At 46.3% G+C, this 72,089-nt stretch overlaps 1 protein-coding gene and 1 non-coding gene across 2 annotated transcripts; one reads left to right on the top strand and one right to left on the bottom strand.

The window, feature by feature from the left end:
* Nucleotides 1–14,050: 14,050 nt before the first annotated feature.
* Nucleotides 14,051–49,233, bottom strand: COX7B (cytochrome c oxidase subunit 7B). Its single transcript, XM_086918410.1, has 3 exons — nucleotides 49,110–49,233; nucleotides 44,121–44,245; nucleotides 14,051–14,287 (listed from the first exon to the last, which is right to left on the bottom strand). The coding sequence occupies exons 1-3, from the start codon at nucleotides 49,144–49,146 to the stop codon at nucleotides 14,210–14,212; spliced, it is 240 nt and encodes a 79-aa protein (XP_086774536.1). The 5' UTR covers nucleotides 49,147–49,233; the 3' UTR covers nucleotides 14,051–14,209.
* Nucleotides 49,234–49,998: 765 nt separating this feature from the next.
* On the top strand, nucleotides 49,999–50,106 carry TRNAL-CAA (transfer RNA leucine (anticodon CAA)). The gene is made up of 2 exons: nucleotides 49,999–50,036; nucleotides 50,061–50,106. It is a non-coding gene; the product is annotated as a tRNA-Leu (tRNA).
* The last annotated feature ends 21,983 nt before the right edge of the window (nucleotides 50,107–72,089 follow it).

The raw sequence follows: 72,089 nt of genomic DNA, 5'->3' as shown, positions 1-72,089 counted from the left end.
CTTAATTTTGTATGGCCTTGTCTGAACTGGGGTGGTGTGGAGTGTAAGAAAACGATGGATTTGGGCACAGATCTCTGTACTGGGGTGAATGTATGACATTGTTCTGCATTCTGTCCATCAACTGTGGTTTTTGCATTAATTTTGTATGGGGCATATCTGTGGGGTAGTTTGGATGGGATTCACTATGTTAGTGCCTGTTCCTGGGGGGGTGGGTGATGTGTTGGGTGGGTTGAGGGAGTTGGGAGATGGGATTGGTTTAGTTAATGGAATTTGCCTGCCAGTGAGAGTACTTGACGGAATATTGCTGTCGAGTATACGTATGAGGATGCTACCGCCCAGTTGCCGGGGGTCGGCGCTGGTGGCTGTTTAATCATTGTTACTGGTCCATCACCTGATGGTAAATGTATAACCTGGAATGTTCGGGGATTACACAGTGGAGAAGTGTGGCTCAGGGGTTAGAGGCGGCAGACCCGGAAGCTGAGATCGGGCCTGGACCAGGGTTCAATTCCCCGCCCCGACGGGGGTTGGGCTCAATAATTCCACGGACTCGATAATTCTCGCTCCGGTGCCTACTCGACTCACGGGTTCACACTCTGCGACTCTGGGCAATAGCTTGCTTAATCTCCACAACGGCCCCTCGCGGCGGGATGCCTGGCTTTCACCTTGTGGATACCCTGCCGGGGTATCTCACAGGGGAATACCAGGACGGGTTCCCTAAGCAAGCGCATAGATGTGGGCGATTTGCGCTATATAAATACTTGTACATTTACATTTACACTCAACAAGGCGTAGATATAAGGTACACTCTAGGAGGCAAGATGGCGGCCGCTTAGTTGTGGCTGGAGCGGCAGAGCAGTGAGGACTCTTGGACCGGAGCCCTGAAGCGTCAGACATGGCCTCGGACACCCGCCCTGTTGCCGCATCTTCATAGTGCTTAAAACGGAGTGCTTTGCGAAGTAACTTAACAGAGCAAACTGAGTTTTTCGCGAAGCATGCAAACGGTGCAAATAGTGCTTTCTTGCCATGGTTCTGCTAATCAGCTGCTGCGGGACTTAGCGGGAGCTTTGACCCTCCTATTGCCCAGGTGGAGACGACGAGACTCGGTGGGAGGGCGGAGCAAGGCCCGGCAGTGCATTCGGCTGAGGTCAGAGGCTGTCCAGAGCTCTGGTTTCCGTCCCGGCGTAAGGGTTTGCAAGAAGTGGCTTCCAGGTGAGCAGATACAGCCCTTGTGGAAGAGCTCTGCATCGTTCAGCGATCTGGCCCCTAAAGTGAACACAGCGAGCAAAATCTGGCCCCTAAAGTGAACACAGCGAGCAAAGCTGCGGCGGGGAAAAGGAAGCAGCGCGAAGAAGGCATGGTAGAGCTCGTTGGAGCACATACACCCCCAGCCGAGGAGCGCAACGAAAGAAACTGCAGCAGACCGGAGCCCTGACCAGACTAGTGACAGCATCTATTGCCGACCTGTTTTTTCGAAATCTGGTAAGGAGAGGGGGGACTGAGGACGCTCCAAAGATAGTGGGTAGCGTCCCAGGGAAGGCTGCTGCGGAGATAGAAGCAGGGCAGGAATCCCATGTTGGCAGCGCTGACGGCAGCAGCCCCCCTATCTCTATGGCATCCCACACAATGTTAGATACAGCGCCACAGGGAGACGACTTACAAGTGGAGGAGGAGGCGACAATTGGTAATGGCGGGATCTGCAGAGTCACAGGAGCAGTTGGGTGTGAGAAAGATCTTGTCGGAACACCTGATAGGGTTGGACTACAAAGCCCAGACGCCCCTGCACGAACAAGGCTACATCACGTCTCACCAGAAACACGGACGAAGACCTATATCTCTCCTCTCTTTCCACAGCGTGAGGTAACGGCTAGAGGAGGCGCTACAGAAAAGGGACGAATAAAAACAGACGCCACACAGGAAGCGAGGTCGCAGAACGTCGAGGAGGCAGGACCTGAGACGGACCACGAGGAGGACGCCGAATCTCTTAGCCGGGAGCCGGAGCTGAACGCCGAGAGTCAAGACAGCGTTGCTGAGCGTGGAGAAGAGGCGGGGGAAACCGAAGACCGCTGGACGGAGGAGTGGTGGTGGTGTCCCCCGGAGGAGGCTGGAGAGCGTGACGTGACTCAGGAGAGTTACGGCGGGGCCGGTGAGTGACATTGAACCGAAGCCCATTTGGGGAAATTGTTTTGTGTTGCGGGAGGTGGGTGGTAGAGTGTAAACCTGTGGGTGGTGGGTGGAATTTATTAAAGGGGAAACCGAAACGTTCACCCGTGAGAAAACAGTACCCGACAGTATCACTTGGTTGCTTATCTTGGGGTTAGTTGTGTCTGGTCTATGACTATACCTCCACTAAATTCTTATCCTCATTTCGTACAAATTCACTACCTACCCCTTTATCTGCCACTTCCAATGCCTTTATTCACAACCCTTCACCGTCCCCATTTTCGTGCACTACCTTCCGGTGTAGGAGCAAGGGTTTTGAAACAACAGTCCCACTGACGGCCCCTTTCTCTTTTTCCCTCTCGGTACCTCCGGTAAAACAACACCACGGAGACCCTATCGTCCCAGGAACAACAACAACTGGAAGAAGAGGGAGGAACATAGAGTACCACGGCTAATCCTTTCAATACTGGAGAACTTGGTGCCGCGGGAGGAAGTGCGGAACCCGTTGTGAAACCTAAAACCTTGTTTCCTGACAATAAAAGTGCTGTTCGCCAATATATTCAGCCTCCGCGTCTGTATATCCGACCTGCCCTCCCACATTGGGGTAACCCCAAATAATGTGGATACACTTCCAGAGTGTATTGTTGACCCTATAACTGTTGGTCCGCAAGCAGACAGCTCCCAAGAATTGGAAATTACAACCTTAGATACCAGTTCGGGGGTGGCCCTAGGAGCTATAGATCTGGAAATTTCAAAGAAGGCAGAAGCGGGGGGCGATGACCTGCCTACTAGTGGAATTGGAACTGTGGAAGGAACCGGGGATGGGAAAGAGTGTCCCAAGCAAGGCTTTATTCTCGGCTTCAGATGGCTTAGAGTGGTCCGAAGAGGAGGAGGAAGTATGTTCTTATTTAGACTCCGAGAGCGACCCCGAGATGGATCAACCAGCCACTCCCTTAAAAGCATCTGGAGTAACAAACAAGGGCCCGACAGCAACCCAGCAGGAATTAAGTTGGGATCATCCCTCTGATCTGCCTCCAAAGAGTTTGCCCAGATGTTGCTTTTAGAGACAATACATCAGGAAATTATAGCCCATAGAGAAGAAAGCAGCGAAGACAATCAAAAAGCCCATGCAGCTATGAAAAAGATGCAGGGCGTAGTCAGGAAGTTGTCAAAGGCTTGCACCAATACCAGTGACAGAGTGGCGAATCTCGAGGACAGGATTGTTTCAACAGAAACTGATGTTGCGGAGGCTGTTTCTAATGCCCACTCACAACACGCGCAACTGGTTGACATACACTGGAAGCTCCAGGAAATGGAAAACTGGTTATGCAGGAACAACTTGCGAGTACTGGGAATTCCCGAGGGGGCCGAAGGGTCCGACATCAGGGCATTCATCATAAAATTATTTGGGCAGGCATTTCCTGAATTGAGTTATTGGAACTGGTCCACTGAGGTGCAAAGGGTTCATCGTACCCCCTACAAAATGAAAAGGAACACTAAGGAGAGGGATAAGCCAAGGGCAGTTCTGATTTTTTTTTTTTTACTTTATTTTGAGGCAAGCCATATCGGATCTAGCAAGGCCAAATGCAAAGCGGAACGTTGAAGGGATTTCATTTTTCGTATGGCCAGACTTTTGCCACACAACAGCTGAGAGACGGTGGCGGCTGAGAGGAATGATAAAGCCCTTTCAGGACAAAAACTTGCATGCCTTCTTGATAAACCCGGCTCAATTGAAAATAATTACTGGGAAGACCCTGTTCTTCTCTTCAGAGATTAAGGCGAAAGAATACCTAGACACTCTCTGTGTTTAGTTAGGCTTGCTCGATGGCTGGGTGAGATTGATGAAAATTAAGAGGCAGGATAGCTCCAGGACAATGTCTGACATTCATATTTTTTGTGTTATTGTTTTTTTTTCTTCAGGTTTTCTGGGGCTCTAAATTAGACTTGGACAACAGATAAGTATAAATCTGTCCTCACTGCTGTCACCGCACTCCATCACTCGCACAGACCAGGTCTGAGCACCTCGCAGAGTAGGGAGTGTGGGGGGGGCAGAGGGGTTTCTGGAGTGGTGGGGGGGGGGGGGGAGGTGGTGGGGGGCATGCTGAGGGTGGTGTTTGGGGTATGAGAAAAATGGGGAAAAGGGGAAGTGGTACAGTGTAGGAAAAGGTAGTTGCATGATGACAAACAAGTTGATTAAGGATTTATTTTTTGAAATTGTAGCTCAACTGAATGGCAAACAGAATCTGTACTATTAATGTGGGGGGCCTGAACGACTGGAAAAAGAGGCAGAGATTGGCATATTTGGTAAAACATGAGAGAAGTGACATTTTGTGTATTCAGGAGACTCATCTCCCCTGGGCTAAGCGCAACCAGCTTTTTCTTAGTGGTTTTGAACTAGTGGCATGCTCGACATGGACTTCTAATCCGGGGAGTTGCAATCCCGATTCGAACATCTTTGGGAAAGGCTAAGAAAGTAAAAGCAGATTGTAATGGCAGATGGGTAATAGCAGAATTGGAACTGGGTTTTACACTTTGCGTAATCTATGGTTCAAACCAGGACGATCCTGAGAGGTTTGATTTCCTTGAAGTTAAACTAGTTGGGTGGTCCTCTCCTGTAACAGTAGCGGGCGATTTCAATATGTGGGCTGATTGGGGTAATTTAACACCACATGCAGGACGGTAACCAAAGGTTTTTCGGTCAGTACAGGCCCTTATTGGCTCACGGTTTACAGGACGTTTGGGCAGTCAAACAACCTCTGAAAGATGGCTACAGTTATTTTTCCAACCCAGCCCAGAGATATACAAAACTGGATTATTTCCTTATCTCTTCATCCGAGCTATCAAAAGTTGGTATCAAACTCCTGAGGTTAGTTTCGGACCATAACCCGTTAATATTATCTTATGATGTGGGTTGTATGGAAAGGAAAAGAAATCCCTGGTCTTTTGAAAAAAAACTTCTAGCCGATAGAAGGTTTAGCGACCACCTTAAAAAATGGGTGACTGAGTTTTTTCCGCAAACAGATACATTACCTCTCGGAACATGGTATGGGAAACATTCAAGGCGGCTTTAAGGGGGGAGACCATAAGCTGTTCTGCAAGGCTTAGAAGGAAAGACAGGAGTCAGGTGGACACTTTAATGCTGAAACTAGGGAGAGTGGAAGAACAGCATGTAAGGGATATAGCCACGAGAGGGGACAGTACTGAGAGCTTAAATGTACTTTTAGTAGTGAAAGCAGCTCTGCAAAAGGAAGTCACACAGCAGGCTATAGGGGAGTTTCAGTCTTCTTGGGCCAAAAGATATGAAACCGGGGAGCAGGCAGGGAGAGCTCTTGCCCTCCGGTTAAGGCAGGCAAAAGCTAAGAATGTTATAACCCGCATTGAAGAAGATCGAAAAGAATACACCGAAGTGAAAGATATTCTTAGGACTTTTGGGAACTTCTATCAGAGGCTTTATGAATATGAAGCACCAGGTCGAAATTCGAGGGAGGATTGTTGTGATAAGGGCCCTCGATTGGAAGGAAAAAGCAAGGAGGAATTAGATAAGGACATTACATTGAATTAAGTTCTAGCTGCATTGCGGGAATTAGCCCCTGGAAAGGCCTCAGGCCCAGACGGGCTTCCCCTGGAAGTTTACAAAACTATTGAAGCCGAAATTGCCCCACTTTTGTTAGATCTATTTAACGGGATTCTGTATTCAGGGGTGGTCCCGGATTCCTGGAGAGAAACAAACATTATAATCTTTCATAAGAAGAGAAAGCCGATGGAAAAACTAGGATCTTACCACCCTATAACATTAATAAACTCAAATATTAAATTATACTCTAAAATTTTGGCTAAACGGTTGAGCGGGGTCATAGGTGGTCTTGTCTCCCCGTGGCAGCATGAGTTCGTCCATGGTCGGTGTACAACTGACCATATAATCAGAGCAATAAGTTAGTTTGATGCCCGGGCTGCCGCGGGGGGAGGGGGGAGATCGCCATGATCCTGCTCGACGCGGAGAAAGCTTTCGACCACGTAGCCTGGAGCTTTCTTTGGGATGTCCTGGTAGGTAGAGGTTTTGGTTCTAAAATCATTGGAGCCCTTAGGGCAATGTACGTTGACCCGGTAGCTAGAGTTACGATTATGGGTGAGAAATCGGGGGTAATAGACATCGAGAGGGACGCATCAGGGCTGCCCCTGTTCCCAGATTCTCTTTGCCCTGTACATTGACCCCCTTATCCAGGAGATATTAGCCTGCCCTGGGGTAATGTTGATGTTGTTTGGTACAGATTCAAAATTGAGCCTGGGGAAGGATGAAGAGGCTTTAGAGTTTATATCAGTCGCAGTACTTCAAATCCTGATTTCCGCAGGCTGGAGGGATGTGACTGCCCAGTCCTTTCAGATGTGGCTCTCCAGACTGTTGGGGATTCACAATATTGAGTCCTGGAATTGAAAGGAATAAGGAAACGTGAGATGGGGGGGGGGGGGGGGGGGGGGGGGGGGAACGACTATGGGCCCCGGTTACTAATTGGAGGGCGGCTAGAATATGATCTATCCTGTAACTTTCTATTCACCCCAATGTGTATGGTTTGACTGCAGATCAAGTGTAAACTATATTAACTTTAATGAGAGCTATGATCATGTTCATAATCTGTGATTTTGTATGAATTTTCTTTGTCCTTCCTGTTCCACTATCCCAATAAAAATATATTAAAACAAAAAAAAGATATAAGGTACACTCTTATTTGGTTCGCAGGGGCGCGCAGGAGGCTCTCTTACAAGAGACACCTAAGTCGGAGGGGCTTGACCTGCAGCGCAGATGGCGCGGACAGTTATACTATACCACTTATTCAGCGTTTGCGCGAGGGGTCCTGATTTGGATTAGAGCTGGGATTCCTTTCCAGAAGCTGGAGCAACTGGTAGACCCAGAGGGTCGCTATGTGGCGGTTCGTGGCCGCCTTTATGGGCATGAGGTTACCCTCTGCAGTATTTATGCTCCCAATGTAGACCAGGCGTCCTTCTTGGGGACTGTCTTCTGTACTTGCGGATTTTACGACTCCAGTATTACTGGGGGGGAGACTTCATCTCAGTAGCTGATGTATCCATGGATAGGTCCCACCCACCGCCCCGATCAATAAACTGGCAGGGGCTCGTGCACGCTGGCAAGACAATTGGAGACTCCTCAATATCTGGAGAGCACCGCACCTAGGTGATCAGGATTATTCCCATTATTCGTCGTTGCATGACCTACATGTCCAACTGGACGCAATATTGTGTAGTTCCAGCCTGGCACCTTTGGTGGCTAGCAGCGAATATCTGACACAAACCATATCGGACCACAATCCGCTACTGGTGAACTTCTGTTGGAAGGCGGAGCGCCCTAAGATCCCTCACTGGAGGTTGGGACCAGAGATGATGGAGAATCAGGTTTTTAGATCGGAGTTGAGGGACGGGGTGGAACACTATTTTGAGAACGCGCGCACTGCCACAACAGCGGCTCTTGAATGGGACGCTTTCAAGGTGGTGGTCCATGGAATATGTATTGCCAAATGGGTGGGAGTTCGGAAGCATCTGTTGCAGGAGGTAGAAGCGAGTGAACAGACTTTACGAGATGCTGAGAAGTCTCACTCGGAGGGATCGGGATCGCGAGAGATGGTCCTAACCCAGAAGGAGACGGTGGCTGCGGGGGTAGAGCGCCTACGGTGCTTCGATCATAAAGCTTACTTGGCTCGTGCCCATGCAGAGCGAGACAAGGTGGGCACATTGTTGGCCTGGTTAGCGGACCCCACTCCAAGATGCGTGCCCATTTTGGCACTGGTGTCTGCAACAGGACAATTGGAATATGAGCAACGCCGTATCAATGATCAATTTCGGTACTTCTATGCGGATCTATACACAAGCCAATTGCGGACCGGTGTGGGGGGACACCTGTGCGTTTTTAGAGGGATTGGGACTACCCGGCCTTGAGGAGGATGAAGCGGTGGATCAGGCGAGATATTACACTGGCTGAGATTCGGTACGCTATCAAGCAATTGGCGCACAATTAAACGCCGGGTAGCGACGGCTTGCCTGTTGAGTTCTATTTAACATATATTGATCTCTTGGCCCCCAGATTGGAGATGTATCGCGAGGCTGGACAAACAGGGATACTGCTGGCTTCTACTAGGGAGGTCATCATAACTCCACCACTTAAACCAGGTAAGCAACCGACTGACCCGGCCGCTTATAGGCCCCTATCCATGCTCACAACTGACTATAAAATATTGAGCAGAGTGCTGGCTACCAGGCTCCTCCCCTATATGACACGGCTGATACATCCGGATCAGGCTGGATTTATACCAAAACGCAACACCGCCAGTAGCGTGCGCCGAATGCTGGGAATATTAGATGGAGGTTGTGGAAGAGGAGGGCAGGAATTGGTGCTATCAGTAGACATTGCTAAGGCATTTGATAGCCTAGAATGGCCCTATCTTTTTTCAGTTATGTCAAGGTTTGGGCTTGGCGCCGGTTATGTACAGTGGACTGAAGTATTACATTCATCGGCGACTGCTAGGGTACGTGTGGGTAGGAATGTATCCTCATCTAACCCGGTGGGAAGAGGCACCAGACAGGGTTGCCCTCTGTCCCTGCTGCTGTTTGCCCTAGCGAGTGAACCATTGGAGGCGCACACTCGGAGGGGAGAGGCGTACAGGGGTTTGCAGCTCCGGGGCCAGGCGCATTACATCTCGCTCTACGCGGATGATCTCCTCATGTTCTTGGCAGACGAGGGAGAGGCACTGGATGGGGCGGGAGACCTACTGGACCGCTTTGGAGACATCTCGGGCCTGCGGGTTAACTGGGCAAAGACTTGCGTATTCCCAGTGTCGAGCGCACGCGCTCAGCCGCTGCTACTAGCAGGGCTGATGCGGGAGCCGAGATGCCTTCCTTATTTGGGGACACAGATATATCATGCTCAGGAAGATCTTATGGAGGGTAATATCGAGAGAGCAATGCGGGGTGTGAGTAGCATGCGATTTTGGGAGACACTGCCGGGACGAGTTGCGCTATTAAAGATGGTGGCTCTTCCTCGTCTGTTATACTTTCTCCGGACCCTGACCATAAGGATACCAGCTGCATTTTTACGGCAGCTGAGCTCTGCAGTGGGCAGCTTCATTTGGAGTACGGGTCGACGCAGAGGGGCATTAGATACACTGATGAGACCAAGGATTGAGGGAGGCCTATCCGCTCCAGATTTCGAATTATACTACCTGGCGGCACAATTCCAGGTACTCACACAGGCGGTGGCGATGGAGTTCCGGGGACCGGAGAGGAGAACGGTTCCGGAGGTGCAGAGACAAGTTCTATCCTTTGTCATTCTGCAACAGAGACTGAGGGATGCGGATCTATCGTTAGTCGAGAGCACCCTGAGGTATTGTTGAAAACGTTCTCTCTAGGATTGGGGGAACAACTCCCATATGCACCCGAAATACCACTGGGCATGTGCACGGCACTGCCACATGGTGGCGATTGGTCCGGGCTGGTTGAATGGGAGGAGCTGGGGCTGCAGATGGTGGGCGATTTGTATGCAGATGGTGCTCCTCTGCCTTACGGCACGTTGCAGGGGACCTTCGGTCTTCAGCGCGGCCATTTCCTGCAGCATTGATAACGGCCATACAAAAACATTGGGGTGCTGGCCTCTCGGAACCACCATTGAGCAGGGCATGTCAGTACGTCGTGATGGCAGCGGGTACATACAAGACAGTCACCTGCCTATACAAACGCATGCTAGGGGAGGAGTCTAACCCATTACAAAAATTGCAGGAGCGCTGGGCGGCGGACTTGAGCAGAGATCCCAGATGCGACCTGGTCACATATACTTAAGAAAGCATGGAAGGGCACCAGGAATGCTAGGTTCCAACTTATCCAATTCTTTGTTTTACATAGGGCATATCTCACGCCAGCTAAAATTAACCAGTACTTTTGGGTTGATACAGCGGTCTGCCCACGATGCGGTTGCAGGGAGCGGACCTGTGCCATATTATGTGAGACTGCCCTCAGTTGGGGACGTATTGGGAGGAGGTAACTTTGTTCCTTTGCAGAGTAACTGCGCAGCAGGTTGATATGGATAAGGGGGCATGTCTGCTGTACTGGTTCCCGCACACTAGTAAGAATAAAATAACAAGCACATTTAAGGACTTGGGTCTCATCCTGGCTAAATGGGAAATTACATCAAACTGGAAGGCAGCGACTGGCCCTAGCAATGATAGATGGAATGCAGCGTTCCTTGTGTGGGCGGGAAGCGAGAGCTCTGTTCGAATGCAACAAGCCCATAGGTCCCACAGCGATAGGGCGCTGGAGGCGGCGCGGGCATGGGAGGCACTGGTGATGGGACTTAAGACTGCTGGATGCGGCTGTGGATTCGAAGTCAGATTTTTCAGTGGAAGGGTAGCACGCACAGGCGGCTTCCTCTGCCATTGGGGAGACAGGCGTGAGGGCGGGTCCTCGACTTCCAGGGAAACACAGTGATTCGTAGGATGATGGAAGAGATGGCCAGTACATAGGACATACATTAGAGTAGTACATTGCTCGCGAGTGCGAATTTTTTTTTGTGCTAGTTTTTGGTATCTGCGGCAGGGGTGGGGGGCTTGGGAGTTCATGAGGAGGGTCATGCATAGAGAACTGATTACGGGCCTGGAGAGATGGGCGTGGGGCAGCACTGAATGAGGGAACTAGACATGATGGAGGAAAAACTGAACTAAGATACAGGAGTGTTGCTACTTTGTTGAATTACTGTTGGGTTCTCTCTCAAGATGTACTGCACGGCATTGAATAACTGATGGTCCTCCTTAACGTTTTGTTTGCAACTTGAAATTCTTATTTCCTTCATGTAATATTTCCTTTGTACTTAAGATTGTTTTACATGCTGATCATCTCTTAAACGCCCAATAAAAATGTGAACTGGAAATAAAGATTTTTTTTTAAAAAATGAAGGTCGTACTAACATTTTTAAAGAACATGTTATACGAAATTATTTATTCCATTTGCAAATGCAAAACATGAATATTTTGGTGCATGTGATGAAAAAATAAACTATAAATATATATAGACTCCTTGGGAAAAAAAATATTCTTATTTTTAGAGCATGTGTTAGCCAAGACCCTTTAATGTTAGTACAACTAGATGTACAATATGCTTACTTAAAGGGGCTTCAAGCCAGCCCTCTTCAACTATTTGTCTGTTAGAGTGTCATTTACATTTTTCTTCCAACTGTAGCATACAGCATAGGCCAAAAGGCCCACCCATTTCAGCTACTGGCTAACTTCATTGTAAATGACAGCATCCCACACTTTCTCAAGGAGCACATCAACACACAAGTTAATTCCCTTCAGGGCCAGGTCCTTCAATAGCAATGTGTGATCTCTGAGACCAAACATTTTTGCTTTTAGTCACCTTTTGGGGGTGGAGAGGATTGACAAGGGCTCAGCAGCTTTCTCAAACAAAGGTTTGAAAATTCAGGACAAAACAAAAACACCAAAATGCTGTCAGCCAATGCCAGACCAATTAATGCTGCCAATATTCATTTGTGCAGCAGTAAAAACCACTTGTACCTTTAACTGGAAAATCTAATGACTATTTGGAGATTGAAAGACACCTTCATTACCCCCACCCTTTCCCCTCAACTTGAGAAAGTACCATTTTGCTTTCACATATTTTGCAGATCAGGCATAGATTTAAAATGAACTATACAACAATCACTTATCAAACTCCTTCCATAGACCCCAAAATTCCTTAATTCCAAAATTTCAGCTCAATTTTCCACTGAAAGAACTATGTGAACCTTTGTTTCAAGGCAGTGCCTGCTATATGATAAGCTGTTCAATACTACAAGAATGAGCACTAAACCCCGGTGAGACAATTAAGGATATACTCCGTTTAAACACAGTAAACTGTTTGATAAAGGACATCATAGGCTCTACTGGCAGAAATCAGAGACATATAGTTTTAGTCGAGCTCTACAGCTGAGAGAGAGACTGCCTTAAATACTTAATAGCTTCCCAAAAACAAGTGTTACTATACCAACAGTTTTGGTTCAACAAACCATACTTGAAGCAAAATGTGAAATAGTGTCTTGAGGAACTGCGAAATGTTGGTGTTGCAAACCCCATAATCAGATTGTAATGTACCATCTGTCAGCTAATTTAAGAATGGTGAAAAGAAATTAACAGAATAAATGCAATCTTAAAATGTCATTAACTCTTATCAACGAAAGAAATTATTTTCAATGACACAGTAAAATGGACATTTCTAGGAAAGAACAAACACCTATGCGCCAGCAAGGTATCTGACGGAGAAAGATTTTTGGGGGTAAAGTGAGCTAGCAGAAAGTTAAACTTGAGATTACAAATCCTGTACAAACAGAATCGCTCATCTAATTTAGTTAGAATTTCTCTATCCATAGAACTGAAAGTATGACTGACATTTTAGAAAACCAATCTGTGACATACTTTCAGTGCAAGCTACTTCTCGATTTCATCATTTAATAAATCAAATAGGGAGTATTAATGGAATTTTAATACCATATGTTATACTGGTGCTTTAAATAAGGTATGTTATGTTTTTTTAATGATTAGTTAATTTGCTTACCAGTCTAAAAGCTGAGCAATATTTGATATCAATCTATTGTTTATGCCTTTTACATAAATGGGAGAGGTATTATTCAAATGTTACAATTACACAAACAAGAATATATTTATAGGAGGAAAAAAAGCATTCCTGTACACACTCCGCAGCAAACAAAATTCAATGTGGGGTCAGCCTTTCAGATCTTTAAAGTCTGAATACAGCAATCTATAGGTTAAATGTAGGCAGAAAACGTCTACCACATCAGAAAATGCGTTTCTCTCCATATTAAAACAGTTATAAATATTTGCCTAATGTATGGTACTAGTAATATTTGTTTTAGTTCAAATATAGTAAATCTATGGCGGGGGCTGCTGTAATTAAGAAGTGCACTGAATGTCAAAAACAGTACGATTCCAGCAGTTTTGATTATGGTACTAGAGGGAAAGAGCCTGGGCATCCAGGTGGACAGTAAGCTGTCCATGAAAAAGCAAGTCACAGCTGTGGTGGGCTGCTGTGTCGGTCTCCTTCGCCAACTCAGGAAAGTTTCCCCGCTGCTCTCTTTCTCCACTCTAAGGAGTGCGGTCTCTGCAATGATTTTAGCCAGGCTGGACTATGGCAATTCATTGTATATAGGACTTCCTCAGGGCCTTCTAAACAGAACGGTCATGAATGATGCTGCTAGGCTCATTTTTAAGAAACCGAGGAGTACCCAGGCATCCCCCCTCCTGCGGGAACTCCACTGGTTGCCAGTTAGGCAGAGGCTAATGTTCAAAGGGCTCTGCATTGTACACAAAGCGCTTCATGGCAGGGCACCCACCTATTTGAAATCTCGCCTGTCCCTTTATAAACCAGGGAGGGTGCTTAGATCTGCTGATTCCATCTATCTGGTTCAGCCACGCAGTAGATTGACCACTGTGGGTGGGCGTGCTTTCTCACATACTTTGCCAGCTATGTGGAATAAACTACTGCTGGAACTCCGCAATGAAAAGAAACTGATGCCCTTTCGCAAGAAACTAAAAACTGTGCTTTTCCAGCAAGCGTGGGGTGGCCGCTAATTGTAATCTGCTGCATCTTTTTATTGTCTAGCTGATCCTAACAAAGCGCTTAGAGACCCCTGGGTTATAGTGCGCTATACAAGTCACAATAAATAAAGTAAAAAAGAAAATATGAAATAGGAAGGGACTTATGAAGCAACACCATGGATCATAATGTGACAGTTACACAAATAGAATTGCTTTGCCAATAATATAGAGTTTAAAACAGGATCTAACATTGGAAGGAAAGAAAATAGCACGACAGAACAAAACAATTGGAAATGAAAGTTTGTGTTATACATTTATTACATATAATTTGCCATATCAATAATGGCTAGAATCATAGAACAGATCATGCCTGGGAGTGGCATAAGCAAGTTCAAAAAGAAAACAATCAAGACAGTTCCAATTTGATGTCAGTGAAGAGGTCTGCATCACTGGTCCTTCCATTCCTTTGGGGTAATTCGACCAACAGGTGAAAAATTCCATGTAATTCCAGTCTGTGTTAATACCTGCAAAAAAAAAAAAACAAAAAAAAAAGTTAGCCTCTGGTTTAAAAAAATGCATCAGTTAAGTCTACACAAAGAACATGTTTAAAAAAGTGGTAATAATTTACAATTGAAATAAAATTAAAAATAAAAACGTTATAGAAGAGAGTTTCCCTCCTTACACAAACATCCCTTCGCACTGAATTCAGTGCTGTAAACTGCCCACATTGTTATTGATTTCCCAGCTTTGCAATCAAAAGATTCCTCCTGCCCAATGTTTGTGGAACAGTATTTTCTCATTTCTGGCATAATACTACCAATTTTCTTGGTTAACAATTCAGCTTGCTTGATATCTCAAAGGCTGCAGGGGATGAAAGCGGTAGAACGATGCAAAAGTTCGGATGTGTGTGTTTGTCCAAAAGTAATTATCTCCTGCACAGGGCCCACGTAAGCAGCTGATAAAACTATTGCAACAGGCATGAACTGGAAAGCCGGAAAAGTTAAATGGTGGTTAAAGCATCCCAAGTATTGACCAAGCCAATGGACAAGTCACAATACAAGATATGTTTCTCGTTTAAGGAGACAGTGGGAGGTTTGTTTATGAATATAAAGAAGTTATCTAACATGGAATGGAGTGTTCATTGAACAGAAGAGCAAGCTCAACCTGCCCCCTCACCAGGGGGGGGAAAGTTGACCAGAAAGAATACACATTATCATCATCATAGTTGAAGTTTTACTTCTGAGATCACTTTTTCTCTTAATTTGAGCTGTGTGTTAAACAATGAACTAGGAATTATGTTGTAAATAGAAGCTGGAGCCTTGTATCATGTAGGTTACTTTATTCAAGTCTTCAGGATGTTAAGTCATAAGTTACAAAGAAGACCACCAGGAGTGACTAGCTTGCCACTCGGCCTGCCTGGTTCCAACTGCCGGTTGTCACCAGGACCAGCCCCAAACACTCCATGATGTCACCCAAGGTTCCAGTGGTGACATCATGTGAGTGACCATGAAATCCCCAGAGATAGAAAGAAGATAAGCCAAATACAACAAATTAATATGCAGGTAATCACCAGCCCGGAAGGAATGACATCTTTTTTACTGATGGAGGGGGGGAATTTGTGTGAGGAGTTATACACTTCTTATGAATAGATAGCCGCTCAATGAGCTATCTAGTGTTGGGGAGTGCCCTCAGCTATTGTATCGACATTCCCTTGTCCCCTGGCGCCAACAAATCCATTTCCCTGTAAAGAGGGGCTCAAGGCAGAATAAACAAAGAAATCGCTTCCCCGAAGTTGGAACCATTACAGAGTCCGGATCGGCATCTATCTCGCTGACATCTCATGCACAAGTCTAAGGAGTAGATGTTCCCTGACCTGGGTTTGTAAATTGTCAAATTCCAAGAAGATCAAAAGCCATATGCAGATCTGTTGGTTTGGGTTCCCAGCCTTAGACATCAACTGACGACACATGCAGATTTTACTTTGAACTGCCTTTTGGCATCGAAGGTTACATCAAATTCCTTCCGTTCAGTGTTAAAGGAAATTACATTTCAAAGATAAGAAATCTCTTAAACAACTTGTACCACAATTCCAGCACACATGTATTGGTCCTATAACCTGTTTTTATGTAATTGTTTTACCTGTAACGCACCGACTGCTACCTCATATTTACTTATGGGTGCTCACTAGTGTCACCTGGTACATGTAACTCCTGTACTGCAACATTTGCTACCGCATATATCTTTTGGTTTGCTTTTGTATTTTGCTCCAGTATACTGACAGCACCATACCTCTACTTGTATTCTGTACATTTAGGCAAACTGCACCCGCTAAACTTTTAATTCTTAACCTCCTGTAATGCACCGATGACTCAAATCACCGCCACTCCCTTCACCCCGGACTCCACTACTCTCACCCGCAACCCCACCCCCTCCCCACGCACCAACCCTCTGACCACCACACATACCATTAACACTCATCTCTCCCCCGACATCACAGCTCCCACCCACACTGCTCTCACCCACAACCCCACCCCTTCCCCTCCTACCAACTCTCAGACCTCCACACATACCATTAACACCCCTCTCTCCCCTGACATCACAGCTCCCACCCACTCTCCTCTCTCCCCTGACCTCACCCTCAACACCACCCCTTCCCCTTCGACCAACCCTCGGACCTCCACACATACCATTAACACTCCTCTCTCCCCTGACATCACAGCTCCCACCCACTCTCCTCTCTCCCCTGACATCACCCTCAACACCACCCCTTCCCCTTCGACCAACCCTCGGACCTCCACACATACCATTAACACTCCTCTCTCCCCTGACATCACAGCTCCCACCCACACTCCTCTCTCCCCTGACAGCACCCTCAACTCTGCCCCTACCAACCCTCGGACCTCCACACATACCATAAACACTCCTCGCTCCCCTGACATCACAGCTCCCACCCACAACCTAGCTTAGCTCTGGAACGACACACACAACGACAATTCCCACCCTTTATCCCCTCCCATCCTCAGTCCCCACTACCCTCTGACTAAATACGCAGAACACACTTCCTCTCTCTACTTAACTCCCCCACCTCTCAACAGGTCCACCATCAATCCCATTTCACCCCCCACTCTCAGTCCTCACTACCATTACTGCACCCCCACCACCACTAACTCACACCCAGCCTCCACCTTGCTCTCTCCGCCTTCCACCAACCCCCTCTACCTCATCCACACCCCTCCCACCCAAACTCTCTCTCCTCCCTAACTCCGTCCCGGTCATGGACACTGACACAATGGAGCCCTGCACGAACACCACCCGACCCCCCCACCTGCTCGCTAATTCACAGGTCAGTCATGCACCTCTGATCCCCGCTCCCACCTCCATCGCATACCCCACGCAGGACAAGATCATGGCCACCCTCATCCAGGTCAAAGAAGACTTGCAAATCAAAGAACTTCTCTCCACAAACCCCATACAACTCTCACCCAACTCAACCCAACCCACCAAGTGGTTCAAGTGTACTAAAATACACTTGAACTACTACTTCGGACTCTTAAAGAATATGCACAGACCTTACTCCCTGTTCGACCTCTTTGTTTATCTGTAATATCGGTATTTTTGATTTGCATCTATTTGTGCTGTTAACTTTACTGACTTAGCTGTTTGACTAGGATCATGTACTCTCTCTATGTAAAGCGCTCTGACATCTGCAAAGATCTTGTTCGCGCTATATAAAACTTTCAAAATAAAAATAAATAAATCAAAAGGTCAATCCATGATTGAAAACGTATTTTTTCCAGAGAGGAATGTTAATCAGATGAGGGAGCAACGGGAGACTCCAATAACTTAGGTAATGGGGGAAGGATTTCAGAGTACAGTTTCAACTGTGAGGCCTAGAAGTAGATCTTTGATATTGAGGAGTGATATTTGAGCATCACTTTGAAAGGCAGGCTATTAGGCTGAGAAGGGAATACAAATTGAAGCATTGTTGAAAAGCAACAACCTGATGTCCTCTCCGGTACCTGTATCGCTAGGCGTCCCCCAAGGATCCTCCCTCTCCCCAACACTGTTCAACCTAGTTATGGAACCGCTCACTACTCTGTTACAGACATGCAACGTTTACTTTCACATGTATGCCGACGACACCCAACTCTATCTCAAAATACAATCCCCCAAGGACATCGTGCTTCTGAACACCACGATCAGAAACACCCAATCCTGGCTTGCAGAGAATCACCTCAAACTCAATGCACTGAAGACTGAGTTCCTCCTAATCTCACCTCCTGCAAAAATCTCTACGGCTCAAGCATGGCTTAAGCACTTAACGGCGTTAAATGTACAACCTACCGTCGTAGACTCAGCAAAATCCTTAGGCATAACACTTGACGCCAATCTCAACATGCAGCAGCACATCAGCAAGGCAACCAAAGGAGCGAACTTCCAAATCAATACCTTGAGAAAACTTAAAGCCTTCCTTCCAGCCAAAGACTTCCAAACTGCAGTACAAGCTATAGTCATCCCGCACATAGAATACGGAAGCACCGCCCTCTGCGGGCTCCCCCTAACAACAACGGCACCCCTAAGAGCGTCCCTTAACGCTGCAGCAAGACTCATCACTGGCTCAAAAAAACTCTCGCATATTTCCCCTGACTTTAAATCCCTGAACTGGCTACCTTTTGAAGCCAGAATACATCTGAAAATCGCCTGCATGACTCACAAGGCTGTACACATGAACTCACCCGCCTACCTCACTCAAAAGCTGACTATCTCGGGTGGCTCTAGAACTACTAGAAGCACAAACAATCTTTTGCTGAAACCTCGAAGATTCAGGAAGGAAAAAACCTATAAATGGTCCTTCTCAGGAATGGCACCCAGGATCTGGAACTCACTCCCTCCGGAAACGAGGCTCATCTCCTCCAACAAACTGTTTAAGAAAGAAGTAAAAGCAATCCTCATGGCTAAATACACATGATCTATTATCCTGTAGCGCTCATGAATCCGCTCCGTAATACCTGCCTGACCCCTTGGTCTACCGGTACTACCTGTATCATGACTTATTTGATTGTATATGTTCCCTCTTTGTATTTTGATGTATTGTTAATGCACCTGTCTGACCTTGCACCCTGTACCTACACCACCTCAACCATCCCTATTTTTTGTACTACTGATGCACCTCAACCTTCCCTACTTTTGTACTACTGATGCACCTGTGTGACTTTACATCCTGCACGCATCTACCTCAACTATGCCCACCTTGATGTTATCTCCAAAAACACTTGTAGCACGCTTAAACAAGTATATGCTTATTTTTGTACTTTTATATTATTGGCGCAACTGTTTGACTATGCACCCTGTACTACCTCACCTATTATCTACCTCCGGTTTTTTGACCTACTTATGTAACTATGCACCTTGTACCCAACTACCTCAACTATTACATGCTATTACTCCATACCCTACCTTGTAAAGCGCTCTGATATCTGCAAAGATCTTGTTCGCGCTATATAAAACTTTCAAATAAATAAATAGAATAAGCCCGACTGAAATTTCAATGATTTTGGTATAATTTGCCTAAGTTCCAGATTTTTGAATAATGCTTTTTGTGCAAAAATCCACAATCACACCACATTGGGAAAAAGACAGATTTAGGTTTTGCATAATTCCGCATCATTTTTTCGAAAATGCTCGTAATTATACGAAGGGAAATTGTGAATCTCACACATCCCAGAGTTGGACAGTGGTAGTTTTTTTCCAAGTACCTTTGCTAGAAAATGCCATGGAGGTCTGTCATTTTTTATCTTTAGTCAAATCAAAAGGTGAGTTTCCAGAACAGAAAGTTACATTTTTAAAGGGAAAAATATCGATTATGAGGAAAGTTATGGACAGGTCTATGGCTTGGTGGATAAAATGCTTAAAAATAAAATCTGTAGCTTAACCTTCCAATGATGGAAACGGGGAATGAGAAAATTATGAACATTTGGCTGCCGTGTTTTATCATAGTCTGTTATAAGTTTCTAGGTAAGCATATTGTGTTGTATTGTTTAATGTCATTGCAATGATTGTGCCCCAAAAACTTTTTTTTTTTTTTTTTTTTTTTACATACCTCCTGCAATTTAGCATTTCGTCTTATCAGACTTACTTAGTTCCAGGGAGAGTATGTTGTACAAATGACCGGGCACTTCCTTGCACTAATATGGACATGGTGATTTTAGATTGGGACCCGTAGGATAAGATTAGTGACTTCCTCAAGGCTATATTTAGTTCTTACATATGTAGAATATACAGCTTTGCGAAATTTGTGAACCAACTGCTGTTATTGCTGCAGAACAGCAGGCTTATTCTGGGGGAAGCTGCTCAGCAGTGGTTGCAGAAAAAAAAGTCTGGTGGCTTAGGTCACGAATGTGTTCAAAGGTTCAGATAATGGCAGGTCCACTTCCATCTTTTTTAAGTCAATAATTCATAGATTACAACTTGCACTAAAAGGTGGCAAATATTTATTTTTAAAAAAAGGGTTGAACTCCTAGATACTCCCTGTTGTACACCACATAATAGTTTGGTGGCTTTGGACTGACTGGGTCAGAGTTCTGCCAGTGAGCGCAGGTAGATGAGTGCTCAGAAAGTTGCCTTCATTATACAGACGCTCAAGCAGAATGGCTTGAAAATCATATAGAAAGGTGCACTGCGATCAAGACTGATCAATGTTGCCTATCAACCCTGATCCTGCATGAGATTAAGGTAGTCTCCGTCATTCAAAAGGTGTAGTTTCTATGCTCTGGGCCACCCGAAACCTAGATTGGGAGGGGTCCTATAAACTGCTAGATTCAATGTATTGCTAAACTTGCGGAGTAAAATTTTCAATGTGTTTCACTGGATAGGTGAGATATGGGTCTGTAGTTTGTTCAATCATTCGGATCCGGAGGAGAAAGATTGGCTACAAAGAACTAGAACAGCTGGCTCAATAGGACAGGCTCCTAAGGCAAAAACGTGAGGAAGACAAGGATTGATAGAAGCACCTGATATTATGGTTGGAATAGTATTGATAACTGTAGCGGGATCAAGAGTGCTTGAGTTCATTAGTGAGGCACCATTACCAGAAACTAGATGTGAATTAAAGGAAGAGAAGAATGAAGTGGGGATCAAAACTGCTTTGAATTTTGTCAGAGAAATGGAGTTAGAGAGCGCCACAAAACTCCTAGGAGGGCTGAATCCCCATAATGCAGGCTCTCGGCTGAGCAAAGTTCTTCATAATGAGATATCCCATGAGGAATTGGTTCGGTTACTAATGTGTTTGGCAAAATATACACAGTCTGAATGGCCACTCAAAATAAATTTTATAATTGTCTGTCCAGGTTACAAGAAACTGTGCCTCAGCTACCGTGCCTTCTAGGATGGAAAAGAAAGGAGCAAGAATATGGACTGCTAAATGGGTTGGATTATCAACAAGCTGAAGAAGGACAAGTGTTTTAATATCATCAATGAGACTGCATGTGACAAATGGAAAAACTGGGGCCACAAAATATAGGGGAGGATAAGTTCAACCAGTTTAGGAATCAAACCTCCCCTTGTGAGATAGGAAAATAAATGAGATCCCTAGAAGCCTAAGTTAGGCTTGCATCTAATTTTGAAGATCAAATATTCCATCTAGGAAGTTGGAAGACAAAATGAAAACGTCTAGGGTAACACAGAAGGTTATGGCTAATCCACTGTCCTACCTCTTGGGTCTACCTTGTATTAAAACACAACACCATAGGTAAAGACATGCAAGGTTCTGAACTTCCAATGATTCAGGTAGCTGAATAGAAAGAATGTCTGGAAAACATACAATCAGCAAGTATTTGGATAGTAAGACGGCAGGCCGGATATGGATTGGGAATTGAGAAATGTCGGCAGACGGTGAGAGGGGTATATCAGCGGTGACACCTTAAGTAATCTTTGCAGGTGCATGCAGAGAATATGCACCAGGGGTCCTGGTGCTGGGCTTGGTCCAAGCATGGAGCAGAGACAGCATCAACGTTGTAGTCCACCAGAAGGTGATTGTAATACCTGGGTATTTCAAGCAGAATCTGTTCATGCGAAGCACTTGCGAGGATTGCGTATTTACTAAAAAATGTAAATTGTTATTCTGCAGGCAAAAACCATGTTTTACAGAAAGATAAACTGGTGCGTACAAATTAGAACTTGGTATTGATAGAAAAAAATTAATCATTTTCAGTAACCGATACGCTGATGAAGACAAACACTGCAATTCCAAAAAGGATGTATGATCCTACATTGTGCACCAACACATCGCAGGCTTTAACCCCGCAGCGAATACATCGCAAAGGGCAACACTTCGCCCTCTGTTACATCGCACGCATTTGCACCGCCAATGCGTTCATTCCTATTGGCAATTGAATTGAAATTGAACTATTGGCAACTGGCAAGGCTGAAACATCGCAGGCGCCTAGATCGCACGTCACAACAACGCGTGCTTTGCCTTTTTCGTTCTCCAAATGCATTATCCAGCCCCTAGCCCGTGGCCCCCATTGACCCCCCCCCCCCCCGCCCCCCTCGCATCCGTCCCCACGACGCTTTAACATGAGGAAAAGAAGTATTGATTTTACTTGAGCTTCAGGCCTAGATCATAGGCGAGCACCGGAGTGAGCATTGTAACTGGTAATGGAAATCAGAAAAGTCCAATGGAAGGTGGATCGGACAAGGGAAACTACAGCAGTTAAGTGCTCTGTCACTCCATGGTGATACTGTGATTCTTCCTCTGGAAGCCTCGTTTTCTCGAGCACTGCCGCGAAGGAAAACAGCTCAGGGCACGATTTTCAAACTATTACCACCAGTGCAAGTGCAGTGTACGTTATGTTATGTTAAAAATTACTTATTAAGCGCACGTACGCCCGTGGGCTTCATGGCGCTATCGGAGAGGAACATAACACTAGTAATTGCTCTGAGCGTGAGCCTGTATAAGAAACCAAATATTTTAACAGTAAGCCTGTTTAAAAAGCCAGGTCTTCAAAGAGCGTCTAAAAGTGAGAAGATCAGGGCTCTGTCTAATAGACAGGGGAAGGGAATTCCAAAAGGTAGCTGCAAGGTGATCAAAGCAGTTACCCCCCCAACCATTTTTTCTTAAAAGAGGGGGCAGTCAGAAGGCTTTTTTGCGCAGAGCGAAGGTTTAAAGATGGGTTATACCTAGAAACAAGATTCCTAATGAATTTTGGTCCAGTGTCCTGTGAGAAGGTGGCCTGATATGCAGTGGTCACTATTCTAGTGCCCACTATGTATCAGTCCAGCAACCCTTATTGATGATTGGTTGTAAGTCAACCTTATAGACCAGCTATCCTAGTAGCATGGATACGAGCAGTCTAAGGCTAAAGACTCGAGAGGGCGTGTTAAGCCAGCTGTTTACCACACATATACCCCTTGAATACCCAGTGAAAGGACACCACACAAGTGTTATGAAAATAAACAGTTATTTATTTAAGATCACAACAGCCCTGTACTCTTTATGAGGACAGGGTACTAAGCACAAACCAAAACTCTTACAAAAATACTTAAGTTAGCACAGTATATACAAATGCCCGAGGGGCACGGAAAACCATATACTCTAAAAGTGGAATGTGAAATTCCTAGCAGGTAAGTACAGTACTAATAGCTTTTGGAATCGCTAGGACTTGACTAGGGAATCGTTAGATTACAACTAGGAGGCCTAGGGGGCTCGGGTGCAGTGTGTGCACTCTCACGCGAGATGCGGACAAAAGTCTATGGTAGCTAGGAAATAGAAAGTTAGTGTTCTCGGGCGAACCCGACCTGGTAGGGAGAAAACGAAGATAGATTCTGACCCTTGGATAGTGAGGCTATGCTGGGGCACCGAAATGCCGAAGTTACCTAGCCCAGGGGCTGCAGCTGCATAGGTCTGAAAAGACGTCGGGAATCCTCGTAGACGGACCAGGAGCCGGAAGAAAAGATGCTGGCCGGTGACCAGTGAAGAAAGTTCAGTTGGATCCAAGCCTGGATCTCGAAGATAGATGACACCTGAAAGCAGAGGGGACCAAGTTCGAGACTACTAGCCAGTAGTCAGTGGGCACCAGGAGGGCACCGGATGGTAGCCACCTCGACAAGGTGAGTGAGTGACGCTGTAGCTCGAAGATCTCACGGACCAGGAGGCGTTGTCGGCGACCAGGATGGAGGATCGAGCTGTCCCACGAAGATAGAAGCTGTCGGCGTCGCTGGACCCAGGATTGGGCAACAAAGCCTTGGCAAATTCAAGCCCACGCGGTGGACCTAAAATGGCGTCTGGAGTGGACCAGGAGGGTCCGGGGTGCCTCTCTTGAAAAAGGAAGCAAGGGCCAGCCTGGAGCAACCAGACCAGCAGAAGAGTTGTCGTCGGGCGTCGTTCAGAAGGCCACAAGCCAGCCGGCTAGTAGCCAAACAACGCGGTGCACAGCAAACAGCAGAAGGGCCCCACGCCGATCGTGGAGATGCAGGGAGGCTGACCTTGGGTGCTGGAGCTGCGCTGGGTCGGGGCTTCTCGGACCCCAAAGCACTCACCAGTGGAGGACACGGTGGGCTTGCAGTAAAGATGTCGTGCAGTCTTGGCGATCGTCGGTCCCTCGAGGTCTCGTCGCACTCACGGTTCTCAGCTTTGCTGTAGAGGTGAGTAGAGGTCAGAGGTGCCAGGGAAGCCGGGTCTCGTCGAGCTGGGTCGTCGGATTCGTGATGAAGGACTTGCAGCAGACCGCAGTGTTCTTTAGGATGGTGCCTGCGGATGCAGGGTGACTACTCCTTAGCCACAAGGGAGAATCTTGAAGAAGAAATCGTGAAGTCCTTTCGAAGAAAGTGGTATCTTGATTCCAAAGATGATCTAATTTGAACAGGGGGCCCGCTCCTATCTTTATACTAAAAAAGGGGGCTGACCCGGTGACTAGGTCCTGCCTATGGGTGGGACCAGGAGGGGGGTGGTTACACCCCTCTCCCCTGCCGGACTTCCCCAGGCCAGGGGCTGGTGTGCCCCTGGAACTGGTTCTGACTGGCCTATGCGTAGTGAGCACCGGGGTGCCACTCAGCAGTCACCTTCCTGAAAAGCCCTGCCTACCCAGGATACACAAAACCATGTCTGGGACGGTGCTAGCACCGCCCCGGACAGGAAACCCTTTGTCCAGGCCTCCCTCGCTGGAAGGACTCCCAGCAGCAGGAGGTCAGACTCGTGTCTGTGGTGGCAGCATCCATTTTGTGGAGCTGAGGCTTCAGTTAACTTTAACCGGGGTTCACAGTTACATACATGTCGTGTCCCTCTAGAAGGGTGGAATGCTAACCCCGTCGCCAGATTTGGCGAGGGGTTAGTATTCCAATTCGTATGACACCTTACTCGACATGTTTTGATAAAGCAATACCAAAGATAGCATTTAACCGCGAGGATTATAATGCACTTAAGAGTATATGGTATGCGATATCATGGAACAGCTATTAGGACTTGGTTCCGCAAGCTGCAGACAGGCTCAGCTCATGCCAGAGCACCATCTCACACGATTCCAAGCACTCTGCCTTCAGGATTGTCCAGGCCTGCCATAGGAGTGACTGATAGGAATCTGTGTGTCCATTTTAGGGTTAGGTATAGGTATACTACACCTACAGCAAAGGGTGATTACACGACTTTGCCCCAGCTGTCATGCAGCCAGTTGTGTCAAATTTAGGAGGCCAGCCAGGGGTGGCATAATACATGCTGCAGCCCCTGGCAGCCCTGGGTACACCTATGCCCTGAGTTACAGGGTCTGATAAGGTGGCCCAGTACCAATTGGAAATGTACCTAGGGTACATGGAATCCATTTTACAGAGAGAGCAGTAGGCCTGGGGTCCTGATTGGCAGGGTCCCAGGTCGACTATGTCCAAAACCAGCTAAAACACAGGGCAAAAAGTTGGGGGCAACCATAGTCAGGATGTACCTTCCTACACAACCCCCCCCCAAACGAAAGGAGATAAGGCTATCCTTGTCCAGGTAAGCCTCTATTACCTAAGTGGCCATATAAGGAAGGACCAGCTCTGGCTTGGTTTCCCCCTGTGTCATGGTCCACTAGGCAACCCCTCACCCTAAGGGTATCTGAGGGTCTCCACCATAGGGAATCTCTGTCTCTGGTGTGTCTTGGGAAAGTAAAAGGCTGATGCTGGGATGGAGTACTGAAGTGAGGCTCCTCTACCTTTGGGCTCAACTTCCTCCAATCACCATTCATCATGTGTGCCTTTCTTTCTTTAGCTGAGATGCACTGAGCTCTCTGCTGATTAAGGGGTTCTTTTGGACTGGGGGCCCTTTTGGGTCCACCACTGGCCTCCCTGATCTCTTCAGCCCTGGGCTGACTGAGGCAGGGTAGAGAGGTGCAGGTTACCTGCTCCAGACGGGGTCCCACCTGGGAAGGTTCCACTGCCATCAGGGGCTCTGCCAGGCTAGGCCTGACTACCTCTGGGGCAGTTCCTTCAACAGGGGTAGAGTCAGTTCCCTGAGGAGGCTGGCTCTCACCTAGTGTCTGGGAGGGGGAAGACTTTTCTTCCTCCTCAATGCTCTCTGTTTGAGTGGAGTGATCCATTGTTTCAGGCTTCACAACCTCACTATCTGTTTGAGTAGAGGCTGAGACCATTTCAACCTTGCCAACCTTTTCAGGAGGGCACTCAGTTTGTGTTTGGGCTGTGACTGTCACAGCCCTCCTATCCTGTTCTGGAAAGTCTGTCTGAGCCTGGGCAGTGGCTACCACTGCCCTTCCAACCTTTTCAGGGAGGAATGGTGCTTGGACTGGGGCTGTAGCTATTACTGCCCCACTAACCTGTCTGGATAGGCCTATCATTCGGGAGTGAGTTTCTTGCTCCACCTCAGCCCATGCTGAGAGTTCCAGGTCATTCCCCAGTAAGCAATCTACAGGTAGGTTATCTGTCACTGCCACTCTCATGGGCCCTGTGACATTACCCCAGCTGAGCTTGACTACTGCCATGGGATGCCTTCTCTTCACTCCATGAATGTCTGTCACCTGATAAGTAAAACCAGGGGTCAGTTGAGCAGAGGGGACCAGATGGTCACTCACCATGGTGAGGCTGGCCCCTGTGTCTCTGAATGCCTCAACTTTCTGACCATTCACTAATACCTCTTGTCTATACTTTCCCAAAATGTGGGGTCCAGTAGTGAAGTTGGCAAACCCCATGCCAGTCTCACAGACAAGAGTGTGGTCAGGGAACCTGGCTAGGCCATAGTCCTCCTGATTGCCCAAAGTAATGCCCACCACATTCTTGGGGGCACTCCCACCACCTGGGGGATTACCACTAGTGGTAACAGGAGGTTTAGGAGTATTACCTGGGGGTATATTTCCCTTATTACCATTTTTAGGGCAACTGGCATCACTTTTGTAATGACCCACCTGTTTACAGGTATGGCAATAGGGTTTCTTCTGTTCTGAAGGAGTGTTCTGGGACCCACCACCCTTGTTGGAGTTTTGGGGCCCTTGGGAAGTCTTCTCTGTGGATTTATCCCCACCCTTCTCTTGAGGCTTGGTTGATTCATTTTTTTGGTCACCACCCTGGTTTTTAGGCCTAACCCTGGTTCTGACCCATTTGTCTGCCCTCTTACCCAATTCCTGTGGAGAGGTCAACTCAGAGTCTACCAGGTGCTGATGTAATAGCTGGTTCTGACAATTATTTAAGATTTGCTCCCTCATAATTAGATTATACAATCCTTTAAAATCAGTAACCTTACTACCCAGTAGCCAGCCTTCAAAAGCCTTAGTGGCACAATCAACAAAGTCAGTCCAATCTTGAGACTGAGTTTTCTGGGTGTCTCTGAACAGCATCCTGTATTGTTCAGTGGTTAAACCAAACCCATCAACCAGTGTATTCTTCAAGATTTTGTAATTGTTAGCATCCTCCACCCTTGTGGTGAGGAGCTTATCTCTACCTTTACCATCAAAGGAGAGCCACAAGATAGCTGCCCACTGACTTTGGGGAACACCCTGCACAGTGCAGGCCCTCTCCAAAGCAGTAATCCATTTGTGGATGTCATCCCCTTCTTTAAAGGGGGGCACTATCTTATTCAGGTGCTTTTTATCAAAACTCCTTTCCCTATTGCTAGGATTATTGCTGCCACCAGTGGGCTGTAGCCCACATAATTCTTGCTCTCTAGCAAGGGCAAGTCTCTCTTTGGCCAGGGCAATTTCTTCCCTTTCAATCCTCAGTTTGACTACCCTTTCTTCAGCTTCATACACTCTCCTCTTAGGGGAAGACATTCCTCTGTGAGAAGAGTTGAGAGCCATTGGTTCGAAAGGATCTGTTAGAGCCTCTTGATAGAGACCTAACTCGTCCATTCCCAATGTTAAGCTGACCTGAGAGTGGGCCCAGGGGTCCCCCAGTACCAATCTCATGTCTGCTTAAGTTGGACCTGGTTAGTCTTCTGACTTCTACCTGTCCCTTATCTGCCTCATCCCCTGACAACTGGTCATCATCCTCATCCTCCTCCTCAGCACCATCTGCTTCCTGGAGGGGATGTTCCTGGCTATCAAAGGGTCCCTGTAAGGGGGGCATATTCCCAACTGGATTAGGAGAGCTAAAAAGTTTCTCAGCTTTCCTGGCATCATAAGTCTCTAAGAGACCAATCAGAAAGGAAGTTGTGGGGTTAGACCCCTGTTTTAGTTTCCTGAGAGTACACACTTGTCTCATCTCATGGAAGCTAAGAGCAGCATATTTAGAAGTGATGACCTGTGGAGGGTCCACTGACACAAGGGGAGACTCAGAGTTTCCACCTTTGTCTGACATGCTGTTTCTAGTGTGGTGTAAGTGATGCACCTACCTACACTATGTGTTACCTACTGATCCCTTGCTAGAGTTGCAGCCAAGGTGTGCTAAGCCTTGAGGAGCTACAACAGCTGGTTCAGTAGAACTCAGAGTATTCTAAGCTTTAGTTATATGTACCTAACAGTACTTTATGTGATCTTTCAACAAGATATTCTTAGGATACGTGTGGTAAAACAACAGCAAGCTCAAATCCCAACCGCTGCTCACCAATGTGAGAAGGTGGCCTGATATGCAGTGGTCACTATTCTAGTGCCCACTATGTATCAGTCCAGCAACCCTTATTGATGATTGGTTGTAAGTCAACCTTATAGACCAGCTATCCTAGTAGCATGGATACGAGCAGTCTAAGGCTAAAGACTCGAGAGGGCGTGTTAAGCCAGCTGTTTACCACACATATACCCCTTGAATACCCAGTGAAAGGACACCACACAAGTGTTATGAAAATAAACAGTTATTTATTAAAGATCACAACAGCCCTGTACTCTTTATGAGGACAGGGTACTAAGCACAAACCAAAACTCTTACAAAAATACTTAAGTTAGCACAGTATATACAAATGCCCGAGGGGCACGGAAAACCATATACTCTAAAAGTGGAATGTGAAATTCCTAGCAGGTAAGTACAGTACTAATAGCTTTTGGAATCGCTAGGACTTGACTAGGGAATCGTTAGATTACAACTAGGAGGCCTAGGGGGCTCGGGTGCAGTGTGTGCACTCTCACGCGAGATGCGGACAAAAGTCTATGGTAGCTAGGAAATAGAAAGTTAGTGTTCTCGGGCGAACCCGACCTGGTAGGGAGAAAACGAAGATAGATTCTGACCCTTGGATAGTGAGGCTATGCTGGGGCACCGAAATGCCGAAGTTACCTAGCCCAGGGGCTGCAGCTGCATAGGTCTGAAAAGACGTCGGGAATCCTCGTAGACGGACCAGGAGCTGGAAGAAAAGATGCTGGCCGGTGACCAGTGAAGAAAGTTCAGTTGGATCCAAGCCTGGATCTCGAAGATAGATGACACCTGAAAGCAGAGGGGACCAAGTTCGAGACTACTAGCCAGTAGTCAGTGGGCACCAGGAGGGCACCGGATGGTAGCCACCTCGACAAGGTGAGTGAGTGACGCTGTAGCTCGAAGATCTCACGGACCAGGAGGCGTTGTCGGCGACCAGGATGGAGGATCGAGCTGTCCCACGAAGATAGAAGCTGTCGGCGTCGCTGGACCCAGGATTGGGCAACAAAGCCTTGGCAAATTCAAGCCCACGCGGTGGACCTAAAATGGCGTCTGGAGTGGACCAGGAGGGTCCGGGGTGCCTCTCTTGAAAAAGGAAGCAAGGGCCAGCCTGGAGCAACCAGACCAGCAGAAGAGTTGTCGTCGGGCGTCGTTCAGAAGGCCACAAGCCAGCCGGCTAGTAGCCAAACAACGCGGTGCACAGCAAACAGCAGAAGGGCCCCACGCCGATCGTGGAGATGCAGGGAGGCTGACCTTGGGTGCTGGAGCTGCGCTGGGTCGGGGCTTCTCGGACCCCAAAGCACTCACCAGTGGAGGACACGGTGGGCTTGCAGTAAAGATGTCGTGCAGTCTTGGCGATCGTCGGTCCCTCGAGGTCTCGTCGCACTCACGGTTCTCAGCTTTGCTGTAGAGGTGAGTAGAGGTCAGAGGTGCCAGGGAAGCCGGGTCTCGTCGAGCTGGGTCGTCGGATTCGTGATGAAGGACTTGCAGCAGACCGCAGTGTTCTTTAGGATGGTGCCTGCGGATGCAGGGTGACTACTCCTTAGCCACAAGGGAGAATCTTGAAGAAGAAATCGTGAAGTCCTTTCGAAGAAAGTGGTATCTTGATTCCAAAGATGATCTAATTTGAACAGGGGGCCCGCTCCTATCTTTATACTAAAAAAGGGGGCTGACCCGGTGACTAGGTCCTGCCTATGGGTGGGACCAGAGGGGGGTGGTTACACCCCTCTCCCCTGCCGGACTTCCCCAGGCCAGGGGCTGGTGTGCCACTGGAACTGGTTCTGACTGGCCTATGCGTAGTGAGCACCGGGGTGCCACTCAGCAGTCACCTTCCTGAAAAGCCCTGCCTACCCAGGATACACAAAACCATGTCTGGGACGGTGCTAGCACCGCCCCGGACAGGAAACCCTTTGTCCAGGCCTCCCTCGCTGGAAGGACTCCCAGCAGCAGGAGGTCAGACTCGTGTCTGTGGTGGCAGCATCCATTTTGTGGAGCTGAGGCTTCAGTTAACTTTAACCGGGGTTCACAGTTACATACATGTCGTGTCCCTCTAGAAGGGTGGAATGCTAACCCCGTCGCCAGATTTGGCGAGGGGTTAGTATTCCAATTCGTATGACACCTTACTCGACATGTTTTGATAAAGCAATACCAAAGATAGCATTTAACCGCGAGGATTATAATGCACTTAAGAGTATATGGTATGCGATATCATGGAACAGCTATTAGGACTTGGTTCCGCAAGCTGCAGACAGGCTCAGCTCATGCCAGAGCACCATCTCACACGATTCCAAGCACTCTGCCTTCAGGATTGTCCAGGCCTGCCATAGGAGTGACTGATAGGAATCTGTGTGTCCATTTTAGGGTTAGGTATAGGTATACTACACCTACAGCAAAGGGTGATTACACGACTTTGCCCCAGCTGTCATGCAGCCAGTTGTGTCAAATTTAGGAGGCCAGCCAGGGGTGGCATAATACATGCTGCAGCCCCTGGCAGCCCTGGGTACACCTATGCCCTGAGTTACAGGGTCTGATAAGGTGGCCCAGTACCAATTGGAAATGTACCTAGGGTACATGGAATCCATTTTACAGAGAGAGCAGTAGGCCTGGGGTCCTGATTGGCAGGGTCCCAGGTCGACTATGTCCAAAACCAGCTAAAACACAGGGCAAAAAGTTGGGGGCAACCATAGTCAGGATGTACCTTCCTACATGTCCTGCAAGGCTTTGAAAATAATGCATCCAGTTTTGAATTCAGTTCTTTGTTTTACCGGTAGCCAATGTAATCTTTCCAAGCCGAGTCTGATGGACTGCCATTTAGATTGTTTACAAATCAGCCTGGCTGCTTGGTTTTGGACAAGCTGAAGTCTTTTCAACTGGCCAACTGGGAGTCCCAGATAAAGGCTGTTGGAAAAATCCAGTCGGGAAAGAACAAGAGCAATGACTACCTGAAGAAGAGCAGATTGTGTGAGGAACTGGGCTATTTTTTTTATTTTTTTAAGTTGGAAAAAAGTAGCGGAGACTACTGTTCCAACTTGTCCCTTCAAAGATAGATCTGCGCTCAAAGTGACCCCAGGCTTTTTACAGAGAGGGATTTTGTGGGTGGGGCTCCCATGTCAGATGGCCAAAAACATGGGCCCCAACTCAATTCACTTTTCCCAGGCAAGATCAGCTCTGTCTTGCCTGGGTTAAGTTTTAGATGGTTGAGGTTCATCCATCTCTGTATGTGTGTCATCGTGTTCTGAAATTCTGTCACAGAGTCAGCAGTGTTGAGTGGAAAGACAAGCTGTAGAGCATCCGCATAGTTGTAGATGGTAACTTTGGAGTTCTGCAAAGAATAAAGTAATGGGCGAAGGTAAAGATTAAATAATAAAGGTGATAATGAGGAGCCTTGAGGGACCCCACATGTGGTTGGAATTTTAGGAGCTGTAAAATTGCCAAGTCTTACTGACTGCGAACGCCCTGTTATAAAGGAGGTGATCCAATTTAGGGCAGAACCTCTCAAACCGGCTTGTTCGACACGGTTGACAAGGATGGTATAGTCAACCGTGTCGAACGCGGCCGACAGGTCAAGAAGTACAAGGGCCTGATGTATGCCTCTGTCAGCATTGGATCTTAAAGTATTCTGGACAGCCAGAATCACAGCCTCCGTTGAGTGACAGGGGCGGAAACCAGCCTGATTTGGTTCCAAGTAATCAGATTTTTCAATGAACTTAGACAGGCAAGAGGAGACATAGGCTTCCAGAATCTTAGATGCATAAGGTAAGAGGGATATGGGCCTATAATTAATCGGATCGAGTGGGTCTGCACTAGGTTTTTTTTAACAGTGGGATAAAACTACCAGGGACCTTGCCTTGTGTGAGTGATTCATTCAGCAATGAAAGTACTACTTAGGGAATGGCTAGTCCTATCTCTAAATATATGTGGGGGACAGATGTCATCGGGTGATCCAGATTTAACACGTACTAATAGGTCAGACAATATTTTTGTGTCGATCAGAGGAAATGAGTCTAATGTAGTAGTGTTATGGTAGCTGTCGTCCATAGGAACAGGGATAGGGAGATTAAGTATGCTCTTTTTTATAGTGGTAATTTTGTCAGTGAAAAAGAGGTTTAACGTGTCACAAAGGTCTTGTGAAGGAGTGACTGAAGGAGTTGTTCTATCGCTGTTACACAAATTATTCACTATATTGAAGAGGTCTTTAGATTGATTCTGTGAGTTTAAAATTTTATCTGAGAAATAGGTAACTTTAGGTTTTAAGATGGTTTTTTGGTAGTTCTTCCGGGCCAAGCAATAGATTGCTTTGTCATGTGGAAGATAGTTAGACCTCCATTTCCTTTCTTTTTGGCAGACTTCAAGTTTCAAAGTCTTCAATTGCGAGGTGAACCATTTATGTGCTTCGTTGGGGCGTGAGCGAGAAAAATTCACGCAAGGTGTGTGAATGTCCGCTGCCGTTTGGATCCAGTGAGAGAAAGACTCCTCCATGACCTCAATATCTTTAGTCAATGAGGGCGGGGTGATGACCAAGGTATCAAGAAAAGCCGGTATGTCAATACCCGTCCATTTCTTCGTTTTCCCACCAGACTGGGAGGACTGTTTCATGCTCAACTCAACTGTGATTGTAAAATGAATAAAAAAGTGATCAGACCAGACACAAGGCTTAATGAGAGGTGCAGTTAGTGAAGTATTATAAGACCATATTTGATTTAGACTGTGACCCTTCTCATGGGTAGGATAGTGAATGTGTTGAATTAGATTAAGGTCAGAGAGTAGGTCTTTCCTTTCAGCTGCCTGTGGGTCTGCTTCAATGTCGTCAAATCAAAGGTTGAAGTCCCCGATTAGAACGACTTTGGAGTAATTTGTTACGAGAGTAGCCATTTGTTCGGCCAGTTGTAATGGAAAGCTGGGCATTGGTTGAGGAGGCATATAGAGCAAGACCACTAATATTGCACCACTATCTGTATCAGTCTTTAAAACAATGTTCTCCGTGGAGGTCAAAGCCAGAGATGGGAGTATTGTAAACTTGTGTGTTTTATGAATAATGACAGCTACTCCTCCACCCTTTTTTGTACAAGAAGCACGATGGAGAGCTTCACAAAGTGTGCAAATTGGAACTTTTTAAAATGTACCCGTGGTCAATCTGTGTGTATGTGCTCCTGTACTGTGCTCAGTCGTGTTTTAAGTCTGGCTAGAGATAGCTTTAAGTAGTTTTCACTGGAGGTTATATTATCTGAATTTTGACTAGGTAAGAAGCCCTGCCCCGTCAGCCATTAATTGGTGTGCCATTTACAAGTTAATTAGTTCACACACTACTGTCATTTAATGTTGAAATCCTTGCAGGACATGGATTTTATCCTCATCGCTGCAGTTTTAGTGGTACCACAGTTATGTGAGTCTGCAGTGGGGGTGACCTAACAAGACTGGACATTAACAGTCATTTAGAGATGCAGGCAGTCTTCCTTCAGACGCTTTCGGGCATGGCTGCTACCGCGAGAGGCCATCAGGTTTCATTTGTCCCCGACTGCATTTTTAAGGCACTGCACTCCTGTTGTAAGATAATTGTAAGTCATAACAATCAGTGGCAATGCGAATAGTTCTGGTGTCATCTGTAAGCCTGGGAGTGGTTATTAATTAGACCACAAACGTGAACGTGTTCGCCGTTTACACACTAGTAATGCTGCCAGGAATACTCAAAATGCTTAGACACTGGATCAGGCAGAAGATTTGCACGCGTTGCCATCGCTAGCGATGTATATGTAATAGCGACGTAATAGCATGCGTTGTGGAGCCACCTAAGAGGCAACAGTCGCGTTGCTATAGCACCGCAATGCATTCGTTGCAACGGGTGTTTCCCTTCCAAAAAGCCTTTAGATAGATTAATAATTCAGTCTGGGGAAGTTGGGGGGGGGGGGGGGGGGGGGGGGGGGGGGGTGGTACTGCTGTGGTTATGTTATTTATGGCAGAGTGGTCAACTTTTCCACTGCGTTTATGCTGGTAACCTCGCATGAATGTTTTGGAGTCAATTATTATAAATCCTTCCTAGGGTGTTCATTGTGTAATGTTAATATACCTGGTCGCTATTTTACAAATGATAACATTTACTAGTAGCTCTGGAGGAATTTCCTTGATCACAGATAGCTCTCACTATGAAAATGGTGAGAGATACCTTCCATAGACCAAGTCTGTGTGGTGTCTGGAGGTGCCTTCATCAATATTTTTCAATGCGACTAAATGCAATGAAATAAAAAGGCACTGATGGCTACAAGACAGGCTCCCATGTCGCAGTAGAGTTTTGTTCATACGAACACAGACTTAAAGCACAACAGTCCTATGGGCCGATTTTGCTGCCATGTTTGAGCAGTTTGGCCACTGCTGCTCTTTACAACAGGAGTAGGAAAGTCTAGCTTCTGCTATGACATCACACAGAAGCTTAGCACTAGTCTGAGAGGTTCCCATTTTACACAGCACTGCAGCCAACCGAATAAGGGCTTTAGAGCGACAGGTTCTGTAGAGTGAGAAAGCACTGACCTGACGGAGCTTCTCGTCCTATCCAACAAACTTCTGTGTAACACCGGGGCTCTTGCCGGCTTTAGGGTGTGGAAGCTAGTGTAGGAAGGTGCCCATCACTACCCTGAGCAGTATTTGAGCGGTTACTCTAACACCTCTACTGAAGGAATGGTAAGCATAAGCACGTCAGCATGGTTTCTGCCAAGTCATTGGCCAGCGAAGCTCACTTGCGACATAACATTTGATATTAGTAGTCTATCTTGTTTCTAAGCACAGAAAGAGGAACGGAGATTGACTGACATCAGGATAATCCAGGTCTCATCCGCAGCGGAAATAGACTTTAAACTGCTGATCAATGAGTAGTCCCACATGTTCAAGCACTACCAATAGACTAATACTCTGAAGTGATTCAAGGAAACAAGCTAGCCCTATAGAAGAAAAACAAAGAAATAAGCTTGTGTAATAAAAGGCTTATTTTCGCCCATCAGTCTTAAATAGGAGCACAGAGTTTCTGTATGTGGCGAGAAGATTGTTTCCGTATGTTACATGCACAGTTACTCAATATATATTGTGTGAGTCTATATTTTTTTTTATATATAATTCTTCCAGTACAGTTTTAATCTATGCATATACGAATGTAACCTCGGCTACTATAAAATAGCACTCTTTTTTACATTCTGCGCATAGTATTCTGCATCAGGATTTTAAGTTACGGTACATACACATTCCACTTTAATCAGGTGACGCTTTCAGCTATGATCTAAAGACTTATACTTGCCGCTCTTTCCATCTTCAGCCACTCCTTTCCAGCTGAAAAGGTTATAGCTACCATTCGGCAAACTCATGCCAATCACATTCAATGATTATCCCTGGAAAGATCCTCCATCATTCCCCCTCTTTGCCACTGTATGCAGCATCCCTGACCACTGTAGTGGATCTTACAATACCTTATCATCCATCCTAACCTTTCCCAATCTAAGTTCCTTTGCTAGTGACCATTCCAGTAAGCCCCTTTTACAATAAGCCACAATTAGGACTCCTGATCAAATCCATCGATTGATAGGAGTCTTTTTACCAATACAAACACCAGCAGAGCAAATTTATGTTCAGTTCTAATGCCTGTGGGTCTACGTATGGTCCCTAATACACAAATGTTTGATCAATGAATTTATGGTTATATTTGTTATTAGCCTGTTTTGGTACCTCAAGGCAGCATTTACTGTCATTCCTGCATGCCCATACAGCTAGCCTGTATATGACATTACCACGACTGGTAAAATAAAAAAAATTGGAGGTCAGTCAATCACACATACCATAAAACAGTATTTCCACAACACAAGCTTTGTTTTGAATGAAACGTTTTCACTTAATGGATATATAGCAGGAACCTTGGGTTTATAGTATTTTACCAACCAGCATGAGCACCTTTGTAAGGTTGATGCAGTATCCTTGTTGAATGAAACTGAGTATTTCAATTTGTTTCGATATTCCATTAGCAACCCGTGATGGGCTTTCAGCTCCTGGTGTACACATTCCTAGCATTTAAGGATTTAGTCCTGGACAAGATAAAGCTTTCACACCTGTCCCATTTTAGTTTGGTCACTAAAGAGCAAGATAGTAGATAGTCAGTTATGCAATAAAACAAATCGTACAATTCCCTGCCAGTGCTACATATCGCTTACGTAATAAAGATGTTTCCTACAAAACAAACAAGGGACTATGCAATGCATACTCAAGAAAATAATAAGTAACAAGCATCTTCAATGATTTTCACTGAAAGTATGAAAGGAAGAACAAGTTCTTCATTTCTCTTTAGTGATGTGTTACGAAAGCCCCAGACAGGTATGTAAGTCGTCTTGCACCACCTGCTGTTAGATATCCTAAAGGTTTCTTAATCAGACCACACATTGACAGAAAAAAGCAACATCTGGATTTCTGTAAGTGTTCGCAGGTAAATCTGCATGATGTTCAAGTGGTTACTGCTGCTCGACACATGTAAACACCTGGATATGGAAGCCTCCTCCTGGTGTGATGCACTGCTCGGTCAAACTTAACTAAGCATTCTCTCTAGCGCTTGCTTGAACCAGTGTGGTCTCTGTATCCCAGAGTTCTCTGCTTCGGAATCCCTTCCTGCCCCACTTCTCTTCTTTGGTAAGAGGAGAGAGTTGGCTATAAATGTAAGGAAGGTTTAATTTCTTTTGTTACCGGGGACTTGAAGTCCACAGACCAATGTCTATTACCAGTGACTCCCCACAAATCACCATGTCTATAGCAGGTACCTTTCCAGTCCCCAAACCTTTTAAAGATCTTGGGACCGGAAATGCTTCTTAGATTGCAAATGGGGCGGGATTGTGCTAGCTGCGCAGGTGTTGAGTGGCAGTGTCTCGCCTCTCCACACAGGGGTGGCAGCTGCCACTGGTTTGTAATCACTGAGTACATAGGGACAGAAATGACACGATACAGCTGTGATCACCTGAACAGAACCACGTGTTTTGCTTGTCCATGGATGGCTATTGTCAAGCCCTGCAAATGCTAGCTGAAGAGATCTGATTTGATGAGCATTATGACAAGTCCTCACTAGCGACGCGCCCAAGTGGTTTATTCACTTTGCGATGTGCTGTTGCCGGGATTTACGGCAGACCACAAATTTTAAAGCGTAACTTAAGTATTTTGCCCTAAAAGGAAGGATAGGAAGGATAGTTTTGTTGCTACTTCTCGCTTCAGGTACTGGTTCTCTGCCAGTTTAATGATAACGATATATTCATACTTTAACACACAAGGTATGTATGTATGTATGTGTGTTCTTATATAGCGCTCGATTTTACCCTTGGGCATCTCGGCGCCTGCCTTGGGAACCTGTCCTGGTTTTTCCCAGTGAGATCACCCGTGCTGGGCATCCCCAAGGTGAAAGCCAGGCATCCCGCCGCGGGGGCCGTTGTGGAGATTAAGCAAGCTTGTGGCCCAGAGCTGCATAGTGTGAACTCGTGCTTAGAGTGGGCACCAAAGCGAGAATTATCGAGTCCGTGGACAATTGGGTTCAGGACCCTGCCGAGTCAGGAATCGAACCCTGGTCCCGGGTCTGACCTCAGCTTCAGGGTATGCCTCCTCTAACCAGTGAGCCACACTTCTCCATTCTCTATTGTTTTTCAATATGTCTACAGCCTTACAGAATAGTGATTCAGGTACATGAAAATTTGAATTGGACGCACTGTCGGCTTTGTTGTGCAACTTAGCAAAACTTGTGGACGAGCTCTTGATGACAGTTATGGTTGTGTTTGGAAGAATTGAATACCCTTGTTTTCCCATGATACACATTGGAGGAAAATAAAGGGGAAGAGTAGTTGTGTAATAACAATAGTGGATCAGTTGTACTGGATTGCTTTTTAAAAAGGCTGTATTAAGGAAACTACCTAGCTGCAACTGCATTAGTGGCTTCACTAATGGAGCTGTATCAGTCATGCAACCTTGTACGTAGCCGCATTTAACAGCATAGGCTAAATTGTTGCATGAAAAAGGTACAGCTGCTTTAAAGACTTCCTTGCTGCAGCTCCTTGAAGTCGAACATCCGCACTATAGGTTTCTCTGCTGCAGCGGCATTAAATATGCACTCTTGGATGCAGCCGCATTCAACAGTATAGGCTATATTGCTGCATGAAAAAGGTGCAACTGCATTAAAGACTTCGATGCTGCAGCTGCCTTGTGTGGTACACCTGCGCTACAGGCTTTTCTTCTGCAGCTGCATTATCTTGCACTTAACTGCATTAAATAGGGCACCTGCTGCACAAAACAGGCTACCCGGTTGCAGTAAGTCTGCATTATTTTCCCTGCTTCATTGGGTAGATTGAACGGATGTAGTTGCATTAAAGAGGGACCACACCTGATCCCCATGCATCCCCTTTGTGGCTCCCAATTTTCCTGAATCGTTTAAATCCGCTATAAAAAAAAAAGATTGCACTTTTTTCAGTCCCATAAAATTGGGAGATAATTATAAAGTGTAGTATATTCGTAAAAATGTTACATTTAAGAAATGGCTAAACCATACTATTTTAAAAATGTTAATCTGTTCCCTTGAACTTTATCTGAGTATGTCACTCAGGTGAATGTTCTGATATAACGTGGCTAGTACACAGCAGAATCTATCTCAGAGAAATGCAGGCCTTTCTACCCTTTGAATGGCCAAAATGCGTAGGCAGAACTCCAGTGCAGCTTCGCGAAACTGTGGCCAGGACAAGTTGGAGTGGCCGTCTGCTGAGTGGTGTCACAAAATGTCTCAAAACCCCAGCAGACAGGACATCCGCACAACGTAACATTCCAGATCCCTCTTGTTGGAGACTCAGGGCTAGGGAAAGATTCCAGTGGAGGGCGGTACATTTTTTAAGGTTCAACACTGACCAGCTACCAACATAAGAGCTCTTATTGGTGTCTTTGTCTTGCTGAGGTTTGGCAAAGCTCCCTTAGGCTTAAGTGCTACTCAAACGCCCCACCCAAAAAGGGGCTATCAAAGCACTTGTAAGATTCTGTTGCTGTAGTTGTTTTTGGCAACTTAGTGTATCTTTGTCCAAGGAGGAGGTAGTGCGAGGAGGGGAAAAGTAGAAATGATACCTCATATATGCTTGCAAGTAACCTGCCGAGTTAGGGTTAGGGTTAATAAAGGAAGCGATCCTCGACAATGACTTTATGAAGAACCTTGAGCTGTCGCAGATACAGGAGATTGTGGATTGCATGTACCCGGTGGAATATGGGAAAGACAACTGCATCATCAAGGAAGGAGATGTGGGGTCCCTGGTATATGTCATGGAAGAACAGCAGCGGAAGTCCCGGAGCAGTCTCGGCGGCATCGGAGAGCGGAGAGGGGCTGCGGATCACGGATCGGCGCGGTGCCCGGTCCGCACTGCGGCAGGGGAGCCCCGTCGGCGTGGAGGGCTGTGGGAGGCTCGGGTCGGTGGTGGTGGCTGCCCCGAGGCATCAACGGCCGACACCGGGACTAGGGCGAGACGAAAACCGGACCCCTCCCCCCACCCCCAATCGGAGCAGACAACGAAGGCGAGACGAACACCGGACCCCTCCCCCAACAACAACAACGGGCTGCGTGAACAGCCTAGGAGCCCTGGCGGACGTGACACCCGGTTGCCCCCCACTCCCCTCTCATGCTGCTGCAAGGGCTACATCCTACATCCTAAGCTCTAAGGCGCCACTGAGCTGAAAATAATCATAAGGTACTTTATCTACTCCATTCATTTCACATTTTTAAACCGCCATTGCTCACAAGGGCAGGGGTCACCAACTGAAACCATAAATCTCTGCCGGTACCTCCAGAGGCCCACGAGGCTCCTCTGCATATCTCCTCCACACAGGTCCAAAGCAATAACAACAAACAGAGGACTATGATTCCCCTTCTTGGCAGCCATCTTAGACTGTTCTGTCGCAGTGGCGGCCATCATGGACTAGTTCAATCTCACTTTTGGAACAAGAGCTGAGACCAGACACATAGTCTAAGTTCTACCACCGCGCTCCTTACCTGCCTGTATCTTGTGATAGTGTCTGCCTTTTTCTTTTTTTTGCAGCCTTTCTACATTTACTTGTTTCTGCAACTGTCCTTACCTATAATGCACCGACTGCTACAACATATATTCTCGGATCCTCACAATGTACAACAATATGTTTCTCTATGTACTCGCCCTATAACCTGTTATGAAATTGGTTCTTACCTGTAACGCACCGACTGCTTACTCATATATTCCGGGGTGTCCACAGTTTACTCCGTTTGGTCTTTCGTAGTGGTCCTATATCCTGTTTTTACCTGTAATGCACCGATTGATATGCTGGGACTGATATTTCTGTCATGACTTCAAACTAATTAGTTGCAAAGGGGCAGCTGAAATTCCAGGAGCCTAGTCCCAACAGCTCGACGACTTCGGAGGGCTGGAAGTGGTCCCCCGCTTTACGGCGGAGGAGGGCACTGGACATCGAATGCTGTCTTATGTAAAGCGCTTTGATAACATAATAGGTTCAAGATCCTGAAATGTGCAACGTAACTGATTCTATGTAAACTACTGTGATAACATGTAACGGAACTGGTGCTATGTAAAGCGCTCTGATAACCTAATCGGTTCAAGTTCGCGCTATAGAAAACTCTAAAAATAAATAAATAAATAAGGGGGCACCCGCACGAGAATAGCCTTACCTGGAGGCAAATCACCAGTTAGGAACCTCCAAGCTCACAAACCAAGGATCTTACACGATGGATGCAAAGCCTGCGCGCCACAAGTGCCCTTGGTTCAGACAGCAAGTCAAGGGAGCCTCATTAAAACCTCATAGGGGACGTAAATTTAAGTACACTGAGAGTGGCTCAGTCCCTTTAAGAACTCTGATGTTGCTACCTCACTCCAAGTACTAAACTTTAAAAAAAAGTCTACCAACATGAATAATTTCATCAAAAAAAGCCACCAGCAAGCAAAACCAGCAACTTTACCTTTTCACTGTCAAGGCTTCGATTTTCACACCATATAATCATTAACTACCACACTGAGTTACATTAAAAAAATTACATTTTGCAACAAGGGCAATCCACCAGAAGACGCTGCACACTATAAATGCCTCACACACAACAAAAAGCATATTTTCTAACTTCCTAAAAGTAGGTCAAAATCTCAGGTGAAGTCAACCATGGCTAGGGCAAGCTACACAACTACTACTCCAGTACCACCCTCCTCTTATTTATTTATTTTTGGTATATATATAGAACGCGAACAAATGCCCGTGGGCGTCTCAGGGCTGTAGAATCAGTTAATGCCTCCTATGGAGGGAGAGAGACCGGTCCAGTTACTAGGTGTATTGACAGAAGAGTTACTTGACCTAATCTGTACCGGAAGTGAATGTCACAGTCTGGCTGCTGTGACCACGAAACGCCTATCTCCCCAGGAGACCGTCCTCGTCCGCGGTACCACTAGTTGATACTGTGTCATGGATCTCAATTGTATGGTAGGGCAGTAGGAAATGAGCTGCTCCCTAAGAAACTGCGGGCCTTGTTTGTGTAGCACTTTGAATGTCAGGCATAAGGTTTTGAATTTGATCCGATTTTTAATCGTCAGCCAATGATAATTCCGAATAATTTGCGTAATCGATTTAAATTTTGGGGTCCTAGAGAGCAGTCTTGCCGCGGCATTCTGAATAGTTTGCAATTTATTAGCCACCCGAGCCTGTGCGTTAGAAAATAGGCCATTGCAATAATGCAGAGAGGAAAGCACCAGTGTGCTAACCACAGTTTTTCCGGCACTTTCTGGAAGGAACGGGATAATTTTCTTTATGAGTCTGAGCTTGTGAAAAGCCGTGGAAGCTGTTCGAGTGGCATGGGAGACAAAATTACGACTCAAAGAGGACTCCCAGATTACTCACCCTTGGGGCAGTAATAGGCAAAGCTCCCAATGCTGGAGGCCACCACGAGGACGACCAACCCGGGGACATTTTCCCAAAGATGACAACCTCCGTCTTCTTGGTGTTAAGTTTAAGGCAGTTACCGGCCATCCAGTCTCTGATCGCCAACATACCTTCTTGGAAGCGCTCAGCTACCTCTTCTCCATCATTGACGGCGAGCACCAGCTGGGCGAGTTTCTTAGGAAACTCACTCGAAATAGAAGTAGAAGCACACACAATCACAAGTGAAGGTATTTGCTTGACATCGTGAACCTTAAATGCTTCTCAACCTACCTTTTCACATATGCTACGAGTCTTTACCTGCAGCCCGTCATTAAGGGCACACAAAACAAAAGAAAACCAGGGAACGTGACTTAAGGAAGCCTTTCCTCAAACCCATAAAGCTGCCAAAACACTGTACCAGCTCTCAACATTTTGTGCATTGAAAAACACAAGTATGCTGTATGGTTTTCCATACACAAACCACCCTTTCACCACTGGTCAAGTTAAATTTAACACATTCCCAGAAAAGAAAACTGGTATCTTTACGCCCCCAAATATAACGCAAAGTCTACCTTCAATCAATGCATTTCAAGGCACTGGGGCGGGGAGGCGCTACTGATCGAAGAGCCTGGTCTTGAGAAGGCCAGCAGGTCCTGAGTGTCGTAGGCTGGTAGGGAGAGCGTTCCAGGTCTTGCGGCGAGGTAGGAGAATGATCTGCCGTCGGCAGTGGTTTTCTGGATACGAGGAACTGTGGCGAGGGCGAGGTTGGTTGATCGAAGGATTCGGGTGGGGATGTGGAAGCTGAGATGGTTGTTGAGGTATGTTGGTTCGGTGTTGTTCAGTGCTTTATGTGCGTGGATGAGGAGTTTGAAGGTGATCCTCTTGTTGACGGGGAGCCAGTGCAGGCCTCTCAGGTGGGGAGTGATGTGGCTGCAATCTTGTCACTTGCATGCCCATCAACTTCAACCAGCCAGGTAATTTACTATGTAGGATCCACATCAACAGTGGAAGCCAAACAAACCGTTGCTTTTCCAATGCATTAGTGAAACTTCAAAATACAAACAAATGATCAAAAGCAGGCTCTCAGCGCTGCCAAGACTTTGGAGCAATTTAACAACTTCGATTATCCTTAACTGTCCATACAGTCCCTGGCAACCACAGATAATCATTCACCCAAGACCCACACCACCAATCCCATGGAAGTTTTCCTTCTCTCCCATAATACGTATGTGCTGTGCATTCAGCAACCTCACAAGCCAACCACATTCTCCTTATGTAAGATGTTCCTTTCTCTATTGACATCAGGCCAGGCCTGAACTTGAGAGAAAAGAAATCTTACAAACAGGCGTGCATGCATTACATCCACGGGAGCAGACTGCGTCAAACTACACGTTCTAAGAAAGTACTTACATAACTCCATATGGAGACACAGAACACAAATCCAGAGGCCAGGACAGCATTGCCATATTTATCATGGAAATCGGGTCCAGTTTTATGATGGCTCTGCCTTGCCGCAATCCTCTGAATGCCACGAGCTGAAATATATGCAAAACGAATTACCTACAGTTTTAAAAGTGTAAACACCTACTCAAAGCAAAAAATCTAAAGTATTAGAACAAAATAAGTGAATAAATATGGCAATATTCAGCATTTAGATTTTATGACAAAAATGGAAGCAAACATAACTTATTTCCTTCTAATGGTTACTACTAACATTTGTAATTAAGATTGCAGACATTACAGTGGGTACAATACTTAGAAATCCATGGGTTGCAGAAAGTAGCCTATCTCCTTTGTTGCCGCTCTTTCAAATTATTTTTCCCTCCTCCTTGATTTAAGTTTATCAACTCTCCACTTTTACTTGGTCCCCGTCTTGTTACTTATGTTTGCACTATCACCAGAATGAAAAATTGTTTTGCCGTGGTCACAGCGCCTAAAAAGGAGTTGTTTTTACATATCTTCTCGTACATTCTGAGTTTATAATTAAGGTTGCATCGGATATGATAATGCTCTTTCTTGACAACAACTACTATCTATTAACTGCTTCCCATTACCTTTCTCTTAAATAACTACACTAACCGTACTAACTAAATCCAATGATGGAATCTCATGCTCAGAGGCGCTGACCTGCACCCAGCTGATCAAACTCTGCCTCATTACAAGTCAGGTAAAGTTATGCAGGCAGCTAATCCTATGGGGCATCATAAGAGTATGGTATCCAACAGAATAGCAGTTCTAATCAGGGGTCATCTTCCACGTTTGACTCGTGTTCACGCCACACAAGTAGGGCAGACTATCCCAACCACCAGAGGAGTAAATGGTGCAAACTGCGACAAATGTAATGAAAATACAACTTAATAAGAAGTCAACAACTGCATTCGCTGAAGACTTTACACGCAGTCAAAATTAAAAAATGAACAATTATATAAATTGGTGTTTCACATCATTTATGATGGCTCAAAACCTTCCAATGTAACATCCACAGTTCAACTATCCAGAGGTGCACGATGTGAAAATAAATCACACCACCTATTAATGTTATTTTGTTGAAAGGCGGTGTCACAGTGGTTCTCATCAGAAGGTGAGGTTTCAAGCTTGGACCCTGGGAGTAGGAGTTCAACTTGAGCCACTTTACTAGAAATTGCGATCCTGAAAGAATGCTTGCAATCCCTGGGTCCTGATAAACACAAAAAATCTAAACACACAAGGTTACAAACAACACTTTATTTCAACAAATGTTTCGAAATTATAGGGAAATCCAAGAGTACTTCTCGGAACCTGCAGAGGTTGCAACTTTTCATAAGTACTCACATGGGCAAAACGTTACAAATGCATAGTTGCACATGGTGTACAATTTAAAAAAATCTAATACTCACCAAGTACATTTGTAACGCCCTTTTCTCCATGGGGAAATATTCTTCCCAGTGGAGAAAATCCCCCAAAAGTTTGGAATAAAACAAGTCTATGCATGTTTGTTAAATTTCCAAGACATTCCAATCATAAACACCCACTCCTATTAGTCACACCCACAATGGCGATGCAATGAGTTTGCAAACCAGACAGCCTGTGCCTAAAATTGTAAATATATAAACTAATAATTTAATTCAAATGCCGAAACACCAATTTGGCATACATATTCTTTAACGGTCTACAAAATCAGCAATTAAATTAGTTTACAGCAATAGTTTGCTTCCCAATTAAAGTCCACTGTGGCAATACTGTATTATCTTGTTAGATACGTTAGAGGTTTCAGTAATTTAAAACCGAGCTCAACCCCAGTGTCTCTGTAACTAACTAATATTGTCAAAGTTCCCAGGTTAACCCTACCCAGTTTTGTAGCCGGTCCTGTGAGCCCTACTGCAAACAATTCCACACTGCCTCTCACACGCTAATTTCAAGATCGTGAAACTCCTATTCCTTTGTGCGGAGTTGGTGCCCACCTAGAGCAGTGGCCACAGTAGTTGGCTACCCCCCTTCTGTGGTCACTACTTCAAACCAGTACTGAAGCTGCTCCCTCTACACTGGGCTTGGAGCCTGCCTAACTGGGGGAGAAAGAGGGGCAAACAAGGAAAAGGGCCAGTCCGGGTGTCATATGAAACCTGCCTGTTATGGGCTAGGCCCCTTTCAAATTGACTAATTTCCTAGACACTGCCAAAGTGTTTATCCTGCCAGATGAAGAGAAAAGCCTCTCCACGTCCAGGACTTTGTCTCGGCTCTGGAGCAGTTTTAACACGGCATTCAGGGCACAGAGAGCAATGGGGGGCAATGCAAATTAGTCTTCAGAGGCTTTAGGCAGGGAAAATGAAATGTTCCTAGAAATACCTTTACCTTAATATTTAACTATGCATGCCCTACTTTTAAATTTTTTTTTTTTTTGTGAGGTCTTATATAGCGCTAGACTTACCATTGGGCATCTCGGCGCTTGCATTGGGAACCCGTCCTGGCCTTTCCCTGTGAGATAACCCGTACTAGGCATCCCCAAGGTGAAGGCCAGGCATCCCGCCGCGGGGGCCGTTGTGGAGATTAAGCAAGCTTAATGCCCAGAGTTGCAGAGTGTGAACCCATGAGTGGGCACCGAAGCGAGAATTATCGAGTCCGTGGACAATTGGGCTCAAGACCCTGCCGCGTCGGGAATTGAACCCTGGTCCCGGGTCTGACCTCTGCTTCAGGGTATGCCTCCTCTAACCAGTGAGCCACACTTCTCCACTTGCACCTTGCCTGATGGGCTATAAGGAGTACTTAGAGGTGACATTCTTAGTTAAGAGGAAGGTTTAGACCTCTGGAAAGGGATTATTTTGGCATGCTGAATTGCAGTTTTTACACATCCAGTCAGGCTACAATGAAGTGGGGCAATGTTTACACTGTTTGTATAGTGGACGGCACAATAGGTGCAGCAGTCCACTAGTGGAATTTAACTTCCAGACCCTGGGTACACTTTGTATCATATGAGGGAATCAGGTAAAATGAACATGCCAATAATTTAGAATTATAACCAATTTCAACATGTTTTAGGGGTCAACGCATATGGTCTGGATATCAGTATGCAGTCTAAAAACCAGCAATAAAAATGATGACCACCACACAAAAAGAGAGCATTTTCTCAACAAATGCATATGTTGAATCTGGGACAAAAGCCTTTGCCAGATATACACCCCCATGGCCAATGTGACAGCTAACGAAAATAATTTGGGTTCCACTGACATACAATCATTTTTGCTACATTCTTATGTGATACTTCCCCATGAAAATTATGAAATTAGGTTTCTCGTTCACTCTAGCCTACCAAAAACCATTTGTTTCTTATGAAATCATTCTATTCTTTCGGTCCATCCCGTTAATTGGTATTTCTCTTTTTGTCAGGTGTGAGAATGGCATCAGTAAACTGTTTCCAGAAAACATTATAGGGTGCATGTGAATACAATTATCTTGTTTAAATGGAATTCTCTTCATGCCGCTTTTAAAGTGCCTATTATGACAATATGCTTTGATGCAATTCGTAAGTCATACTGAATTCATAATTTAATTATTGTTTCAAGTTGCTTAAAATTATTACAATTAGTCAAATATGGATGATAAATTAAAGAGAGCAAAGAATCCAATAAAATCAAACTTAAATCGTGGTCTCTTAGACTAAGGTCTTGTTTGAGGTCACTGTGTTTCAGTGTCAAATTCCTCAATTCATAAACATGTTTGCCATTGAATATTCAGGAATTGATATTCATGGAATATTCAAATGTGTCTATGAAAGTGCACTTCCTCTTCTGGCTTCTGCTTCAGATGGATAGATATGTTGATGCTTAGCTAAATTAATGTTTATTAAAAGATTTAAATCTATTAAATATAATGCTCATAAATTTGCCAAACTGAGCTATCTCGGACCTAATGCGGGTATTAAACCCTCTGAGAAATATCCCATTTTTATTTTTTGAGAAACATTGGTCTAAGGATAGTTTGCGTGCTAACATGAATACTGGACAAAGGCAAATTAGGTGCAAGATGAATGAGCTTCTATAGTTGCAGAATCTAAAATGACGAGTTGTAATGACATCTTCAGCCGTAAGTATTGTGAAGCGAGATGTCTCAGCGAGTTAAACACTTGACTCAGTCTTCCATCCTTCAGGTGTCGCTGCAAAGACTACCTACCATTAAATAGGGGAAGTAACAGATAAGGAGTGGTTACACATGGCTGAAGTGCAATATATATCGCTATATTATAGAGGTCAGTCACTGTTACATCTTAGAGGTGGCCACAACAGAACTAGCCAAATTGGTAACAAACTGTTGTAAAATGTTTGAAAATAAAAATCAAGAGCCTGCCTGGTTGCACTTAAGGACCTGGAGTGATAAGTTAACAAACCCTGCATTTTTCGTTACTAAGGTGAACGTCATGCTCAAGGGCACGACTTACCTCTGGCATGCAAAGGGCATTACAGGTTTTAACAGATGCAGGATAGAATGCCCTTTCAATATTACTATAACCTAGAATTAATCTTTTGGGAACAAAGGCAGATCAGAAATGTCAGAAGAGTTTTACAAGCGGTGGGGCTGGTGCAGCAAGGGAGTGTACGCATGTATATTAAATTGGTCAGTGGTCTGACAAAAACTAGCTCTATACAGGAAGAAGTTAACCTTTGCACTAGATCTTTACTACGCGAATAAAACAATACTTGTTACCCAACATTTAAAAACTGCAGTTATACAAATGAACTCCTCTCCCATTAACTTGTTTGCATAAAGTATACTCTGCCATTGAGAATACGGAGAAGGAGGCTGCACTGACAGAAGCGAACCCCCAAAAGCATATCACTCGTGTCAGAAGAGATACAATAACAGAGACAGTCTGGTTTGGATTTTAAGCACCACAGCGAAGGCTTCCACAGAATGTCACCCCGTCCTTACCAGACAGCGAAAGAGCACTTCTAGCCAGAGGAAACATGACTGCAAAGAGACACCGGCAGCACTTCCCACTATAGTACCCTTGAAAGGAGTGAAAAACAAAATGGCCACTATCCTTAACCGGAACTTCCGGCAGCAGCGGAAAAGAGGCTGCAGTGAAACGCACCGGCTCCCGCCTTCCAATCTGGCGGCTCTGTTGGAAGCACGGAGAGACAGGTGTTTTCCAGAACTAGTTTGGAGAGAAAGAGGTTTTTTTGTCGAATTAATTTGGAACTGTGAAGTAAGTATTTGTTATTTTGTAAAGGAGATTAATTACCCATCTGTCTTTTGGGCAGTGGTTCTACTAATTTAAGTGGCGCCACTCAAGTTTAACTACGTTCTAAGTTGAGCAGAATTGTTTTTCAAACATAGAGGCAATCGGATGCCTTAGATGGGGTACAAAATATACAGTAGTTCGATGTGAACTGTTGGAAGTAACTCAGACTGACATTTTTCTCGCCGCCATACATTTTGAGAACACCGGGTCTTTAAGAGTAACAGCAAGATACGCGTGTTCACGGACACATGTATTCTGGGAAATGTAGTTTCTGGGACGCTCGACCTTTAGTTGTACATTGTAAACAAAGGCTTTATCAGATTTCACACTTACAATTAGCCATGTTGTATATACATTGTGTTGTAGGCGCCGAAACTGTGAAACGCGCATAAAGACAAACCAAAAGTGGAAGGCAAACAAGATTTTTTTTTCGCTCAATAAATAATAGTTCGGCTGAGAAGTGAAAGATCTTCGATAACGCGATTGGCGTTCATCTACCAAAAACAATGTCAGCGGACCATTGTTGGATGATCTGTGCTTCTTTAACTATGTTCACTTTTCAGCTGTCGTCAGAGTGTCAGGATGGCCGAGTGGTCTAAGGCGCCAGACTCAAGATTACATTCTTACCCGCATGGGTGTTCTGGTCTCCGACTGGAGGCGTGGGTTCGAATCCCACTTCTGACACACCTCTTTTGTTTTTTGGAATGTTATACTAATGATTGGCAGCTTTCTTTTCCATCTATAATTTGCATTAAATACGAATTTTCATTTCGGTGACAAGTTCTGAGTGATTCACTACGTACTATGTGTTTTCATAAACGCAGCACACAATTGACTACCCTGCTTAACAACATGATTAAAATGAAGTCCAACACATTCAGCTATTGGTTTTTCAGACTTGAGAACTCATCACTGACTTCTAAGGTGTGATTAGTCTCAGTCTGCAAGATGGGTAAAACTAGAAACAATTGTAGCCTCATGTTTTCCGTTATGCACATTAGCTCATGAAATACAATCTAAAAGTTGATGCTACTAGGGTTTTCTCACGCTAAGAAATTATAATGGTTCCAAAAATATATTCTTCGTATGCGATGACGAACGGCTCAAACCCACCCGTTTCGTTCAATGGTAAAATTACAATGAGTTATTGCAGTGATTCTTCATCCCTCCTTCCCTCGCTTCAAAAAGGACCTGAAAATCCTTCTCCACAACCAATACTTTACTAACCAAGTCAACCAACCTAGGCATCAATAACCCCCTAACTCTGACCTTCAAGGATGGTGATTATCTGACTATGTCAACCACCAGCCGTCATTCTCCCGTCACTGGATACATAAGTATTATATCTTTGCCTATATCTTTATGCATCCTTATGTCCTGTGATGTTTATTAATTAATTAATTGCTTATATAGCGCTGGAATCACTCCCGAAGGGGTACCTCCGCACTTCGACTGCTGCGAAACCCTTCCTGGCTTCCCTGAGAGATGGTCCCTTAATGGGTATCTCCAGGGTGAGACCAGGCATCCCCGGCGGTCTGGTGGGGCCGTTAGTGAAGATGAGGCAAGCTAGTGCCCAGAGTTGCCGAGTGTGATCGCTGATCAGAGTGGGCACCACGGCGAGAGAATTATCGAGTCAGCTGACCCTGGTCCAGAAACCTGCCGCGTCAGGAATCAAACCCTGGTCCCGGGCCATCCTCTGCTCTCTGGTCTGCCGCCTCTAACCAGTGAGCCACACTACTTCACTTATGCAATTTTTCTTTCCTTCGTGTATGTAAAGCGCTCTGATACCAAAGGGTCTAGCTAGTGCTATATAAAACTTTATAAATAAAATTTTTAAAAAAACACTTTATCATTACTCTAATCCGGGGACCCCCCAGTGAACCATTATTGGGATCCGGGAACCCCTACTCAGTCATTACTGAAAGCCTAGGACCACAGCCTAAGCATTTTCGATGATTTTCAAACAATACACAAACAATCCAGAAATTAGCATTGATCAAACAAATAAACAAATTATTAAATATTTTTTTAATTCACAAAAATATAAAAAATCCCTCAAGATTTCAATTTTATTAGGAAGGTTGGAGCTTTTCTAAATGCATTCAAGGCTATAATATATTTTGTTTGATACACTAACGCTGTTCCCACTAATCAATCTGAGGATACTAATTTAATTCTTAGCATCTGATTTTAAATTGTTTCATGTTTACAGAACATTTAAAAATGTAATTTTCCAATTTGCTGGGGGGCGTGGCTAGCCGAGCTGCGAGATGGCCGCTCGTTGAGTGAGCTCCGCCGGCTACAATAATTAATCCTGCTCTAATCCTGCTCCTGGCACCTGCGAGTCCCCGCTGCCTCAAGGTTCGACAGCGGATACCTCCATGATCCCGGAGTGAAAGTTTGGGCCGCACAGCAGAAACGATCGGAGAACTAGAGCCGCTCGAAAACTTGCCGACCTGTACGCCCGACCTGATACTGGGCGGAAGTGCTAAGCCCTGGGCGACGCGGCGCACTATAGCCCGCGGCTTTGGAGGCCTCTGGACGCCCGGCAGCCGGAGGCGCGAAATCTTGCCGGCGGCGGCGCCGAAGCTTTGGACGATCCTTGGCGGACCCCTGCAGAGCCCGGGGTCGGACATAGGCACTGTGGTCGGGTGAGACACGGAGGACGGCCAGATCCCCTGCTCGGCGGCGGCTCCGACTGTGACGCAGGAGTCGGACCCGCCATTGTCACGGGGTAGACGCATGGTGATCGAGACCGTGGCCACCAGGTGGGAAATCGGTCCGACCCCACTACAATCGCTGGCAGAGGTGGACGTGGTGCAGCGAGCAGCGATACGGGCGGTGGGGGCCCTGCTGGCGTCCTCATACCCTCACCGTTCCGCCTGGAAGGTGCTGAAGCACATAGATAACGGAACCGGCGCAATACCTACACAACTACGAAACTGTGGAGCTGCAGCTCTGACATTATATGCCGGCCACCTGCTCTGCTGCCTTGCTGGTGACCGCGCCGCTGCAGTGAACTACGCAAATCGCCCGCCATTTTGGAACTCAAGGTTGGCCTGCCTGGCGAGTTGCTGACATCGCGTACAGAGCACAAACACGCCACTGTGACCTGGGAACTGGGCGGTGAATCCAGGACCCCCGGGACTGCATATACAACCCCTGAATCACACAGCTCGACGCACCTGAAACAGACAAGGGGTCGCTGTGTTTCCGAGCCACCCACTGACGGGGTCCCACCGCCACGATGGGGAAAAACGAAGCCAGACAGCCCAAAATCAGCTTTGACAATAAGCGTCCTCCGAAAAACCCGGCTACAGAGGCGGGAGGCGACATGGCGGCGTCGCAAGGGACGCCGGCCGATATAGACTTTGGCGCGCTCATCATGGAGGTGAGATCCAGCCTGAAAAGTATCGACACCAAACTTGACGCCATGTCTGCGCAACTGGAATCTGTGAAATCCAAGGTTGACGTACATGAGACTCGGCTAGACTGCTTAGAAAACAGGCAAACTGAATGCTGTGAATTCCAGCAGCAGGCCAAACAACATATCACATCTCTGGAACGAGAACTAGACATTCTGCGAGCCAAGTCGGACGATTTGGAGGCACGTTCCCATAGATCCAATATACGCATAACGGGAATTCCGGAGACAACAAACATTGACAAGATGGAGTCATATGTGGCGGACCTCTTGCATGAACTCTTCGACCCACATCTGTCCTCAGTCTTCACAGTCGAGAGAGCGCACAGATCGCTAGGGAAGAAACCACCGCCAGGGGCTGCACCTCGGCCCATCCTCGCTAAATTGATCAACTACCAGGACAGAGATTTGATCTTACGGCTGGCGAGAGAGAAGGGCAAAATCACCCATAAAGGGAACAACATTTCCTTTTATCCGGACTTCACCCCCCTGGTGCAAGCGGCCCGTAAGGAATTCCTGCCTGCGAAGAAACTATTGCTGCAAGCAGGTGTGCCGTACTCTCTGCTATACCCGGCAAAATTGAAGGTGCTACACGACAACACTACCCACTTTTTCACTGATGCGAAGTCGGCACTCAAGTTCGCCAAGCACATCGGCGGAGCGGGGACCAGGAGAAGGTCGCCCAGACACGAAGACACGGCGGAACAGCTAAGTGACAATGACTAAATGGCATTCTGGTGTAGGAACTGAGTCGTCGTGGGTTTGCCGCCTCCGGTATCACATGGGTTCATGCAGACTGCTTACGATCACTGCTGTTACACTCAACATGGGAACGAGCTAGGTAGGGCCATGTCTTGTCCCAGGACTTCCGGCTGATCTTCATGGTGCCCTACTGCCTATGGACATACTGGACATGGTAAGACCAAGGGACCCCAGGGCGGGGGACTCGCAGAACCCATGGAACCTTATCCCTAACTGTAGCCACCCCGATCACACGGGGCTGTAAGCTGGGCACACCACGCCCCATGGGGTGCCTCCCGTTGTTTTCGCTGTTGGTTTTCTGTTACGCCTTGCGTACCTTAATATGGGGTATATCACAACCTAATTGGGAGGTTGCTGAGGGTGGAGGGACAAGGGGGGGGGTTTGTTGACTTGTTATTTTTTGTTCTGACATGGTGCAATGTGCCTGATGCTATGTTTTCATTTGTGTGCGCGCGATTAGTGGCAGGGAGATGTGGGATCCTATGTGGGCATGGGGGACGGGACGGAATGGGGATGGTCTTGCAATTGCAGTGTTTCAGATATGGGAGGGATTAAACTGTGGACCTGGAACATTAGAGGCCTCGGGGACTACAGGAAGGCCCAATTGATGCATGGCACGTTGGCTATGCATAACGTAGACATTTGCTTTCTACAAGAGACTCATATCAATACGACCCCTTCACCCAGATTGAAGAACTCCAGGTGGTCTAACGTGTATTCTGCTGTTTACTCTAACTATGCAAGAGGGGTGGCGATTATTGTACGCAGGGGGCTGGATTGGCGGGAACGTGCTCACGTGCAAGACGTGGATGGCAGATACGTGATCTTACATGGCTCCCTGCAGGGGCGACCTATCGTGCTGGCTGCCATTTACGGTCCTAATGTAGATGACCCCGACTTCTTCAGGGACGTATGGGCGCAGATTGCGCTGCTTGACTGTGCATCAGTGGTGATAGGGGGTGATTTTAATGTTGTGCTGGATGATGACATGGACAGACGAGGTGTAAGTAGACCTATGCATGCTCGTGCGCGACAGGCAGTCCTGGATGTGATGGGTGAGGGATTGTTGTCAGATGTGTGGAGAGTCCGTCATCCGAATGTGAGAATGGGGACTTGTTACACGTGCCATAAAGCGGCTTGGTCCAGATTGGACTTCTGGTTAGTGTCTCCTGAGGTTGCTACATGGGTGACAAAGGTCGAAATACAAGCTAGGTCCCTGTCGGACCACGCCCCCTGTGAACTCGAGCTACGCCTCCTACCTGACACCATTAACAGGGCATTCACATGGCGATTACCCCCGCACGCACTAACGGACCCAGTATTCGTTGAGGAGATAAGAGATGATATCGTTGAATATTTTGCTGAGAATGCAGGTTCCGTCACTTCAGAAGCTGTTGAATGGGATGCCTTTAAGGCGGTGATAAGGGGCCAATGCATAGCGAGACAGGCGAGTGTGCTGCGAACGATTCGTGACACCCATGCGAGACTGGAGGGGGAGCTACGTGGGCTAGATGCGACCTTTAGCCTTGACCCGACTTTAACAATTGCTGGTGACATCAAGACGAAACTGCTTGCCTTCCAGGAGGAAGCTGAGCGAGAGGTGCGGTTTCTGGGGAGGCGAGCTGAGGCCCGCAGATACGGAGAGGGTGATAGGCCCAGCAGAACACTTGCCAGGTTGATAGCTCCTCGCACACACTCACACCACATCCACACCATTTATGACAAGGAAGGGTCGTTAGCCGTAGGCCAAGAAGCGGTGTTACGCGCCTTCACTGACTTTTATGCGTCCCTATACGCCTCCAAACAACCCACTGCCCTGGCCTCATTAGACAGCTTCCTTGACTCCATTGCACTAGTTTGGTTTATTAACAACCACAGACAGTACATGGACCTACCTGTTACCGTCCAGGACATTGCTCAGGTGATCAAAAGCATGCCGGCAAACAAGGCCCCTGGCCCTGACGGCCTGACAACGTCCTTTTACAAAACTTATGTCGATGAGCTGGCGCCGAAGCTACACTCCGTGTTTGTGGAGGCACTTGAATTAAACTCCCTGCCAGATTCCATGCATGAAGCCTTAATAATTACACTTTTAAAACCTGACAAAGATGAGATGCTCCTGGACTCCTATAGGCCCCTCTCCCTAATTAATGTAGACGCCAAAATATATGCTAAAATAATCGCGGACAAGCTGCAACCGATGTTGCCGATTATTGCTTTGCCTGACCAGTCCGGATTCATCCCCGGTAGGGCCACGTCCCATAACCTCAGAACTATTTTCTCGGTCCTTCATTACCTACACCCGTCTGTGCAGGCGGCGGTGGTGTTCTTGGACGCCACCAAAGCGTTTGACTCTTTGGAATGGCCGTATTTATTTAAGGTATTGGAAAGAATGGGATTCAGTCGTAATTTCATGACGCTAATAAAACTGCTGTACACTGGACCCAGAGCCAGAGTGAGCATAAATGGCCTGATTTCTAGATCTTTAGATGTCACTAGAGGTACCAGGCAAGGGTGCCCACTGTCCCCCCTCCTATTTGCCATCGCAATGGAGCCGCTTGCAGCTAGGATACGACAACACCACACCGCGAGGGGCATCGGGTTCAGCTCTCGGAGCTTACTGATCTCGTTATATGCTGACGATGTGACTTTGTACATCGTCAACCCCAGAGACAACATGAACCCGTTGCTCCGGGAATTCGTGAGGTTCGAGGGCCTGGCGGGAGTATCCATCAATTGGTCTAAGTCTGTGGCTTTCCCACTGACAGATGAGACTAGTCGACCAGCTGCAGACTACCCTCTGCGTTGGGAGACTGAGGCTGTTAAGTACCTGGGGATATGGATCAGTCGGGATGTACAGGAGCTATGGTCCCTGAACTTTGGGAGAGCAGTGGATTGGATGGAAGGGAAGATCGAAGTTTGGAATAAACTGCCTTTGTCCCTGGTTGCGAGAATAGCGTTGGCGAAAATGGTGATTCTTCCCAAATTCCTGTATCTGTTCGTGAATATCCCGCTGCCCATGACGTCGCACTTCCATGCGCGCGTGCGCTCGTTGCTGTTGAAACTGGTCTGGGCTGGAGGACAGGCGAGGGTCTCCTGGGACCTGCTCACACTCCCACTTCGGCAAGGGGGCCTTGGAGCTCCCGACTTGAGACTATACTCTCTGTGTGCACAGGCGCAGTTTCTGCATTTTTGGGCCTTTCCCGACCCCCTACCAACCGCATGTGGCGGTGGAGTTGGCTGCGGTAGCCCCGTTGCCTCTGCGCGTGGCCCTGTACGGGAAAGTCTCACGCCCTTCAGAGGAGGTCGACACCGTGGAGATGGTACGCTGGACCTGGCGAGAACTACAGAGGAGAGCTGGACTCTCCTTCTTGTATGCGCCTGCCGTCCCACTGCGGGGAAACCCGATGTTACCCTGTCTAACTGCCAGAGGCGACGTTCTCATGCTCCGCGGGAAAAGGCTACACACCTTCGCCGATTTATACCCTGAAGGCACCTTTGTGGAGTTGTGCGCAAGAGATGGTGACCAGCCTGAATCTTTTGCGGACACGCTGCTATATCACTCCCTTAGGGAATCTTGCAAACAGTTGGGGCCCCAATTCCCGGACGAGCCGCGAGCTCTAGATGCCCTCCAGAACTTGCTTTCGAAACCCTCTCCCAAAAAATTGGTGTCGAGACTCTACAACTGCATGCAAGAGCAGGCCCCAATCACTGTGGCCACAGCCAAGGTGGCTTGGGCTGCCGACCTGGAAGTCCCTCTCACCGACGAGATGTGGGAGTACTGCTGTAAACAATTAACGGCACTATCTCCGAACTACCGGCTGCGGCTCATTCACTTTAAATTCTTACACCGGTACTACCGGACACCGATGCTACTTCACCGCATGGGCATCCGCACGGATGCGACCTGCTGGAAGTGCGGGAGGGAGGATGCATCCTTCATACATGTGGCATGGAACTGCCCTAAACTGAATGGCTACTGGACAGACATCTTCACAGCTATCAACCAAATCTTAAACAGGAACGACACACCGTCGCCACTGAATGGTTGATATGCGGACTTGAATTGTTTTGACTCTGTTGATCTAGTCCGACGCTGGCTTGCCCTGGCTGTGGAGCACGCTTACCCTGCTGTCCCTCTATGACTCTGCACTAGCGGCGCGTCCTGCTATATCTGCCCCCCCCTAGGACCACTTGACCCAGCCACTCACCCTGCTCCGCCGTTTCTCTTCTCCCCCTGCTCCCGCCCCCCTCCACCTCCACCTCCACCAGATATGCTCGATGCCTGCCACACCTCCACCACTGCCACAGATCGCTATCCGCCGATAGTCGCCCGGCGCAGAAACACGCGGCCCCGTCAGAGTGTGGGACGCTGCGTGGTTGACTTTGTGTGATTGCACTAATGTTACGTTGTTTACGTTTTCTTTTTTCTTTTTTGCTTGTTTGGGACGGTTGGGCGTAAACAGTGCTGCTAGACGTATGTGTCTCACTTGCTGTTTCAAGAGCTGGGGACTGCTGATTGCCCCGGAACAGCTTCCGCATCTCATGTTATGGTCATCTGTCTACTGCACTGATAAAAGTAAGACCACTTACCGTGCTAAGGTTACATCGCTCACATACAATTCATTACTGTATTGTAAGTCCTGCTGGGAGCTCGGAGTTCCGCAAAGTTTTGCCACAACTGACTGCTTTACTAAATTTGATGATGTGTAAACTTCATAGCGGCCTGCCTCCGGGTTGTTGGCGAGACGCAGTGTAATCTTCTGTCTCTTTTCACATAATAAATGTCTTACAAAAAAAAAAAAAAAAATTCCAATTTGCTTCTTTATTTATATAAATTGTATTAATCTGCTAATATTTTTTACATTTCTAAGCGGTCACGTTAGTAAGGTTCGCAGACCCTCAGGGCTCCCGGGAGCACAGGTTATTAAACATGAAGTTTTTGCCGAAATTACTTTCAAAGAAGCAAGAAAGAATGGATTAAGACTACAGGAATTACTGACAAGCAGTTTAAACGTTACCTTTTAGTCCACTTCCTAGTTCCAGTAAATTTCTATGTGGTATCTCCAAGCAGAACAAATATGGGTCATACACATCAAACATTATTTATTGTGTTTTATAAACCGCGTACAAGATCGCCAAGGTATCAGATCGCTGTACAGAGATCTAATGAGGGTTGCAGTACAGTAAAACATCTATTTCTAATGATATGCTGTACATAGCAGTTGAAGATCAGGGTACCAAAACATTAGGATACAATAAGAAATATTAACATCAACAATATACAATAGGAAACTGGCAGCTAGATTCATGAAAGAAAAATCGGCTCGCAAAGGGCCGGATTCTGCGAATCTGGCCCTTTGCGAGCGCATTTTTTGCATTTGGGATTCATCATCCCAAATGCAAAAATCGCCAATTGCGAAATCGCATATTTGCGAGGAATTGTATTTAAGGAATCTCCAGTTGAGATTCCTTAAATGCAATTCATTATCCATTTATTATTTGCGAATTCGCTATTTCTGGCCGCTATTTACAGCGAAGTGTAACTTCGTGGTAAATAGCGAAAACTTAGAAAAATGCACTTTAGTGCATTTTTCTAAGTGGTATGTTAAACACACACATGTCCTTTGGACATGTGTGTGCGCAACATCAGGCTACATTTACATTTCAGGGGTGCAACAGGGTGTCCATTGGACACCCCTGCACCATTGAAATTGCAAAATCAAAATGCGATTCGCTAATAGCGATTCGCACATTGATATGTCTTCCCATTCATTCCTATGGGCCTTTAGGCCCATAGGAATGAATGGGGAGTTATTCCTTATTTGCGATTAGCAATTAGCTAATCGCAAATAAGGAAGCTGTAGGAATCACAATAAATATTGCGATTCTTACATGAATCCCATTTTGCGAGTCTGTAATAGCGATTCCTTATTATTTGCTATTACAGCTTCGCAAAACATGCCGATTATGAATCTGGCTGCTAGTGAATAACAGTTTAAAGGAGTTATTTTATGCAACATGTTTCTGTAGTTGTACGGCTTTTACTTCATTCTTGAAGATCCTGAAGGAGGTATCTGCTCTTGTTGAGGGTGGTAGGGAGTTCTATATTTCTGGAGCAGATCTGGCGAAAGTGCAACCTTGTATCTTTTTCTTTTTTTTAAATTGGCTAATTCTAGTATGAGGGATATAGCACTTCTAGAAGCCCTTCCTCCTCCTTCTGATAGTTTGATCCTATTCACCATGTGTTTAGGGCTAGAATTGTGTAGAGCTTCCCGCCCTCACGAGAACTGTGTGACTCACTAGCCATCTTCTTCCACCGCAAGATCGCTGGCATCCACAACAGCTTCAACACCACGACTGCCCGACTATGCCAGACTCCACCTCCCCTGTGAACACCACCAGCGCCTGACCTCCTGGTCCAACAGCAATGACGACGAGACACGCAAGGTCAAGAACTCCATCCACTCAGGATCTCCGTCTGACCCGTGCCCACACCACGTATTCAACAAAGCAGATGCAGCCATCGCACCCCAACTACGGAAGGTCATCAACATATGCTTCGAAACAGCGACATTCCCGGAAAGCTGGAAGCACGCCGAAATCAACGCCCTCCTCAAGAAGCCCAAAACGGACCCAAGAACTTCCGGCCCATCTCCCTGCTCCCGTTCATCGAGAAAATCGTCAACATGCAACTAGCCCGCCACCTGGAAAACAACAACATCTTGGACCCGTCCCAGTCCGGATTCAGATGAAACCACAGCACCGAGACAGCCCTCATCGCCGCCACAGACGACATCAGACGCCAACTAGACAATGGCGAAACATCAGCCCTCATCCTCCTGGACCTGTCAGCCGCCTTCGACACAGTCTGCCATCGCACTCTAAAGACACGCCTCCTAGAAGCTGGAATCCAAAGAGAAGGCTCTTGACTGGACCACGTCCTTCCTCTCCGGCAGAACCCAGAGCGTCTGCCTCCCACCTTTCCGATCCGAAGCCACCGACATCATCTGCGGCGTCCCCCAGGACTCATCCCTCAGCCCAACGCTGTTCAATGTCTACATGGCCCCCCTCGCACAAGTGACCCCCCCCCCATCACGACCTCAACATCATCTCCTACGCTGACAACACCCAGCTCATCTTCTCCCTCACCAAGGACCCACACACCGCTAAAACCAACCTCCACGAGGGAATGAAGGCCGTCGCCGACTGGATGAGGAGCAGCCGTCTGAAGCTGAACTCTGACTAGATGGAGGTCCTCATCCTCGGACTCATCCCCTCGGTCTGGGATGACTCCTGGTGGCCGACCACACTGGGAACAGCACCAACACCCACCGACCATGCACGCAATCTAGGATTCATCCCTCTCCATGTCTAAGCAGGTCAACGCCGACTCCTCCTCCTGCTACAACACCTTCCACATGCTCCGCGGTATCTACAAGTGGATCCCGACCGAAAGAAGAAGAAGGGTGAAAAAGGCCCTCGTCAGCAGCAGACTGGACTACGGCAACGCACTCTATTCAGGAATCCCAGCCAAACACCTACGATGACTACAACGCATCCAAAATGCCTCAGTCCAACTGATCGTCAACGTCCCCCGCCACAGCCACATCACCCCCCACCTGAGAGACCTACACTGGCTCCCCGTCGACAAGAGTATCCCCTTCAAGCTCCTCACCCACGCACACAAAGCACTCCACAACGCCGGACCAGCCTACCTGAACAGCAGACTCTGCTTCCAAACCCCCACCCGCCAGCCGTGCCCTTGCCGCTGTCCCCCGCATCCAACGAATGACCTCTGGCGGCAGATCCTTCTCCTACCTCGCCGCCAAGACCTGGAACACCCTCCTAACCACATACAGCAGACCCAAGACCTCGCCTTCAGAAGACTCAAGACCTAGCTCTTCAAGCAGTAGCATCACCCCCCTCTCCCCTCAGCGCCTTGGGACCCTCACGGGTAAGTAGCGCGCTTTCCAAGTACTTTGATTGATTGATTGATTGATAGTCCAGACTTGAAACCACTAGCGATGAAATTGCCATTTTGAGGTCTCCAATCAGTATAAAGGTTTTATTTTTCTCAGAAGGTGCAGATGTAGGTTAGTGCTTCTGGTTGCAGCTTGTATGTGAGTTTAGCTTTGCATCTAGTATGATGTTTAGTGATGTCAAGGAGTCGCAGATGGTTGGGATGTGAGGTGTGACGGTTCCGTGACGACTTGAACCCGTGTTTTCAAGTTTGTCGGAAATACATAAAATTAGTATCAGCGAACCGCAAATGATCCATTTAGTATATCCTAGTGTTTTCGCTACGCTACGAGCAAGAGCACTCCTTCCACTGACACATTTCTGATATACACACGGCATCCATCTTAGATCATGGCCGCCATTTTGTGGTTCCTTGCCCTCACATATGCAATAGCCTCTGATCATTTCATTCACTTCACTTTGATTAAAGACACGTAGCCTTAGCCGGAGATTCACCTCTTACATGACACATGCACCTTAAACCAGATCACGCTGAAGCTGCATGACTCGACAAAGGCTGCCTCCTCTGCCCGAGGCCAGCCCACCTGAACTGGTTTTCCTGTCCATTGTACCTGATCATGATTAGGCGGCCGAAGCCGGTAGCCTTGCCCATTTACAACCCACAAACATCTCTTATCCCGTTTTCTATCTTCTGCACCTGGCTCTGCTCCTTTTCCTTCTGGGCCTTTATTAGGGGGAGGTAACGAACTTTACGATGAGGCGGTCCGGGTCTTGAATGCAATATTGACAAGGGATTGTGATGGACTGGTGGGAACCCCTCTTTGTGATGTTTGGTATCAGATATTATCGACAGTTCCTGTGTAACGCCAAATATTTATTGTTTAGAGACACAAAGGTTTGGGAATGTACCGACATGTGAAATATTTGCCTAGAGCACAATTTTTAGTATATAAGGAGCAACCCACTTTGTACAAATCGAACAGTCTCCTAGATTCTGCCTGTGTGTAGATTCTGTGACTTCTGTGTCCCTGCAGTAATAAACCTTTGGTCTTTGACGCCACCATCGAGAAGCCCGTGTTTCTGTTCATTTGTGCACCAAGGCAGGTGGGACTCCGGGGTCTTTGGGTGTTGTACCCTGACACCTCTGGACGGAACCAAAAAAGTCCAGAACTCCAATTGGCGCCCAACGTGGGGCGACGTCATTCGGTACCGGTCCAAAAGCCTGAAGAGTTCGAGAAGCTTCGTGTGAAGATTCCTGAGGGAGGCGCCCCACTTCATCGATCCCGGCATATCGCAAAAGTGGCCCTGAAGTTCTCTTCCACGAGGGTTCCCGTTCAGGACGGCTGCAGTGGGCCGTTGCCTTGACCGTCGCCCTGTCTTGGACCCGAAGTGGTGCAGTCCTTAGTACGGCGAAACGTGACGGGTTTCTCCTTGGTGACGTCTTCAGTGACTCAGTTAAGTATTTAGTGATAGCTAGCTGGTTACTTTTGTGAGGATTGTTAAAAAATCCTTGATCGGTTCTTGGTTTGGTTTGGTTTTGTAAGATTATCACTAGTTGTTCTGGTTACGATAATCTATTTGGTTCAGTTTTGGGTATCGATACATCAGTTCGTTTTTGGTAGGCCTAAGTTCTTGGTTCAAGTGCACAATTTGTTCCGTGTTTGTTTGTTTTGTGTTCCGGACTGAGAATGGTAAGTCGGAAAATGTTGTCTTGTTTTAGTTGCAACAGTGACTCACAATTAGAGGATTCCTGTCTGGTTCCTCCGATTGGGACTCCCCTATATGACCTATATTGTAAGTATGGTGTGGGTCCTATAACTTATAATGAGATATGGGTCCGTTATTGTAAGAAGGATGGTGTCCTTAGTTGGCCACTGCATGGTAGTTTTGAACAAGAGATTCTCGACAATTTAGAAGCGAAATTGTTTAGGAAGAAAGCCCGGCCGGCAATGTTTGACTCTTTTCGTTATTGGCGGAAAGAATCCAAACAGAGAGAAATGAAAAGGTTGAAAAAAGAGCAAAAAGAACTAGAAGAGTTAACTCTAGAGCAAGCGACTAAGCAGTTGCAGGCTAACGAGTGTGAGAAAGCCATAGATGTAGCCATTAGAGAGCGTAACTTAGCGATTGACAAGTGCTATCCTGCCTTGCCATCGAAAATGGCTAAGATACTGGAGGATTCCGAAAACGATCCTCTGCTATCTTATCTGTTACGGTCGCCTCCACCGTATGCACAAGGTGCTGCGGCTCCACTTATACCGGATGTTCAATTGCCGGTTGCTGGACAACCTGGTGTTCTTGTTCCTCAGAATCAAGTTCCTATACCTCCTGTGGTGAATGTAAATGTTCCTACAGCTCCTCCTCTTCCTGCACTGCCCGCTCCTATACCTACCACTGTACCTATTGGTCCTCAAACTATTTTCCTCGATACTCCTACTGTTTCGTCATCTATTCCTACCTCTACTGCGTTCTCTATGTCTGCGAGTGTACTAACTCCACTTTCTGTTCGTCGAAGAATTACTGATTCTGTTACTAATATGCTGTCTCCTATATATAAAACCTTGATTAAGACTCCTACTCCTGACTCTGTTCAGAGACGGAGTCAGCTTCCAAGTACTGAGGAACGGGGAGTTTTAGACTCCACGGCTCTCAGATGGATTACAAAAGTTAGAAGATATAGTACGAAAGATGTGTTAGAGACATTTATGCAATGGGGAGAGCCAACACAGCGATACGTCTTCGACGAGATGTGCTCGTTGTTGCGTGAGGAAATAGAAGAAGACGATGTCGAATCAGATTTGGAAGATTTAATTAAGATTCAAAAAGAGTTTGCTGCTGGAATGATAGTGGGCGATAATATAAAGGAAGCGATGGAACTCATTTTGAGTTTTAGGAATGATCCATCTCTTCGTTCGCCGAGAGATTTAGAGAAAGGTAGAATGAAGCTAAGTCGCCAATATCCTATGAGGGAAGTTCCTCCAATTTGGCGCGAAGCAGTACAACGTGATGATAATGCGGGTATTGCAGCTGCTCCAGCACAGTTCCAAAGAGTATGGATACATATTCCGTGGAAGCGAGCAGAAGTGTTAGCAGTGAAACAGGCCTTGCCAGATCCACGTAAGAATCCAGCCGGATATTACAAGGAATTGACACAGACAGTTGAGGCTTGTATAATGAACTTAGCCGACATTGATATGTTGTTTGGTAATGTAGTTCCACAACCAGTGTGGGCTAAAATTCGTAGAGAGGATCATCAGGCTGCTTTAGGTGGTGATTGGGCAGCTATCACTGCAGCAGATGCTCAACAAATAGGTGGTGCGAAACCCGAACCCCTAATTGCTAATCTTCCTGGCAGAATAATAGATTTAATGAAGACTCTGATGCCAGCATTGCGTGTTAATTGGGATAAATTATCCGCATGCAAGCAGAAGAAAGACGAAAGTGTCTCCGACTTCTTCACGAGGTTCGAAGAGACTTTTGTAGACCATAGTGGTCAGGATATGAGCACTGAAGGAGGACAGAGATTGTTTGTCGATAAATTTGTGCATAATTTGTTACCCGAATTATGCAATAAATTGAAAGACTCAGAAAGTGCGTGGGCTGTATCTACGACAGCGCAAATACTTGCGACTGCACAGTACTATGAAAATAGGGATAAAGAGGAAAAGGAGAAATCAGAGAAGAAAACGAAAGATTTAAAGACTAAAGTTCTTTTACAGCAGGCGTATCCGCCTCGCACGAATCAGACTAATATGCAACAGAATTCGTATCAAAAGACAGATTATAATTCGACCAGGCCTCAATACCAGTGGAATCAGTGTGCGTACTGTAAGAAAGAGGGTCACTATAAAAATGATTGTCAGATTTTAGCGCAAAATAATGCGGCAGCAGCTCAGAGAGGTCGTGGTGGTTTTGCACAGAATTCTAGAGGTCGGGGACGAGGTGCTATGCCTCCACAAACTAATGATCGTCCTTCTAATCACTTTGATCAGCGAAATGTACAGTCAGCTCAACAGAATAGATCTCAGCAATATCTTGTTGAGGATTATTGTGAAGTTGAAGAGGGATTTCAACAAAATGGGTACTAGGACAGCCATAGACAGAGAGAGGGAGTAGTATCAGTTCCAGTGGATCAGAGTGGGCCTTATGTCGCAGTAGCAACATCAGGTGTAGTCGAACCGTTTCTGTTGGATACTGGTGCCGCAAAAAGTTCTATCATGCATGCGAAACTCCCTGGCGCACCTTTGTCTGGCTCAACAAATGTTTCCGTAGGTTTTTCAGGCGCCCCTGTGTACAACCCGATATCTGGTCCTTTGTCTATTTCTGTTGGACCGTGTCAATTGAAAGCACCCTTAATTTTGACGACAGGTTGTAATGAAAATCTGCTTGGTTTAGATTTGTTAAAACGACTATATGCGACATTGTACTGTTCTCCGGAAGGAGTACAGCTTACTTTGGGTAAAAGACTCACCTCTCCGATGTACTTGTCAATGGACAAACTCCCGCCGGAGCTACGTTCACTCCCTGATTCTCTTTGGGCGACTGGTCCCAATGATGTAGGTCTACTAGAGATTCCACCGTATGTAGTAACTTTGAAAGCGAATGTGAAATTTCCAAGAATTCCTCAATATAAAATATCGAATGAAGGTGAGCGTGCACTCTTATTGATTGTGCAAGATTTGATTAAAAAAGGTGTGGTTGAAGAAACGCGAGGAAATGTTTGTAATAGTCCTGTATTGCCGATTTTGAAACGAACAGATCCTACAAAGCCTCCAGTCTATAGGTTTGTCATAGACCTTAGAGAAGTTAATAAGATTGTAATTCCGCAGTTTCCTGTAGTGCCAGACATTACTGCCTTGCTAACATTGATTCCCGCTACAGCCAATTGGTTCTCAGTCATCGACTTGAAGAATGCCTTTTTCAGCATTCCGATAGCCGAGGAAAGCAGAGATATTTTTGGCTTCTGTTTAGGAGGTCGCAGTTTCAGATTTAAACGCGCTCCACAAGGCTACTGTGAAAGTCCATCTATTTACAGTCAAGCTTTAAAAAGCCAGTTAGATTCTTTTGTCCTTCCTCCAGGTTCTGCCCTAGTACAGTACGTAGATGATCTTTTAGTGGCTGCCGATGACAAGGAGACTTGCAAAGCAGCTACAATTTCACTATTGCATCATTTGTCTAATTTGAATCATAAGGTGTCACCTTCCAAAATGCAATATTGCTGCCAAGAAGTAACCTACTTAGGTCATCTCTTGTCAAAGGAGGGAAGGAAGTTGACCCCAGAAAGAATAAAAGCAATTATGCAAATGAGTGTTCCACGCACACAGAGGGAAGTACGTGCCTTTCTAGGTATTACCTCTTACTGTAGGCAATGGATCCCAAATTTTTCACTTTTAGCAAAACCGTTGGTAGCTTTGACTGGGAAAAATGTTCCGAGTCCGGTGCCATGGTCTGATGAATGTCAAGAGAGTTTTGCTGAATTACGAAAAGCTTTGTGTTCAGCTCCTGTATTGGGCACACCTGATTACAGTAAGCCATTCACGCTCTACGTTCACGAAAGAGAAGGTTGCGCGTTGAGTGTCTTGACACAGAAGTTTGGTGATAAACAACGCCCTTGTGCGTATTTCTCATCAACATTAGATCCGGTAGCTAGAGCATTGCCTAGTTGTTTGAGGGCTACAGCGGCAGCTGCAGCTTCCATTCGACAATCTGCTGGTTTGGTGATGAACAATATGCTAGTGGTCATGGTTCCTCATGCAGTGGACACACTCATGAACCGAACGAAGACACAACACCTTACTAGTGCGAGATTATCTGGTTACGAGCTGACGTTATTAGCGAGTCATATTCAGATCAAAAGATGCAATGTATTGAACCCAGCAACATTGTTGCCGACTGATCAAGAGTCGAGTGATTCTGAGCCACATGACTGTTATTTCAAAACGGAGGAAGAGACAAAAGGTCGTATCGACTTGAGAGATACTCCTCTATCCGACCCAGATGGTACGCTGTATGTGGACGGGTCATGTTTTAAATTGGAGAATGGTGATGTGACTGCTGCCTACGCGGTAACGACTTTGAAGACGATTGTGGAGACTGCAAGAGTGAGTCAGAATTCTGCCCAAGCTGCAGAGTTAATAGCTCTTACGAGAGCGTGTGTTTTAGCTGAGGGAAAGAGAGTGAATGTGTTTACAGATAGTCAGTACGCATTTGGCGTGGCCCATAGTTTTGGCCGGTTGTGGAGAGAAAGGGGTTTCATTACGTCCCATGGGACTAAGATTCAACATGGTCAGCTAGTTAACGACTTGTTAGAATCTCTAACCTTACCGACTGAAGTTGCGATTGTGAAGTGCAGTGCTCATAAAGCAATCACGGATGATGTTGGTCGGGGAAATGCCTTTGCTGATGAAACCGCTAAACAGACAGCTAGAGATAGTATGAGTAGAATGTATGTTGCTACGTCTGCAAGATGGATTGCTAAGTCTGGAATGTGTGAGGACACAATGGAAAGTGTGAAAGAGATTCAGAAAGAAGCGACTGAGGAAGAGAAACGTGTATGGAGAGAAAGTACGGGCAAATTGGACTCGAATGGATGTTGGATCGATTTGACAGAACAGCAGCGTTGGATGTTGCCTGATGCGTATGTGCTTGCAGTAGTGACGATGGCGCATGGAGTGGCGCACATAAGTTCTAAAGGGATATGTAAGATGTTAGCTCCGGTTTGGAAGAATGAGGGAATCAGTAAGTGTGCAGAGAGAGTGGTGAAAAATTGTATGGTGTGCTTGATGCATAATCCTGGCAAGGGAACTCCAACTCCAGCTGGTCATTTTGCTCCTCCTTCCTGTCCCTTTGAAGTAATACAGTTAGACTTCATTCACATGGAACGCTGCAACAATTTAAAATACGTCCTGGTGGTGGTTTGTGCTTTTTCCAGGTGGATAGAAGCATACCCACTAAAGGACAACACTGCTTTATCAACTGCCAAAATTCTTCTCAAAGAATTTTTCCCTAGGTTTGGAATGCCACGGATTGTATGGTCAGATAACGGAAGTGAGTTTATAGGGAAAGTTATGCAGAGTGTGTGTGCTGGTCTAGGATTGAAACAAAAATTTCATAGTGCGAACCATCCCCAGTCTGCTGGTTTAGTCGAGGGTTACAATGGCACCCTCAAGCTTAAAATAGCCAAAATTCAAGCATCCACAGGTTTGGCTTGGCCAGACGCACTTCCTTTGGCCTTGTTATCAACGAGAGCAACAGTGCATTCTAGAATAGGGCTTTCTCCATATGAGATTGTATTTGGCCGCCCGGCAAATGTCTGGGGTGTGCCAAGGCCTAAACAATTCTGCTCCATTGAATATCCTATGTTGATAGACTATCTTTACGACTTGACTGCTAAATTAAGTCTTATTCATCAACAGGTCTTTGATGCTTTGCCAAAACCTCCGGAGAGTCCAGGGCATCAGCTGAAACCCGGCGACCACGTGGTGGTCAGAAATTTTGCGAGGACAAAGAATCTTCAGCCTCGCTACATCGGCCCCTTCCAAATCCTGCTGGCGACGAGGACAGCTGTACGTGTTGCTGGTCGCAAGCACTGGATCCACGCTTCTCACGTAAAGCGTGTTCCACTGCCGCTGCCCTACGACGACTGGGTGAAGAAGGGAATTGGTGCCTCCGAATCTGAAATAACTCCAAAATTTGTCCCTTTCAGCGATGCCGATTTGATTTCTGACACTTTGAAACGTGACTCTCCTCTTGAAAAGACTACTTTGAACATTGAACATTTGTCTCCAGCATCAGAAGAAACTTTGCCATCTGCGAACGTAAACTCTGCAACAGCTGCTAGTGATACACTATTTTCCGATCAAACAGTACCAGCGAAGAAAAGATACAACCTTAGAAGCCATAAAAGGACTAATAAAGCAGGCAACTGCATACTGTGATTTTGATATATATATATATATTTTGAACTTTTGCCTTCAGCCAGGAAGTTTGTTATTGTTTATTGTTTTTAAAATTGCCTTGCCGTCTGGGTAGCCGTAGGGTCGTGGCTGTGTGCCTAGTTTGAATTTGCAGGGGTCTGACACAAGGTCGATCTTTCTGTTAGTACTGGGAACTCCCAGGGCTGACAGAGGCATTTTCATCTACGTACACATCATCAGTGGTCGCGAGCGGATTGTAGAAGATGGAACTTCCTGCGCTGCAACGAGAAAATGTGATTTACGTTCGCAGAAACAGACTAAATAGAATTCTTCATAGCAAATGTTTCTTGATGCAATGTGCCATTACATTTTTGATTGTTTTAGCAACACTGGTGGGTGGAATTGTCTTTAGCATAAATTTGATTTTTGTGCCAGTATCTACAGTACCTCCCCTTGATCCTGCTATTTCTACTGTTTCTTCTATACACTCTTTTCACTCGTTTCCGGAACATGAACAAGCTTGACGCTCAGAATTCATTAATAATACTTTTGTACAGCTCTTGCACCAACACCAACTGGTAGTTAACACGACAGACTGTTGGGTGTGTGGCTTGATACCCCACACTATGGATAAAGGTATTCCCTATTTGGTTTTGCCTTTCAGCTACAATGGATCATTTCAGGCCCTTCAAACCATCTTTGCTTATGCTCTTGAGACCTATCCTCCACGTCCACCACGCTCCACTAAATATAACTCTGCCAACAAAGCTTTAGTCCAGGGAATTATTGACATGGTCAAAGACGTCAATAATACTCCATCATACCCTAGAGACGAATTGCGAGTATATTTAAGTTGGAATACTTCAGAGTATCGCCTTAGTTTAGGAGAAAGCAAGCGTAAAAGCTCAACTCCAATCTGGGTCGTACCTCACCGAGGTCAGGTCTGTTTGCAAGGTAATGGGAGAAATCCGAGAGCTCAGCTAGGGAGGAGTGAGTGCGTAGAGACTTATGTGTTTCCGGCTAACTCTTCCCCTGCCTTTCTTACTGCTAGGGGTACCTATTTCATTTGTCGAGACAGAGCTTATACATGGTTGCCTGCCGACTTCTCAGGATCATGTTATATTGCTCGATTATTGCCTCCGACATACACTGCTTCACCTGATTACCACAGAACAAGAGTAGCGAGAGGTGTCTTCAGCAAGGAAGATACAGCTGGTCAGGAAGCTGGAGACTTCTTCAAAGGCTTCCTTCCGTTCTGGGGGCCTATGGCCAATAGTAGAAACATACGTCAGCTAACACGGGTAGTTGAATCTACTATTACCGAAACTGCTGGTGCCCTTAGCAATCTGACAGCTGAGCTTCAGGCGGATAGGCTCATGACATTGCAGAACCGTATGGTTCTAGATGTTATACTTGCAGATCGAGGTGGGGTATGCAGAATGATCCAATCGAGCTGCTGTGTCTTTATTCCTAATAATGCTCCAACAGTTTACGAGGCGATCTCTAAGTTGCACAAGATTTCGGACTCCATACATGTAGATGAGGGAAACTGGTCCTTTATGGAGTGGGTTTGGACTCTGATCTCAGCGTGGGGATGGAAGGTTCTAATGGTCATTGGTGTCATCTTAATATTACTATTCTCATGTTGTCTGATTATCCAGTGTGGTCCTGCTCTGTGTAGTCTTTGTGCTACAACCTGTTTTAGGAAACCACCTGCATTTGGAGAAAAGACACGAGAAAGGATGATGATACAACAGCATGTCACTGACCTGATGAGCATAGAACTAGATTCAGACATAGATTGAGTAATTGCCTATGTAAGGGCAAAAGGAGGGTCTGAGGTTCCGTGACGGTTCCGTGACGACTTGAACCCGTGTTTTCAAGTTTGTCGGAAATACATAAAATTAGTATCAGCGAACCGCAAATGATCCATTTAGTATATCCTAGTGTTTTCGCTACGCTACGAGCAAGAGCACTCCTTCCACTGACACATTTCTGATATACACACGGCATCCATCTTAGATCATGGCCGCCATTTTGTGGTTCCTTGCCCTCACATATGCAATAGCCTCTGATCATTTCATTCACTTCACTTTGATTAAAGACACGTAGCCTTAGCCGGAGATTCACCTCTTACATGACACATGCACCTTAAACCAGATCACGCTGAAGCTGCATGACTCGACAAAGGCTGCCTCCTCTGCCCGAGGCCAGCCCACCTGAACTGGTTTTCCTGTCCATTGTACCTGATCATGATTAGGCGGCCGAAGCCGGTAGCCTTGCCCATTTACAACCCACAAACATCTCTTATCCCGTTTTCTATCTTCTGCACCTGGCTCTGCTCCTTTTCCTTCTGGGCCTTTATTAGGGGGAGGTAACGAACTTTACGATGAGGCGGTCCGGGTCTTGAATGCAATATTGACAAGGGATTGTGATGGACTGGTGGGAACCCCTCTTTGTGATGTTTGGTATCAGATATTATCGACAGTTCCTGTGTAACGCCAAATATTTATTGTTTAGAGACACAAAGGTTTGGGAATGTACCGACATGTGAAATATTTGCCTAGAGCACAATTTTTAGTATA

This window comes from Lissotriton vulgaris, chromosome 4_1 (assembly GCF_964263255.1).
Source record: "Lissotriton vulgaris chromosome 4_1, aLisVul1.2, whole genome shotgun sequence".
Taxonomy (NCBI): domain Eukaryota; kingdom Metazoa; phylum Chordata; class Amphibia; order Caudata; family Salamandridae; genus Lissotriton; species Lissotriton vulgaris.
The sequence above is the reverse complement of the archived record's forward strand: the minus strand, read 5'-3'. Positions and strand labels throughout refer to the sequence as shown.

Excerpts from the sequence above, each read along its gene's own strand:
- COX7B (XM_086918410.1), bottom strand. The coding sequence starts at position 49,146 with ATGTTTCCTCTGGCTAGAAGTGCTCTTTCGCTGTCTG. Across the intron at positions 44,246-49,109 it reads AAGTGCTCTTTCGCTGTCTG|CTCGTGGCATTCAGAGGATT; the intron begins GTAAGGACGGGG and ends CATATATTTCAG. Across the intron at positions 14,288-44,120 it reads GTGTCTCCATATGGAGTTAT|GTATTAACACAGACTGGAAT; the intron begins GTAAGTACTTTC and ends TTTTTTTTGCAG.